Source organism: Arvicola amphibius, chromosome 7, assembly GCF_903992535.2.
Source record: "Arvicola amphibius chromosome 7, mArvAmp1.2, whole genome shotgun sequence".
NCBI classification, from domain to species: Eukaryota; Metazoa; Chordata; class Mammalia; order Rodentia; family Cricetidae; genus Arvicola; species Arvicola amphibius.
The window spans coordinates 21,763,853-21,835,941 of record NC_052053.1 but is presented as its reverse complement, the minus strand read 5'-3'; positions in this window follow the sequence as shown (position 1 = coordinate 21,835,941).

The window sequence follows — 72,089 nt, the reverse complement described above, 5'->3', positions numbered from 1 at the left end:
AGAGCTTATCTTCCTGGTGCTGTGTGTCAAGAAGTCACTGGGGTTTGATATTTTTATATACATCTTCTACCTGGAAGTTTTAATTTACCTCATTGGGGTTACCTCACTTGGGCCATTTGAGCAGAGCCTGACTATGTGTTATTAACGCACTCGGGAGTGGGAGTGTGGGGAGACAAGCAGAGTGTACATTTCTGCCATCTGAGAGATCGCATACAGCAGTCAATGTCTATGCCTTAACCTCTCTTTGTTGCTGTCCGCATTGACAGCTCCAGCTGAAAGAATTTGAAATCATTTTCCAGAAGCCGTTCTCTGGCAGTTGTAACAAAGATGCTTGGTCCACATTTACAGTGGGGCCAGAAGTTCCAGAAAGTTAACGCTTTCAGGAAGAGGCATGAACAAGTAACAGGCTTGGTAACTATATCCCTGGTTTCTTTTTTCTTTTTTTTTTTTTTTTTTTTTTTTTTTTTTTTTTTTTTTTTGCTTCTTGGGATCCTATGAAGAAAATGCCTTAAAGCCGCCTGGGGAAATAGCAAAACCCCTCATTCTCAGGCCTTAGGCAAAATGCCTTTGTTTCCATGGAAGAAGAAATCAATCCTGTCTCCCTCTGGAGAGGGTAGGAGGCTGGCACAGATCCACAGCTGTGAGGAGGTTGTAGAGAAACACCCCCCACACACACTCCTCGGGGAGGGACAGAGGACCACCATGACTGCAGGATTCTGGGCTAGCAAGCAGAAGCCTGCTCCTCCAACAGAGGACAAGACAATGCTACCCTCTCTAAGGCCGATCACAATCCTCAGCAGAGTGTGGCAGTTACAGGGACATGGGGTCGGAATTACAAATTACTGCCTCTCAAGGACAAACTATAACGGTAAGTTTGAAACTCAGAGGAGGAAAAGGAATCCCTCCATCTCCACTGTAATACTAGCACGGGAGCCACAAGTGGCAGCAATCCACTGCGTGGGAGGGGCTCTGAGAGTCTCTGTAGTCTAGGGCACAGGCAGGTAACAGAACAGCTTAAGCTGAAGACAAAAAGGAGCCCACAGGAAAGGCCCTCCAGAGCACTGGGTCCCACACTAAGGCCAAGGAAAAGTCCTCCAGGGCACTGGGTTCCATACTAAAGCCAAGGAAAAGCAAAACCCATGAAGCCTGTGGAGAATTAAGAGTAGCAATAACACCAAAATCCCAACCATGCTCAGTTCCAGATTAAGGGCTTGCAGAAAAAGGCCTAACTTACAAATTTCTGGATACAGATCCCCTTAAATCATTCTCTCCCAACACGTACATAATGTCTGGCACATAAATTTTAAAATCAATATCTGTAAATAATTTTAAAAGTAAGAGAGAAAAAAACAACCAATACAGTTCAGATCCAGAGGTGACCTAAATGTTGACATTATGAACAATGTAGTGATTGTAACTAATATGTGGAAGAATCTGACTCATCAGAGGACCTAACAAAGAAATAAATCTGTGAACTTCTAGAGACCATGATACAACTTACTAGAAAGGGAAGAATGAAGAAGGAAAGGGAGAAAAGCAGCGCCCAAATGCTGCAGAACCAGAATGAGACTCTAACATGTATCAAACTAGAATTTTGAAAAATGGAGGAAGAAAATTAAACCGAAGACATACTTGAAGAGTTAATGTCTGCAAACTGTACACGATCAGTAAAAAGAAAGAAAATCACAGATATAAGAGGACCGGAGAATCTGAAATAAGACAAGCAGGAGGAAATAGATAGCCCCCGGCAATCAATGAATGACAAACCAAAGACAGAGAAAAATCTCTCAGGCAGCAAAATGAGATGGGGGGGGGGGTTACAAACAAAGAAACAAAGACTTATATAGCAGACTCTTCCTCAGAAACCTTGCAAATCAGGAAAAAGCAAGCAAACATCTTCAAGTACTGATAGGGAAAAACTGCTCGCCTGTGTGTGTGCTGTGCCCACTGCAAACAACTTTTAACAATAACCGTCAACTACCATTGTTCTGTCAGATAAACAAGGCTGAGAAAATGTCCTGCGGCAGAAACGAAAGATCTGTATGAAAGGCGTTTGACATGAGGTATTGAAGGTGTCACAAGCAGGAGGGTATGGAAGATGTACACTTGTGACAAAGTGATTCTATGTAACACAGTGTTCTGTACAATAAAATTAGACAAATGAGAAAATTAAAGAAACAGAAAAAAAAAAAACAAAAAAGCTTCTATGTCCAAAGGGAAAAGGTTACAGGGACTCCATCAGAAAGAAAAATGCTATATCTAAAAATGAAGACTGCCAGAAATGGCAAGACTATAGGTACATATAGCAAAGCTTTGTTTTAAATGATTGACTAGAATGATTTTTTGGTTGGTTGGTTTGGTTTTTTTTTTTTTTTTTTTTTTTTTTTTTTTGGTTTTCTAGACAGGGTTTTTCTGTAGCTTTGGAGCCTGCCCTAGAACTACCTCTTGTAGACCAGGCTGGTCTCAAGCTCACTAAGATCCACCAGCCTCTGCGTCCTGAGTGCTGGGATTAAAGGTGTGCACAACTACTGCCAGGCTGATTGACAAGAATTTAGATGAAGATTGGAAAATGTTTTATGTAAGTGATCAGAATATATTTTAGATTCTGTGAAGTCCATTGTTCCTTCCTGATATCGCTGTTGCTATTTGTACAACTCTTTATGAACAGTGAACAAATTAAAACAAAGAATACGAAAAGACAGGGGACATATACATAATTTTCATTTCCTGTTGTGCTCTCTATCTTCCTGATACAAGTAAAGACAGTAACTTTGTATGGTGGTGTTATATAGAAGTAAAATGTGCGGTAAAAATGACAGCAGAGAAGGAGGAAACGGGTGAGAGACAGAAGAAAATATACAATGCTTCAGGGCTCTTACGTTTTGGATCTCATATAATGATGTCATCAAATAACATTGGTTAAGTTAAAACTGAATACTGATGTGGAATGTTCCTCTGTAGGTTATGAATATGTTTTATTACGATTGGTTAATAAAGAATCTGTTTTGGCCTATGGCAGGGCAGAATATAGCTAGGCAGGAAAACTAAGCTGAACGCAGGGAGAAGGAAGATGGAGTCAGGCAGACACATGCAGCCACCCAAGAAGCAAGATGTGAGGTAACAAGCCACGAGCTGCATGGTAAAGTATAAAATAATAGAAATGGGTTAATTTAAGATATGAGCTAGCCAGGAATATGTCTGAGCCATTGGCCAGTGTTGCAATTAATATAGTTTTTGTGTGATTATTTGGGTTTGGGTGGATGGGAAACAAAAGTGCAGCCTCCATTTATAGAATATGGTTAACCCTACAGATGCTGATAGGATAGAGAAACAAGAGAGAGATTGAAATCACGAGAGATATTCAAGAATTAGGAACAAGAGAAAGAAATCAAAAACTAAAGGAAAATAACTGTAAAGATGATAGATTTAAATTTAAAAACCAATAATTATATTAAACATAAATAGTCTAAATATACCTGTTAATGGCAGAGATTGTCACACTGAATCAAAAATCAATACTTTCTGTATGCTACCCATAAGATATTCATTTTAAGTATAGAGACACAGATGCATTAAAAAATATGTGAATAAAATAGGTCTACCATGCATTTCAAAAGAGCATAAAATACTGACTAAGATAAACCATGATATAGGGTACAAAACAAGTCGCAAAAAAAAAAAAATGAAAAGAATTAAAATTCACACAAAGAATATTTTCTGGACTTCAACTGAATCTAAACAGAAATCAATGTGGGAAACCCCCAAATACTTGACAACTAAACAACATGCTGCTAATTACTCACAGAGCAAAGAAGAAAAGCAACGCAAATCAGAAAATATGTTAGCTGCAATTGAAACCTACGAAGATTTGTGAGGGGTGCACTTAACAGGCTTTTGAACTGGTAGGTTACAGCGAGCACTGTTCTTTATACCGATGACACATTAAGTTTAAAAAGCAAAGGTTCTTTAGGAGTTTATACTCCTGTTGATGATGAGATCATAAACATAAGCAGATTAACTAAATAATTACAAAGGCTAGTATATCACACATTCTCTGACCAAAGAAAGGTGTGACCGAGTGGGGAAGTCAAAGGATGTGATTTCAGTTAGCTGGTTAGTCTGACGAGTCTCGAAAACCTTATTTTAGAAGACTTTTGATAAACAGTTTGAGGGAATTAACAGACAAATAATTAAAGAAGGAAGAGCCTTTTTAAAAACATTTTATTGATTGAAATTTCACATCATGCACTCCAATCCTATTCGTTTCTCTCTCTCTCCATATCCAGCCTCTGCCCTTGCAATCTCCCCCCAAAAGAAAACAAAAAGTAAAATAAAATAAAAATAAATAAATAATCTCACTGTGGAAGCTGCGGTGTGTCATAGTGTGTCTGTCCCACAGTAGACTCTTTTTCCCAAACAGCTTTACTTGCTAATGTTCGTTACAATGAGTCCTTGGTTTGGTTCCAGGCCCCTGGTTTCTGTCGCACCATCAGTACTGAACCCTCACTGGGATGCCTCTTGGATGTCCTGTTCTTGCCCTGTGTCATGGAGCTCCTGCAGCTTTGGTTCTTCAGGGCCAGCCTAGCAGTTCATAGATGAGGGGTAGATGTTGGGGTTGGGCAACTCAAAGCCTTGGATCTGGGCCTGGGTGGTAGTTGAGCTGCTCAGTATGCCTGCTCTCCTGCACCATGCCACAGGGACCATCTCTTTCGCTTTGCCCAGGTGAGGGGTGGGGCCAGCTCTCCCATCTGGCCATGGAGGGGTAGGACTAGCTCTCCTGTGGCCAAGCCTTTGCTGGTGCTGCAGGCCCGTGAGGGACAGGGCCAGGTCTCCCTAGCCCATACCATGAGGGCGGAGCCAGCTAAGCAGGGCACTCAGACATCAACATGGCTTCCCGAGACAGCATAGGCTCCTCATACCAACCTATTCCTCACCGCCATCGCGTCTCCAGTTTCCCCTCTCTCCGCAGCACATGAACTGCTCCACTTCTCTTTCTCTCTCATCTCTCTGCCAAGTACTCTGGTTTCCCCATCTCTTTCCATTATATATTTGTTTGTTGTAGTGGCAGCTGCTCCTCTGACCCTTATGGGTATCGTCTTTTGCTTTGTTTTTTTTTGTGTGTGTGTGTTTTTGTTTTTGTTTGATTGTTTGTTTGTTTGTTTTTTGAGGCAGGGTTTCTCTGTGTGGCCCTAGTTATTCTGGAACTTGCTCTGTAGACCAGTCTGGTCTCAAACTCAGAGATTCTCCTGACACTGCCTCCCCAATGGTACAATTAAAGGCATGTGCAAGTTGGGCGGTGGTGGCGCACGCCTTTAATCCCAGCACTCAGGAGGCAGAGGCAGGTGGATCTCTGTGAGTTCGAGGCCAGCCACCTGGTCTACAAGAGCTAGTTCCAGGACAGGCTCCAAAGCTACAGAGAAACCCTCTCAAAAAAAAGCAAGCATGTGCTACCACTGCCTGGTGGGAAGAGTGTTGTAAACGTGAGAAAAGCTGGGAGATCTAAGACCCTGAAGTGAGAGCATGCTTAGCATGTTCTAGGACCAACAAACAGGTCAATGTGGCCAGGACAAAGTTGGGGGAAGGGGATAGGAGCAGAACAGGTCAAGAGAATATCAGCTCCTGCTTCCAGGTTCGTGCAATGCTTAAGTCCCTGCCTTGACTTCCCTCACTGATTCCCTCAGGACTGTCACCTGGAAGATAAGGCCGAAATAAACCCTTTCCTCCCCAAGTTACTCTTGGTCCTGACATCCATAACTAAGACATGTCATCTACTGTACTGCTGTAGTACTGCAGGTACTACAAGAACTTTGGTTTTGACTCTAAGTAATGTGTGACTCACTGAAGGGTTTTCTGTAGGACATGCTCTGTCCTGGCATAGAGTACTTGGGTGGAGTGAAGAAGTCCAAAAATAATGGAAAGCCCACTAAATGGGAGGAAATGGTGGTGCTTTGGGCCTGTAGGAATGGAAATAGTTAGAATTTGTTGGACTCTAGATACATCTTTTAAACAGAAAAAAAAAAGGATCTAGGTGACTTTCTCTGCAGAAGCTTGTACTTCCTCTTAAGTATATAGTATTGTCTCTTCCTTACAGCTAGATCTCAGCCCAAACACTAGGTCTCTCCTGCCTTTTGATCCAAGCGTGAATTTGTTTCATCTTAATAAACCTTCCACTTTATTTAAAAACCCCTTACTTTATAAACCACCATGGTCGCAGGCCTGGATGTTTCCTGGTGCGTTAGAGGAGAAGTGGAGAGAAAGGGGGCTGGAGACTGGCTCTGGGTAATTAATCTAGTTACTTAGAGGGACAGAACTGCCATCAGCTAGCTGATGATGACAGCAGGAGGGACAGGGCTTGGGTAAAACTGAGGGTCTCTTTGTAACCTAACAGAGGTATGCGGGGCGCAGTTACAGATAGGAACGTATGTTCAGGAAGGCGAGATCCGGACGGAAGACACTCACTTGGGCAGGTAGATCATGGCTGTGAACACTTTTTCCCAAAACTGAAACATTCTCTCCTTGGGGCAGAAGGGGGATTTATAAGGCTTAGGAAGGTAACGCTACCAGGCTCAGCAAGCTCTAGAAGCTGTGAGACTCACAAGGCCTCGCTGTAAACACTGAGCAATTGTTGAGGGGAGGGGACACTCTTGGGTGGAACTTCCTACAAACTGGAGGCAGGAAGCTCTAGCTATGCAGCATTTGTGGATTATTGTGGGAGTGGCCCCAGCTGTCGCTCGGGCTGCAGCTAGGAACAGAACCCCAAAACCAACTGTCATAGTTTGCTTCAGTGGTCAACTTGACACACCCGGGAAGAGGGACCATCAGTCAAGGGGCTGCTTCCATCAGATTGACTTGTAGGCATATCTGTGGGGTGTTTCGTAACAGGTAATTGATATATAGAAGGGCCCAGCCCACAGCCCTCAGCAGGTGGTACTGGCTTGTAGAAGAAAGGTGGCCAAGCAAGAAATGGAGGGCAAGCTACCAAGCAGCCTCCTCCATGTCTCAGCTTCAGTTCCTGCCTCCAGACTGCCTGCCTTCCAGTTCCGACTTCCCCTGATGACGAACCTGTAGGAAGGAATAAACATTTTCCTCCCCAAGTTGCCTTCTGTGACTGTCTCCTGTGGGTCAGACCAGTAATGGCCCGGGGTGTGTGTCGCTAGGCACTCTGAGAGCTGAATAGGGACAGATGAAGGATAACACTAAAGGGGCGGGAGAAATGAAGACTAAGAGTTCCCCCAAACCCGGAGACGGGAGGAAATCAACACTCTACATGGCTAGAAACCCTGGAAGTCTCAGAACCGAAGGACTGGAATGAGGCATTCCAACTTGAAGAGCAGCTGGGGGAATAGATGCGGCCTGGGAACTGGGAACCCAACAGAGGTTCTAGCAAAACAGCAGAGCTAAGAGGAAGAAGCGGTTTTGTCAAGAACTGTGGGTAAAGGAGGGAAACAAAGACGAGGAACCAGTGAGTTTAGGCTCGTGGAGGTTTCTAGGCCTGAAAGCAATGGTTTGGACAGAGTGGAGGAACTACTCTTAGTTTGCCCATCAGGAGGCAAACTACGAAAAATAAATTAAGAAGAATTGTCCGAGGTAAGTGCTATTTCATAGTGGCTTTCCTACAAGGGGCGATAATTATTTGGGAAGAGGTTGGAAGAAGGCTTTGCTCTTGGGATTAGGCTTGTTTTATAAAAGGCAATTAATTATCTCATGCCTCTCTGAAGGCAAATCTGTGCTCCTGGATTAACTGAACAGTTGCTGATGGGGACGAGAAGGAAGAAACGCTAGAGCCTAGGCCTCTGGGAAGAGCGGGGTGTGGTAGGAAAGCACACATCAGCACCCAAGCGTTGGTACAGGATTTGTGGGCCCGCAGCAGGAAGAAGTGGAAACAATGCATGGACATGAAGCAATTGCATTGTGTGGAAAAATACCACGCAAGCGTCTGCCATGGCTTGCGATCGCCATTCCCTATGCTGGGCTTTATTTTTCTCAGCTCTGAAAGAAGCTGCTGTACATTTCTAAATGCTTTTCCAGATTGAACAAGCTATTTAGATGAGGTAACTCAAGAAACCATAAGTGATGTCCAACTCGGAAGCTAATCTCCAAGGGTAGCCCACATGAGGTCACTTGTGATGTTTACTGCGAAGTCAATGCCCACCTGAAATCCACACAACTGTACGTGAAAATTGAACGGTGTGCACCAAGAGGAATTACAGCGCCACTGCCTGCTGCTGCCGTCAGCAGAAAAACAGCTAAGTCGAATTCTCACAACACCTGAATCTCCAAGACTGTCTGAAACCATTTGCGTCCGCACACTCCAACTGCAGGCCCCATTGCTATGTAAACTGTGCTTCATAAGGCATTTAAAGACTTAACGCTAGTGGCTGAAGGTTTAATCTTTTAATTCCTTTGCTCCATAAGTTCCTTGTAGGTTCAGTGAACAAGGAATTCACACATAATATTAGAAACCCATTTCAGGACAGGGCTTAGGGCAGGGGGAAAATGGGCTGCATTTTAGTGCACAAAAGAGTCTGCACTAAGCTCTTGCTCTTACTGAGTCTAAGGGGCATCTCGTGAAAAGACGCATGCTTGCACAGTAAACCGTCAACAGCGCACTTCACCACCAGCTGCCCCCTTCAATGTTCCATGTAGATGGAACATGTTCACACATACCACCAATTTGGGTCATGTCCCCCAAGAAAAGGTCACAATTCCCTCTGAAATATTGTGTGTCCCTTATATTCTTAGAGACGTTTGCACTTTGACGCAGTATGAATAGCCATCTGTCCGCATTATCAAGCACAGCACGCATGTTCAAGTCATTTGTCACCTGGCCAAGCAGATTGAAGGCCACCAGCTCTCCCAACCCAGACATACACAAAGAACCCTGGCTGTCACCTCGCCTGTGTCTGGAGAAGGCTGTACCCACTGAGGGCAAGCAATTCTGTTGTGACCTCAGAGATGGAGACTAATTTAACTTGTGTGACCCGAGAGGGCAGATGGGCCTGTGTGGATGACATTTAGGAACTGGCTCACAAATTGAATATACGGACATTAGCTGCACCGTAATAGATGGAGCAATACAATATCAGGGGAAAACAAATCACGGTTTATCTAGCCTGAATAACCAGGGCTCGTTTACATACATCAGGCTTAATTTTATATTTTACGAGTCACTTGAGGGCAAGGCACATTTGCTGCTGGGAGCTGAGAGGAATGCTGGGCGAACGCGCTCTTCCGCTCTTCGCTGCTCCCCGCCCCCAGGAACGCGACACAGGCGCGACGTTCCTTGACATTTTTCTAAAATAACCTACTAGAATTTTCTTCAGTTTTTAATTTTCAATTTCTTTAACTATTTAGTAACTCATGGGGCTGGGATTTTAGGAATTACTATCATTTGTGTGTCTGGAACAGGAAGGGGGTGATGAACTTGGGGCTAGCAGTGACAAAAATGTTAATTCGCTATCGGTACCCACTCTTTTCTGCCTATAGAACTGAAGACGATGTCGATCTCTTCAAGGGTGAGTTGCAAGAATTAGTGCAATGTTTGTAACTCTCTTGCCATGTTAGACAGCAAATCCTGCTAACGTTCAGAAGTCTCATAAATACTGCATTTAGTTTGTATGGTGGTATTGTCAGTGGCTTTTCTTCTTTATGTTACAGTTCTGAATATAATAGGGTTTGGCTTTGTTTTTTTTTTTTTTTTTTTTTTTTTTAAGAAATGAGGAATCCTTCAGAGGTTGAAGACAGAGAAAGAAGCACAAGAAAAGCATTTTTAGCATAGAAAAAGATGTTACTATTGGATTCACCAAGGTGTGAAGAGAAAAGAATAGTGAGGTGTTTTACCAGGTCAAGTCAGGTTTTACTGGTGTATATAAAGGTTTGATACCCAAACAAGAAAACTTTTAAGTTTTTCTTTTAGAATCCTATTGTATATATTCCGTTATGACAAGAATTTAGAATGTTTTTTTTATCTCCTTTCCCCCACATTTTACATGTTTACCTTTACACAATCTGGGTGACCAGGAATGCTATGGTGGCCAGGTTCATCAAATAAGAATACAGGACACACAGTGTCATAGTTTAAAGGGGCTGAATATGGATAATGTCAGAGAAACACAAATCCCAACACGCAGAGCTATAGTTAACTCTAGGGAGACCTGCTCAGTACCTGGAGTGAGCTGACTGAGAATGGTCCCCCATTGGCTCATATATTTTAGTCTTCGGTCTCCAGTTGGTAGAACTGTTTGAGAAGGATCAGGAGGCACGGCTTTGTTGGAGAAGGTGTGTCACTGGGAGTGGGCTTTGAAGTTTCCTGTTAATGCATGCTCTCTCTCTCCCCCTGACTAGTGCTTGAGGATCAGATGCAAGCTCTCAGCTCCTGCTCCTCCTCCATGCCTGCCTGATTGCTGCCATGCTCCCTATCACGATGGTCGGTCATGAACTCTAGTACCCTGAAACTGTTAGTCCCAAATTGAATGATTTGATTTTTTTTTTTTTTTTTTTTTTTTTTTTTTTGGTTTTTCGAGACAGGGTTTCCTGTAGTTTCTAGAGCCTGTCCTGGAACTAGCTCTTGTAGACCAGGCTGGCCTCGAACTCAGAGATCCGCCTGCCTCTGCCTCCCGAGTGCTGGGATTAAAGGCGTGCGCCACCACCGCCCGGCTGAATGATCTTTTTTTTTTTTTTTTTTTTAAAAAAAAAGTTGGCTTGGTCATGGCATTTTCACAGCAATAGAAAAGTTAACTAAGAGAGTAACAAAACACAAGACACCTGCTTAGTAGGGGCGGGGCCAAGGTAGCTGAAGAAGAGGGCAGAAGAAGAGCAAGAATACTTACTGCCCATCATGTAGTGTTCCAGGGCCCTGGGTGAGGTTGGTGCTGGAGGAGAAGACACAGGAGATCAGCCCCAAGTGTTACTTGCCAGACTGATCCTGAGAAAGAGGGTGAAGTTTGTGTTGCAGCTAGACAGACCCAGGGTAGGGCCGTGAGAATGTGGCCAGATGTTCTCACAGTTTAAGCTTCAGTGAGGAAGGATTGTTTTCATCTGATGTTTGACATTCCCCTGGCATAAAGTCAGCATTAAGTGCACTGGCTCTCAGATCACACAGTTCTGGGTTGAGTCCTACCCCTCCTCACGCAGCTGTGAGCTCGAGTAAGCCCTGTGAGCCCTGGGACTGAGTTCCCTTTTCGGTAAACAAATAGGATGCCGCTTTACAAGGATGCTTGGTCTTTCAAACAGGAATCTGAAAATCTTAAAGCCCAGTCTGTCCAAGACGGAGGTCTCAAAAAGTAGTGCCTATGCTGGGATCTCAGCTTTCACGTTCTTAATCTGAACTGAACATTACACAGGAAGCCTTGTTCTGGTTTGGATTTATTTTTTTTTCTTTTTTTAATATGGTTTATTTTTTTATATTTAAAAATTTTCATCTCCTCCCCTTCTCCTCCCCCTTCCCTCCCCTCTCCGCCACCCATACCCCCTTCCCTCCCTCTCCAGGCCAAGGAGCCATCAGGGTTCCCTACTCTATGTTAAGACCAAGGTCCTCCCAACTCCCCCCAGGTCCAGGAAGGTGATCAACCAAGCTGAGAAGGCTCCCACAGAGCCCGTCCATGCAGAAGAATCAAAGCCCAGCGCCTTTGTCCTTGGCTTCTCAGTCAGCCTCTCTGGTTTGGATTTAATGGTATCCATTGGCATCTATTTGATTTTAAAAAAAATGTATAGCAAGTATTAGGCCAGCCCATCATCATTATTATCCTATTAGACCAAAGAGTTCCTAGAGACCTATGCTGGCTAGTTTCATTTCAACTTGACACAAACCGAGGTCATTTGGGAAGAGGCAACCTCAGGTGAGAAAATCTCCCCGTGGGATTGACTTGTAGGCAAGCCTGTGGTTCGTTTTCTTGACTGATGATTGACGTGGAAGGGTCCAGCTCACTGTGGCAGTTCCTTCCCTGGGCTGGTGGTCCTGAGTTCTCTAAGAAAACAGGCTGAGAAAACCATGGGGAGCAAGCCAGGAAGCAGCACCCCTCCATGTCCTCTACATCAGCTTCTGTCTCCAGGTTCCTTCCCTGTTTAATTGTCTGCCCCGACTCTCTCAGCAAGGAAGTGTGATATGTGAGTTATAAACTGACATAAACCCTTTCGTGCTCAAGTTGCTTGTGTTCCTGGTGTTCTATCACATCAAGGGAAACCCTCACTAAGATAAATCTAATGACTGAAGTACATTTGTGCAGGCTATCACTCTGTTATTCCTGACAAGGAAAAGCTTCTCTGATTAACAGAATCCATAAGCTCCAAATGAAGAAAACTCAACTCAAAATGAAACCAGTGTTGAGCAAAATGAGCACTCCTGTGGGTTCCGCACGTTTATATTTCCAAATATGACAGGTATTGTGGTGACAAGAAGTTAAAAAAAAAACACCCAGAAAACGACTCCACCTCGAACAACTGCATTAACATTTTGAGGTAACAGATGAACGGTAGCAGACTTTAAAGGCTTCGTAACATTGGAATGAGAGGCCATTTTTAAAATATTGGACAGAGGGGCTGGGGGATGGCTCAGCAGTTAGGAACACATGTTGCTCTTGCAGAGAACCTGAGTTTGGTTCCAGCACCCACACGGTGACTGACAACCACCCTTAACTTCAGTTCCAGGGGATCCAACATTCTCTTTAACCTCCACAACTATGAATACCAGGCACATGTGTGGTGTACAGACTTGCAATAGGAAAATACTCATACACATAAAAATAAGATAAACAAATCTAACTAAAGAAAAACAAAACAATATGTAGAACAGAGGAATGAGTATAGACCTTTACTTCAGCCCAAGTCGAGGTCAAATCCACTTTCTGGTTGTATCGGCTTCTACATTAGAAAAGTGGAAATACTTAACCCTTGCAACCTTTGAGTTGCTCTGTAAATGAAGCAAATATTCTAGGATATGTGATTCTGGCCATCCAGGGCCTCTCTTTCCCTTCATGTAAAGAAACTGGACTCATAGCATGATTGGTTTTTAAACTGTTTTCAGTACTTGTCTTTCTTGATCTTTCTTTCATTGTTGAGTGCTTGCAGCCTGGTGCTTTCTGTAAAGAGACTGTGTTTGATGATCTTGGCATTTCAGAGCCTGGTTCTAGAGAACTAGAGGTTTTAGTACCAAGATGTTCTGAAGAGAAACTCCAATGGGTTTACCACTCTCATTACTGTTTGCTGGGTTTTGTCTTGGGTTTCATAGCCAAAGAGTTCTTCGGCGTACTTCTGCCATGCTTACTGGAAAGTGCTCATTTTAATCTGAAGGGCAGAAAGTGTTCATAGGTAATTCCCCTGTTTGCCCTTAATATTAAAATGTTACCTTACCTTGGTCCATTTGTCAAAAACTTAACATAATAAAGAGTTCTTTATTGAACCGTAGACTTTGTGACTCTTCCTCCCCATCCCCAGCTCCATATCCATCCATACTGGTAGCTATTATTTCTAATACAGGTTCCTTGCATTTTTAAGAAATGTATGCTAGACAAACTGATGTAACAAAGAGTGTTGTTTTGTGGATGTATGGTTGGCTTTTTCTCCACAGAAATGTTACAATACAAACTTAGTTTCAAATTACATAATTTGGCCGGGCGGTGGTGGCGCAGGCCTTTAATCCCAGCACTCGGGAGGCAGAGGCAGGCGGATCTCTGTGAGTTCGAGACCAGCCTGGTCTACAAGAGCTAGTTCCAGGACAGGCTCTAAAGCTGCAGAGAAACCCTGTCTTGAAAAGCAAAAAAAACAAAAAACAAACAAAAAAAAAAACCAAATTACATAATTTGATCTGTCATTTCATTTCTAGCCCGGACATTTATATTTGCAGTAGAGTTGAGTTTTTTGTTTGTGTGTTTCATTTTCCAAGGAGCAGGGCATTAGATCTTGCTTTATTATCTATTCTGATAGCCTCTGTCATTTGTTCAGTAACGCCATTCGTGATATGCTTGTATGTAAACCTCTGAATTTGGACTATAGACACAGCTCAGTGGCAGAGTGCTTATCCAGCGTTTGGCTTGCTTCCCCTCTCAATATAACAAAACACCAGACAGACGTGATTGAGGGGACAAAGGGTTGATTTTGGTTCCTGGTCTTAGGTTTTCTAGTCCACTGCGGTGGGGAAGGCATGACGGGAACATTCCGTCCACATCCAGGAAAGAGATAGCTTCTCACACTGCAGTGACAGACAAGAAACAGAAACTGGGCCATTTAAAGTTCTTCCCCTCATGTTTGCTTATGCCAGCCAGGCCCCACCTTCGAAGGGGTCCAGAATGCCTTCCAAACAGCACTCCAACTGGGGACTAAATTTTCAAACACATAAGCTAATAGGGACATTTTACATTTCAACCTAACATGTCCGTGGCCCTGGATTCTATATTCACCAGCACAAAATAAAAAGAACGGATGAGAGTACTTCTCAGATTTACAAAATTGGCAATTATCTGTCCCATCTGCCTTGTGAGTTCTCATTCTTTTCCCCCTATTTAAAAGCAAGCAGACAACACCAAAATAAAACAAATAACACTGGAGCGTCATTTCTGTGATTTCATTTACACTAATGAGCCTGTCTGCCGGCGCGCTTTTCTGGGTGATAGAACACTGACCAAAAGCAACTTGGGAAGTCGAGGGTTTCCTCTTAGAATTTACAGTCCATCCTCAAAGGAAGACAAGGCAGGAACTCAAACTAGAGCAGAGGCAAAAAGCAATAGAGAAATGCTGCTTCCTGGATTGCCTCCCTTGGCTTGTTCAGCCGCTTCCTTATACCCCAGCTCACCTACCTAGAGGAGACTGGGGGCTGAGCCCTCCCGCATCAAGCAGTCTTTTACATTATCTCCTCAGAGTCCTTGTTTATTGGGTCGAGATAACCATATGTAAAGTGCCAGAAGATCTTTATAAAAATAAGCGAGGATCACCCTAGTCAGTTCTAATTCCATTACCCCTGACGATCATTGAATGTATTCACCCGTATAGCTTTGTCCATTCTTCTTTTTAACAGTCTCGAAGTCAGCTGGGTTGGTAAGACTTAGCTAACCATGTGTGGGAAGATGGCAAGTCTTTGGTTGACATGAACATCATTGCTTTGCGAAGTTATTCATGAGGTCCACTATGCACACTTCCAAGGTGCATTCTGACATCCCAAGAACCTACGGGCATTGATGATCTAGAAAACTCAGACATTCTCAAATCATCCTAAGCTAACCTCAGAGTAGGTACCATGGTGTAGTTGATATGCATCTGTCTGACCACTGACCAATAAAGGATCCCTTCTCTGGGAACTTTCTGTGATGGATAATGGATATTTATGGCAAGGATGTGCTGTAGAATAACTGAGGTGTGGATGGATTGCCCAGCTCTCCTGACTCTCTGTTTTCAAGTGTTTCTTCCCAATCTACACCATTTAATACCTACACTTGGTAGTATATAACCATGACCCACTCCATGTGACAGCAAAGAGTGCAGGTTTGTGTCTTTCTAATGTCAAAGCCAAGTCCATTTAAAAATTGTGTTTCCTAATTTATTTCCCCAGTGGTAGGCAGCGTTTCTGCAACCAGACAGCCCATGTTCACCCTCTGCAAGCTAAAACTGCTCATTCCACTTATTCTAAATGGATGTAATGAAATTACTCTTCTCTCTGTTATTCTCATTGAAATACTTTGTCATTTAGCTTTCATCAGTTTCTAGAAGGTTCTGTGAGTGGGATTTTTGTCTTTTTGATTGTCTAATTTTATGGGTTATGATTTTTTTAAGTATAAATTTTCTCTCCTTCATGATTAGAATTATTGGCCATCTCAGAGGCCATAGATAACCAAAACACAAATTCTTGCCTCATACATCAGCCTTAATATTCTTCTGCAACAGAAAATATACTTAAAATGCTAATGTGCTCATGGAGCAGGTGGTGTTCGATGGCATCACAAGAAGCATCATGATAATGCTGTCTCCCCAGGAGGAATGAGGAATCTCTAGTCTGCATCTTAGATCCCAGATTTTACCTACCTTTTACTTGCTGCAAGGAGAGCATTTTTTAGATTTTTTTTTCATGGTAGCAGCCAAATGAAAGGAACTAACTAACTGGGTATAGAACACAAAGGAAACTTCCCTGGGCCACGGAAGCCTCGGAGCAGAGGGATGGACATCGTCTTTCAGAGAAGAAGCTTCAGATGTGGATGGAGCTGGTGGAAAGATCACTGTTGGGTGATCAGTGCCTGGTAGAGCAGTTATCAGGTGGTGGGCTTAATAGCACTAGCTGAATAAATGAGTTCATGGGGGACTGAGTCTCACCATTTGACTCAAAGTTAGTCAGTTCTCCTAGCATTGTCCCTTATTAAAGATTATTTTGGATTCCTTGCCTCTCTTTAGCTATATACCTTGTAGCATCATACATAGAGAATCCCTACCTTGCAGATTCTTACCTAGAAAGGCAGAGGAAAAGGCTGCCTTTTTGATGGCTGGCTTTTGAGAAGAAGATTTTAATATCTGTGACCACCTTGAGTAAGAAGAATTTTACTCACCTTATGCAAAAGGGGTACATATTAAAAAGTGGGGTAGATTAGATGAATACTTTGCTTAAGAGGCTTTCAAGTATCCTTCAATTCAAAATGCTCAGATGCCAACATGCCAAACTTTAGGGTGCTGTTTTCTGAACCACAACACTTGGACCATGTTGTGTTAGACCTTCTCCTAAGTACTTTTGGTTACCATAGAAATGCCTTAGGTCATCTTTGCCTCTTAAAATGGGCTGTAGAAATCTAGTACCAGAGCCATTGTTCAAGTAAGGTTTCATCATCATCCAAGAAGGATGCTTGATGTTCCAAGGTGTTTCATGGGCTCACTCTTGTTCATCTTTTTCAGCTTTTTATTGGATAGCAAGAGTTCACAAGACTGTACCAGAGAGCCAACCACAGGTCTTGAGCAAATGTGACACTCAGTCCTGTTAGCTTGAAAGAGTGCCTCACATATGGCCATCTATTAGGAAAAGGCAGAACATTAAATTAACTTCTCCAAATCAGACACAGCAACTGTTCCAGGTATGATCATAATTATATCATTAATCTGTGCCCTCAATTTGTAAGTTAGTTTATATTTTGATGGGCGGGAAGGGATGGATGTAGGAGACAAAAGCATGGAAAAGTCAGCAGAAGAAAAACACATCAATCAACACAGGCGAGAATAGGATTCAGGCCCCACCATTTTTCTCTTTTAAAAGGTCATTTAAACCTCATTTGAGACTTGGAAATTAGTTAATTCTTCCAGCAGTTAAAGGCTTAAGGCCCTAAAGCTATTTTATTTAGCACATTTATTTAAAGTAGGGGATGGAAACAAAGGCCAAAGTTTGAGAACTTCCCAGGTGGTCAGGCTCTACGTGCCCAGGGGAAAGCTAGTAGGTGGGGGTGAGGAGGAGGGCCTTCACTCCTCCACCTTGGTATGCTTTAGTCAGCCTACTCAGAAAAGAGAAGTAGAAATAGCAGTCTACTTCTGTGTATGTGTGGAGGGTGGTGCACAGCGCAGTAGTGGACTTTCAACCATTCATTAGTAAGACTATTAGAAGTCAGGTGAATGACGGCTCATCAAAATGTTGGTCTTTATGGGATAAGACTTTGAAGAACATGAAATTAAGTTTATAAATGGGGCAGCAATCAAGATGCTGGGCATCTTTGGGCCAGATTGCAAAGTCCCTTGACTTGAAGAATGCTGAGGGTCTCAGAACATCCCCTGACCATTGTATCTTACGGTTCTGTGTTCTTTCAATCAGCACATTACTGTAAACAAGCCAACAAAGGAGATGCGGCGATTCCCATGTCAGTCTTCTTTATAATTCGTCAGATAAGCACAAGAGAGAAATTTTATATTGTGGCCAATTTTATATTTGTGGAAGTCCCTTGGGTGCCTGGTTAGACTTCATTTCCTCGCACCACCTACTTTCTTTCGCACCTGTAAGATTTATTTATATACCTACACGACGATACCTACAACCAAGCAAAAAAAATTAAAAATCAGGATTTCTTTCTTAAATCTAACTGTAGGTATCTACAGGGTAGACCTTAAAGGCTGTTATAATTTAAAACATATGCTCAAAGTGTGTCTGGATGTGATTATAATCGCATAATATTCTGGTAGGAGAAGATAATCTCCATTCACTGTGAAGCATCTGTCTGTGTGTGGTACATTGTCTGTGCTCTGAAGTATAAATATTGCTTCTCTAGGTGGAATTCTCAACATCTCAATTTTCTGTCTGGCTTTTAAATTGTGCCTAATTAAAGGATTTCACATTCCTTCGTAATATTGCCTTCTCAAGCAGAAATAAAATGACGACGCCACACTTTGTGTTGTTCTATGAAAGACATTGTGTTACTATTGGGGTGGGTTATTTTGCTTGAAATGTGTTAATTACATTAATTAGCTAGAGCTGGTGGAATGAGCCCCAGCTAGATCACTGGCATTCCAAAACCTCCCTTCCCCTCAACTTTCCGGTGCCTCCTTTGCCTTCAGGGTTACTGAAAGAAGCTGAGGTTCGGAAACACCACTCTCTCTCCCATTGCTAACATTGTGTCATTTCTGAAAAATATCGAAACATCTATGCTATGAAAATAATATTCAATTATATTAATATCATACAGAATGATGAAGCTCAGTGAATACCTCTGGGTCAAATCTTTCTTTTTTGTTAATTTTTAAGATTTCTTTTATTATCTGTGTACGAATGTTTCGTCTGCATGTACGTGTGTGTACACTGTGAGTGTCTGTTCCCGAAGAAGGTAGGAAGAGGATGTCAGAACCCCTGGAACCAAAGATATAGGCAGTTGGGAGCTGCCTGATGTGTGAGTGCAGGGAACCAAACTCAGGTCCTGCAAAAGCAACAGATGTTCTCAACTGCTAATCATCCTCCCTGGCCCGGTTCTAATATTAATGAGACTGACCAAATTTCTTTTCATTTTCTCCACATACGCTTTCTTTTGTCAATCTACTCAGAAGAGAGAAGTGGAAATAGCGGTCTACCTCTGTGTAGGTGTGGGGCAGTGCACAGCACAGTGGACTTTCAACCATTGTTATTGATACGGGCTGAACTCCCTGCTGAGACCAATGATTTTTTTTTCAGCCTGTCTTCTTGTGGAAAACATTGACCAAATCCTGAAAGAATAAAGAGCTTGCTCCTATAAAAATGAGAATCATGTCTGCCACAACCTGCTTGATAGGTAATCTCTGTCTATCTCCGGTTGAAACAGGCAAGAAGAGCACCATTGATACCAGAACCCCCACTTCAACTGCCCAAGATGGCAGCCCAGTGTCCTCAATCCCAACTCTCAAAGACTGGCAAAGATGACATTTGAAGATTCAGTGAACCTGTCCACTTCTTCTCAGTCCATATTATATGGGAAAATAGTCACAGGTCCTGTTTTAGATTCTGGAGGTTTCAAGTGGGACCTGAGAGTCTTCATCTATCAGAAGTTCCCTTTGCAATGAATGCTATTGGTGGGGCGATAGATTGAATTTTAAGTAAAAACGGGCTAAAACTGTGACTTTCAAATATGTGTAGCCTGACCTATACCAAGAATGAATTTTATAATATATATCATATGTGCAAATACAGTTGTAATTAATGTGAAAAAAACATGTGCATGCATATTTGTGTATGTGTATAAATTATCACAAAGCAGGGAATTTCACGGAAGAATCCTTATTTTTTTTCTGCGTGTGATACTGTGTAGACTGATCTTACTTCAGCTGTTACCCTGATTATGCTGATAGTTGCGCGAGTCTATACTTGAGATAAAACTGCCTAGAATTTTCCAATTCCAAATTCTTGGCTTTAATATTCATTGTAAGAGCTATACAAATGTTGGTACAGAGGTGGGTAGACGAGATGGTGTGTACAGTTCCCTTGTACACGTACCTGTGAGAATTTTCTTGTGGACCTATAGTAATTACACAAGAAAAAGGAAGAATAAATAAATAGATTGGACCTGTGAAACTGGTTTCAAGACCACTAAGGCATGGAGCCCAGGAATGTGGACAACATTCCTCTCAGGTTGGTCTCGGATCAGATTCTAGGAGTGGCTGTGGCTGAGATGTGTCTTCATCTGAGATGCCAAAGGGGTATTGGTAAGCATGGAATGTGGAAACAGGGAGGAGACTTTTGGAAGGGTTCTGAGCAAAAAACAACCACAGTATAGACAGTGTATCTCAGAGTGTTAGCATGTAGCCCACATGCAACCGGAAAAGAGAAAACACACAAGTGCCCACTAGCCATCAAATAGTGTCAAGCAGATAATGAATTTGAAATGCTGAATAACTCAAATACCTTTATCTGATTATTACATATGGTACACATGTGTGCAAATACCACACTGTGGACATAAATATATATAATTATTATATGAAACTTTGAAAGAATACTTTTGAAAAATCTGCTTTGTGTTACTCCCAACTTTTCAGGGTAAAGCCTGCCCAGAGTTTTGCTTGTATGTATTTTTAGAATCTGAGGAAACGAGTCTAAGCATGATGAACATGACTTGAATGAGGGGCTCAGGGGAGCTTAGGGGCATGAAGAAAACATTTACACAATGGCCACCTGCGAAGACCTGAAGACTTGGAAATGGCTTTAGGTTTTAGCCCTTATTTTAAACGAAGAAATCCAGAATACAATCATCCACATTAGATTTGCCAGGCACCGGGACAGAGCAACAGCTCCGTGCAAACCACAAGTGGAAGGCCTCGTTTGTCTCAGCTCTAAAAATCACAAGACTATAGAGGGATAATAAGCACATTCTTTAGCTAGAGACTCATGACACAAAATGGGGGAGGGAAGATACCCCGGTCGATGCCACAATCTGCTAAAAATAAGGATCTAGCACAATTATATTAAACTAACACCTGGTGGATTTACTTAAATATAAGAATGACTTTACGGCATTTTTCTCCAAATTCTCTTTTGTCGTTCTCTTTGCTTTGGCTAAGATGCGTTTTCCCTTTCTAACTAGGTAATTGGGGAGCATTGTCTTCCCCTTGTAATCTAATAGCAGGTAAGTCGGAGATAGCTGCAGAGTCCAATTTAGAATGGAAGAAGGCTTTTTTCTGCATGGTATAATAATTCATTTCAATTAGCGCAAAGAAACAAACTGCAAAGCCATTTTTCACTGGAAATGTTGCAGTGGATTTCGGGGAAATATTTTAAAAAATCCTTTCTAGAAGCACAAACAAGCTTACACACGCATTCAGTTGCCCTGAGGAAAAGGGGAAGATTGCAAATTATCTTATCATGCAGTTGTGAATGCTCCACCCTCTTCAGCGCTAGAGGTGAAACAGAATCCCATCAAGCATATTTATTGTCACTCAAACATGATCCCAGGGTATGTCCCATTAAAAAAAAAAAAGCACTTTTATTTGCATTATTCTTCTTTAATGTGTGCATCTAAGGAAATGATACAATTGAGTCTACTGTGGGTTTTAATTTTTAAAAAAGATAGAAAATAGACATGGGAATAAATATTGTTTCCAAGTAATGAATTATACTGAATAAAACTGATGTAATTAAATGGTACCACAATATTTCTCACAAAAGCTTAAGGGAATTTGTGCCTAGGATTGTAGGGAAGGAAGCCCCTCTACGCACAGAGTGTGCTCTGTATGGGAATGCGGAGGTGCTATATAGATGGTCAGCTGACTTGCCACACATTAATCAAGAGGGAAGTGAGTGGAGTTAAGAAAAACTGTGAAACTAATTGGGCTGCTTTTAGTTTCCTTTAGAGGGAACGGCTGTCAGGAATGGAATGAGGGTCAGTCCAAACGGCAAAGGAAGTCCCCGGGGGAGGGAGACCAGCAAAATGGCCAACACAGAAGGTCACTGATGATCCTAGAGACAGGTCAGGAGCTCAATCCGAGCAGACGCAGGTCTAGCTCTGAACAGATGCAGGCCTAGCTCCGAGCAGACGCAGATCTAGCTGTGTGAAGGTCAGCATCACTTTTCGGGGGGGGGGGGGGCAGCTTTAAATCGGGTGCTGCTTGCTCAGATGCCAGTGTGGGCACGTGCAATATGTAACTTGTGGAAATGTTATGATAAAGTATTCAAGTCCCATAACAAAATTGATATTTACCAAGACTTACTTCCTTTTTATTGTAATTTATTTAATTCTTGAAAGAGGGATGTTCTCATTTCATTTCGGTTGCTATGACAAAACACAACACAGAGGAGTCAAGAATTTATTTGAACTACAATTCTGGGCTATATAGGCCATTATTATGGGGAAATTGAGGCAGACACTTACTGCACCACATCCACAGGCAAGAGTAGAGAGAGAAAAAAATTGTGAGTCCTTTCCTCCTGATGATTAGCTCATCTCCATTCTTGCACAGTTTAAGGCCCGGCCCAGGAAATGGGGACACCATATTCAGGGTGGGTCCTCCCACCAATGAAGACAGACAGTCCCTCACAGACAGGAGCGCAGGCAAATCTGATGCAGAGAATCTCATGGAAGCTCTCTTCCTGGGTGGTATGGAGCTGTGTCAGGTTGACAAAAACTAACCACTACAGGGGAGAAACCTACATTTTCTCTCTGAAGCAGGCTTTATTATAGCTAGTAGGCACTAAGAGAACACTCGACCCATAAGCATAAAGTCAAATAAGGTAAGTCACTTCTGTTAAATTTCCTTTTTTTTCCTGCTGACAATCAAAGCCATTTAGGATTGGCATTTCACTTGAGGCGTATAGGGACAACTTGATTGCAAGGTTGGTTGATCGCTTACGTACCCAATGACTTAAGCCCAACGTTAATTAATGTATTATTACCTACCTTCCCGGCACCCTAGACAATAGCCCAGATGGAAAGGTGTATTTGGAACAAGCGTCTGAATACTCTCAAAAGTAGAGCGAAAGCAAGTTATTCTGTTTGGAACTGCCACTCCCACCAAGACTGGTTTGTAGACACAAATAGGATGCATTTGTTGAGCGTTAATAGTCATGAAATTGAACAGCTGTGAAGAGGGCTTCCTTCCTGGAAGAGGCCTCCATTCTGCAATGAATCTTGGCCCTTGGCTCCTGCCTTCCTGCTTGATGCTGGAGATTCTGAGCCAGGCCATATGAGGCAGCAGGATGATACTGGGGTAGCAGACACCGGAAACAGGCTTGTAAAACTCAGACAGGTCTCCAACAAACCCGGTGTTGTGCCTAGAGCTTCCAGTAACATTTGCATTCTCTCTTTCTCCCGCAAGCATTCTGCTAAGTTTCTCCTCATATATTGCTGTCGCATATAAATATTTAGACTGGCCTTTCCTGGCACTGTACACCTATGTTATGCTTCTCAAATTGTGACTCGTCCTCTTCCACCCACTTGCTGGAAATACTGTTTCGCGACATTTTTTCCCAGTTACACGTATTCTGCAATTTTTTTGGCATTGCCTCTTGGCTCTGCTAGGGAGTGTTAGTTACCAGGGCTTTCTTCCCCATCCTGTAAAGTAAACGAGTTGGAGGACACGCTACTCTGCTGTCTTAGCTAAGAAGGCGGAGAGCATAGAAAGAACATTTTTTTTTTTTTTTTTTTTTTTTTTTTTTTTGCTTGTACCTGCAGAGCTCTCAGCCTCACTTCCAAGGCGGAACAGGAAGTGGGGGTGCCTTACCGGTTCCCAAATACTAGTCCTGGTGCCCTTCATTGTAAGGACGGATAACTCAGAATTCTTCAACTGCGCTTAGGGGTAGCAATCTGATTTTCAAGGGGACTAGAGGGCTCATTCGTTCCACAAATGTGTATTTCACTTTGAGTGTTTGTTTATTTGGAAAGAATGATGGAATTTCAAGGGAGGATTACAAACCCACAGATTAGCCAGCCATGGCCACTACTACGTAACCTCCTCCTACCACAAATCTGGCCATTGCTAAAACCTACTGGCAGGTATTTCTTTACAAAGTACTGGACTATGAAAGTTCATAATACATTTGCAAACTAAATATGGTGGGGTTTGTTTGTTTGTTTGTTTGTTCATTCGTTTTTCCTTTTTGGCCCTTTGTTAAGCCCACGAATGGTAAGCAAAAAGATGTATCTTAAAAACCAGCAGGGTAGCACTGACTGGAAAGTAATTTTACAAAACCTGGCCATCTTTCAACAAGAGTGGGTGGATTTTTAGCACTACAACTGTTTGTGTATTACAAAGTATTTGCCATGGTGACAGCGCTGGGAGAAACATCCCATTAGCCACAGACGGCTACAGACTGTTCTGATTATCTGTGTCCAAAATGGAGTGTGGATACAGCTTTCTGGGTTTGTTTGTTTGTTGTTTGTTTGTTTCCAGTTTCTAGAACTGCTCCATTTTTTAATATACTCACCTACCACTTAGAAAATTTGGCTATATGCTATCATTCAATTGAAAGTTCCCATTAAATGTAACTTAGAGCTTGTTTGCATCACCTCTATGCAGATCCTGTGTGGGTTAACGTTACTTTTAAAGTGGATGTGTTTATAGCATTAAAATAATAAGCTTTGAAAACATGATATATATCCAGCAGAAATTATGCTACTGCATGGAAGGAAGCCGCGGTTCTCCTCTTCCCAACATTTTCCTATTAAAGAAAACATGGGCCCGTTTGATGACCCCTTTCACCCCAGTTTCTCGGAGGAGTGATGTTTATAAGCAAAAAAGTGTTTTATGAGGTGGAATGAAAATCTCACAAGGAAGCCTGGCTTCGTGCGGTGAGTTGTTTTTGAAGTTACCCGTGGCTGAGCAAGGTTGAAGTCAGAAAGAATAGAGTGGGAAGTTACATTAAAAAGGAAAGAGAGAAAAAGCTTTAAGGTCTTTGGAAGGTGAAAGAAAATAGGTCATTGGAAATTGATCCTTATTATCTGTGAAGCTTGCTGAAGCATCATGGGAGCTGGGAGAAGCTGAGATGCTAGTGGTCATCACAGTCAGTTCCCAACTACAGCTACAACCTGCTCCTCCTTACCTTTCTGGGTGTTTTTTTTTTTTTTTTTTTGGTTTTTTCTTGCATAAACAATGAAGAAATTCTAATTTACTTGTTTGGTTGTTTGCGGAGGCAATCATGAAATCATGTCTTCAAAGAGCACAAAAGTACGAAACAATCTCCTGAAGAAGTAAAATGCCTGCTCCAGGCATTCTGAGCAAATGCTTTCTTAGTTCACTTGAAAAGTTACTCATTTACTTGATTTGCACACACACACACACACACACACACACACACACCAAAAGCAAAAAAACAAAAAAACAAAAAACCCCAAATGAACAAAAAAACCAAAACTGTTATTCCAATAAATATAATGAGGTTTTCATACACCTTAAATATGCCAGGGTTAAAACAGGATCTACCAGCACATTCCATAATTTTGTATATTTAAAAGCAATTATAAGGACACAGGACTCAAGCCTTGTTCTAGGATTTAGATTTTGAACAGGTTTGTGTTAGACATTTCCAAAAATACCAAGTCTAAATCTAGTCTGTTTTGGAACCTGATTCTAATATAAGTTTTGATCTTGCCAATCGGCTGGTTAGCTACCTCTATGAATACACACTGATGAGATCAGCCCTTAAAACAGTTCAAATCTGCAGTGTGGTTAAGCAACCTCAACTACCCATGAGCAGAGTGAGTGGAGCATCCGCATCTGGAAAAGTACTTTCTTGACCGTTCCAGGATCATTATTCATCCCTAGCCTGCACTGTTTCAGGGTTCACATTTGGCATTTTCCAGAAGAGAGGCTGGACCTCTGCTGCCTTAACTCGAGCTGAAATGTTGGTGAGGGCTTTCTCTATTACATTCTGCACAAGACGAAATAAAATTAGACAGACACAAAAACCTACATACCTGATGCAGCTCTCCAAATGGAAAATGTGGAGAATGCCCCCTACATATTTGTATTTCAATAGACTAACACATTGGTTACTTAAACTGGGGCAGCACCTATCACATACACAAAGTTTCAGATAAATTACTGCATTTCTATCTCAAAATCACATCCAGAGGATTCCATTCTTCCAAAGTTATCACTGCCAGAGGATCGTAAAGGGTCTCCCACAAGGATGCCAGGCATCATGTCATGTGCACATTGTCACCATTGTCACTGGTATAGTGACAGCATGCTTGTCTCCTTCATTGTAGGGCATCGACCCTGAAAAACATCCATTAAGGATGCAGATGCCTCCTGTTGGTGAGACCACTGAGCTGTACCATTTAGAGAGGGTCCAGTTTGGAGAGTGAGTTAAGTACTTATGTCACCAACAACCTCTTCTGCAAGACTGTCTTCTACAATGTCTGTTGGAAATCGCTTGCGAGGATATCCCCCACCCCCACCCTGTGTTGTGTTTAATGCCCATCCTTGTTCATCCCTCCCGTTCAATACGTAAAGCACTCTATCCATCCCACCCCAAGGACACTTTTCAACTCAAGTACAATGTTAAGACATCTCCGGGATGCTTACTAGATAGAGCCCTGCTGCCACACATTCTCACCTTTCCCGTGGAAAGAAAGGTGACATATTTTACTCATGTGCTGTGAATTCAAGTCCACTCTCCTACCTAGAGACTGTCCTCTCTAACTTCGTCAGCACCGGGTTAGCCACAGATAACCCATAGTCTCCTCTTCTGTTAGCTTCCATGAACAAGCCAGAACCACTTCTCTCCTCATTCCCTCAGGTTAATTCCTACAGTTAAAGCCTATTAGCTTTAAGTCCAACCTATGTCCTCTGATCCACTACTGGCAAGAAAGCCTACTTTGGATTCCTATGTACCTCTTTTATCTACTGACATGGTCCAGAATTTGGAGATAATAGAAAAAGTGATCTGGGACCTGGGACCTAGCAAACACTGCTCTTTACAGCAGTCACCTCTCTGAGTTCTGTATTACGTGGCCACGCCCCTTCTTCCTAGACCACAGTCAGCCTTCGCAAGCTCCACCTGCTGGATCTTCAGAAGCCCTGCTGACAAGCAGTACAATACTAAATGCTAGCTGCTTTTATCTTAAAAATCATAGCACCGATACCCACTAAAATAATAAAGTAAATAAATTTACTCCAGAAATTACATGAGTGTCAGTAATAGATATAAAATCATAATGCGCGAAGAAAGTTGTGCTGATTTCATCTCTTGAATATTAGAATTACGGAAGTACAGGAGTTTCAAACCCAGTTCCTATTTAACGCATCAAAGTATGTTCTCCCATAATCCCTCAGTCCCTTCCAGTTAGAGTGTATAGTGGGCATACCCCATTCCCAACCATGAACCCTCCAGCCCAGAGGCTGGGCTGCCCTTCCTTCCTCCAGAGGCTCTTCCCTATACAATCCAGAAGTTTGGTTACCCATGTCTTTTGGACTTTGGGTCTCCTGGCTGCTGTACCTGGTTTGTTTTTCCCCCTTTTCTTACCCCATCCCCACCACCCAGCTCAGTCTGGTCATTGTCCACTCGGGACTCTCCCAGGTGCCCCTGCCGCTGGCTGTGCTCTCCCACATGTCTATAATAAGCTTTCTCGTCCACCATACCTAGGAGCAGCTGTGTCCTCTCCTTTCCCTTTATCCCCGGTCTGGAGAATTCAGGGTAGGAAGCAGGGTATGCCAGCCATGCTCTGTAACCAGTAGGGACCGAGGGAAGACCCTTAGCCAAGACTGCTTTGATATGTTAAATAGGCACCTCAGCCATTCCTGTCCCCCTCCCCCCTTCACCACCACCTACCTGGCTTTGAAATTTAACAGGCTTTAATCTCTGTGTTAGTCCATTTGAACTTCTTTAACAAAATAGTTTAGGAAGTTCGTAAATAGCAGAAATTTTTTTTCTCACAGATCTGAGTGTTGGAGGCTATCTTCAAGTTGCCCCCACATGATATAAAGGGGACTTTAGGAGGTCCAATCATAATTCCCCACCCTCATGACCTCATTATCCCTCAGAGGTTCCATCTCCTAACATCACTACTTAGGTGTAAAGGTTTCAATATATGAATCCTAGAGGGGGGACAGACATTTGGTCCATAGAAATGTCCTCTTTCTACTTCCCCTCCTACCAGGTTCCCCCCCTCATGCACACACAGCTCTTAAGGGCTGCTCACTTCCCAGTAGCCGTGATTAGACTGACTACAATATCAACCTTACAAATCTCATGTATCAGGAATACCCAGGGTTTTTTTTTTCCCCCCCTGAGGAATAAAAGTTTTGTTTTTTCATAAAGTGTCTCTAGCTTTTCAGGAGCCAGGCTCTGAGCCAGGCCCTGCTTCCCTGCCTCTGTATTTACAAGAAGATGGCAGGTAGTCCTGAGAAGCAAGACAATATGAATGTGTAAAGGTCAACACAAAACTGGTGGATTTTCCTGATGTTTTATACTTGAGCTGGAAAATCCTCTTGACACGAAATCTGAGTCATGCTAGAAAGAAATCCCATAAGTACAGATGAGCCAGTTCAAGCAAATTGTTTTTAGTAATAAGTATTATGTCACCATAGCCTAACTAGAAAACTTAATTTAGAGACACTCAAAGGCCAGTAAGACAATGATCTGCATGAAGGTCATCAAACCAGCACAGACTATGAAATTCAGAGATACCCTTGAGCAATTATGAACAGCTTTGCCCTTTTATTGTTTATCCTTGGGTGACTCTCATCTTCCATGTTGTTGGGTGATTCTTGTTGTTTTGCAGCTTGACATAGTTTCAGGACTATGGTTAAATACCCTTGTCATCGTGCCTAATTATGATGCTCACATTCTTCAAGATAATTATAGGTGGGCCGGGCGGTGGTGGCGCATGCCTTTAATCCCAGCACTCGGGAGGCAGAGGCAGGTGGATCTCTGTGAGTTCGAGACCAGCCTGGTCTACAAGAGCTAGTTCCAGGACAGGCTCCAAAGCCACAGAGAAACCCTGCCTCGAAAAACAAAACAAAAACAAAAACAAAAAAAAAAAAAAAAGATAATTATAGGAATCAGCAACTCATTGTTTCTTGCCAAATAAACTATTAACAACAGCATTTCATTTTTTGAATATGCATTTTGACCCATTACCTTGATTAAATCTATTGAACTAATTCCCCTAACCTATTAAACTAAATCACATTTTTTTCCAAATAACTTTCCTCTAGACCTCTTTCTAGAAGAAGATAGGATAGATTTAGCCACAGAGCTTCTAGGTGTAGAAGAGGCTTGAAGAAGTATCATTGGCTATGGAAAGAAATGCGGGACCAGAAGGAAGCAGTTGAGAATGGAGATGGTACCAGGGCTTATGACTGGAAATACTGAGGAAGACAGATGAGAGGAGCAGAGAGTGAAGAGGTAATACAAAGGCAGAACTGGTGACGAGAGACAGACTTCTGGGAATGTGACATCTGGTTTTTGGAAAAAGTGTTTGGTTGATTGACACTCATATTCCAAATGGAAGGAGCCCATAGGTGGTTCTATAGCTACATCAGCAAATGTCTCTCTTTTTGGACACCTCCACACTGGTGCAAGACAGAGCTCCAGATAAACGAGAATGGATGGAACAACTCTGACTTTCAAAACAAGAGATCCATCTCGCTTCCTGATTCTGAAAACATGTGTATATTGCTTCAATGTAAACTGTATCTTCACCCTAAGCACCTGACAGAAAACATAACCTCACCTATTGTACATAATATTTTTATATTTGTAGCTCAAGGTCTTTTGAGGAGTATTTAGGATATATATTATAGGTAACACACAACAGCAACCTCCCCCCTACTCTAGACTTGGAAACATTTCTAGACTTCCATAATGGTTGTCTTTGTCAACTTGACATAAACCTAGACAAATGTGGGAAGAGAGAATCTTTACTAAGAAAACGCTTTTATAAGATTTGTGAAATCTGAAATCTGAAATCTATGGGCTACTGTCTTGATTGATGATTGATATGGGAGGGCCCAACTAACCATGGGCAGTGCAATCTCTGTGCAGCTGGTTCTGGGCTGTACACGAAAGCAGGTTGAGCAAGCCATGGGGAGTAAGTCAGTAAGCAGCACTCCTTCATGGCTTTGGCTTCAGCTCCTGCCTCCAGGTTCCTTCCCTGTTTGAGTTCTTGCCCTGACTTCCTTCAGCAATGGACTGATGTGGAACTGTAAGCTAAAATAAACCCTTTCCTCCCCAAGTTTTTCTTTCTTTTTTCTCTTCTTTTCTTTCTTTCTTTCTTTCTTTCTTTCTTTCTTTCTTTCTTTTCTTTTCTTTCTTCATTCCTTCCTTCCTTCCTTTCTTTTTTTTGGTTTTTAGTACATCTGTTGAAACACTAGGACAGTATCCCTGCATCAAAAAGGAAATAAATACATCTTGTGCTTTCTCCGTTTTACTAAAGAAAGCAAGAAATTATTATATATTTTGGAAAGGTTTTCATCGTTACTCTTAAGATATAAAAGTACTGACACATGAAGGCCCCGGTTGTCTGGTTCCCATGTCCCAACAATGTCCCTGCAAAGGGCAAAGCTGCATCCCACCAGGGAGACCTGGACCCTCCACAGGGCACTGCACTTCGGTTGGTGTTCTAAAAGAGTCCCTTGTTCTGCTTTCTTTATCGTTCCTACAAGAGTGCAGTCAAATAGCCAGAGCTGCCCCTAAAAACTGAATTGATAACTGAATTTGATTTGTGAATTTCCCTTGGAAATAATGCTTGGCTGCATGGCAAGGCAAAGGAAGCGTCAATGTGAAGAGCCTATGCACACGGTGACATTATCACTGTATACAAATGTAGTGAAATTTTAGAATAGAGAGCAATGAATAATTTGAGGAAAGATACTGTACCTTTGCATTACCGTGTTACTGAGCTTATTGTGTGGTGCCTCTTCATCAGCCACAGAAAGGCCAGGTTGCTGTTCTTTCTCTGCCTCCCCACTATTATCCTCTACCATGGCCACATCATGCAAATATTCAATCAGTCCCTGGAAACTGTCAGCCAGTGGCAGTTAGAGACAGCATTCTTCATTTGCTCCTGGCATTGCTATAACAATTCTCAGGTAAGACACAGGGGCCCACTCATCCTCTGTCCTTCATCGGGACAACGAAAATTCATATCCACCAGCATGTATCTACCAAAATCAAGAGAGAAGGTCACCTCATTTGAGAAAGTGTGAAAGAGGCTCAATCATGAGCACAAGGTCTTGAAACAAAAGGTTCCTAGTTAGTATTCAAGGAGGGAAAAGCGATTGATCCAAAATCAGTTTATTTCCAGGGATGACATTTCTTAAGCCCACAATATTTAAATTACAACTTTAAAAGGGAAAAAAATTAGCCTCAATTACAGCAAAAGTTACACTAGTAGAATACTGAATTTAGATGGAAATGAAACTCTTTTTAAGGATAATTCTCAAAATCAAATATTTCACGAGGGAAATGTTGCCAGTACAGGGAGAAGGGTCACACTAACAAGTGCAATTAAAGGAGGGATATGGGCCAATCCAGGGGACACAAAGTCACATCTTTTGAGCCAATTAGCCAGAAAAACAGTGTTCCCCAGAATGACTTTCTAAGAGTTGGTCACCAGAAATGAATGGCCATCCATAGCTAATTGGGAAGCCACCAGATTTGAATATAGATATTGTTATATATATATATACACAGTTGAGATTCATTGTTGTCTCATCTAGAGAATTGTAAATGGAAGCAGAGCTTTCCTGTCCCATCCACCATTAGGTCCCAAATAATCACACACAGAAGGGCCACTGGGAACATCCCCTTTTCTGATGTTAATGGGGCAGTGATCACTAACATCCCTCTCCTCATACTCTTTCCCAAATGCCTAGGTCATCTTCAGAAAAACTATGGAAATTACGAGAACATGCCAAACAAATGCACAGGATTGGGTCCCAGGGTCCAGACTGTGTTTGTTTTAACCATCATGCACCTTGGACATGAGCTCCAAACAAACCAGACAAATAAAGAATTGAGAGAGAGAGGGATAGGAGGGAGGGAGAGAGAGAGAGAGAGAGAGAGAGAGAGAGAGAGAGAGAGAGAGAGAGAGAGAGAGGGAGAGGGAGAGGGAGAGGGAGAGAGAGAGAGAGAGAACTCTGGCCACAATTCTGTAAATTTAGACAAGTCGCCTAAGAATAAAATCAGTGCCAGGGTGTAGCTACTTTCCAGGAATATTCATTTTAAGACATGTTTATGTGTAGAAAGACAACACAGGTAGCTAAAGCAGATTGTTCTAGGTAAAAGCACCAGTCCTGACAAACTTTCAATTAAACAAAGAAAACAGAGTATTAGAGAATCGTTGGTTATGTTGACGTTTTCATTGTTGCATAGACAGTAATGCTAGGAGCAAAAGAAGCAGTGTGTGTGTGTGTGTGTGTGTGTGTGTGTGTGTGTGGTATGTATGTGGTGTGTATATATGGTCTTGTATGTGTGTATAGTGTAGTATGTGTGCACATGTTTTCGAAGTTATAAAAAACCTTTAAGATCTCTCAGTGCAGATGCCCTACAAAGCAATAGCCTTCCAATTTTTAATATCTAATCCAAGAAATATAAAACGCAATAATTGCGGGCCCGATTTGGAAAACACGAACCAGGGATAATCAAGGAAATGGGTGGGGGGAATGAATTTCTGCCTGGCTATCAGACCATGTCTTTGTCGTCTTTGTCTCTGGAAGAATGGAGAGCTAGTTTTTTTCTGTGCGGAGCACGACATGCACAACCCTCACCCAACAAGAAAATCCGGCACCTTGAGAGACTCAAAGTTTTGTTTTATGCTTTTGTCTCTTAACTGAGGGAGTGGCAGCAGCTCTGGCGAAACATTTTTAGGTTAGGAAATTATGGGAAAGGGGGAGAAACCTGCACAGCTTTGAATTCTTCACAGAGAACAACACGCTGTGCCCTGGAGAACAACCAGATCAAAGCAGGACAGCAGAATCCTGATGGGTGCCCTGTTGCCCAGAAACAAATACAGATGCTGCAGAGGTGGACTGACCAGACATTGGCTCTTTCCAGGTCTTGATGGGACCTTTTTAACACCTACTGATCAACCTGCAAACTGAAACCAGCTGGAAACCACTATACAGCAATCATTTTATTTCCCTTTTTATAGTGCATGGCTGGGGTGGGGGGTGGGTCGCATAAAAAAAAAAAAACCCGTGAAGTGTATAATGTAAGAAAACTTGAAATGCTAGTGATTTTATTCCTCTCCATTCAAGGGGTAAGAACGAGCCAGAAAAGGACAGGGTGAGAGTGGACGCGCAAGGGAAGGGCATTTATTTCCTTGTAATGGCTCTAGTCTAAGTTGCCTTTTATCCACTTAGGCCCACAGGACAAGTTCACCCTGGAAAGCTCTTCAGCTTGGCTCTGTGCAGATGTAATCTGACCTGCTCTGGGCAGTCCTAATTGCAAACACATTTCTCTCCTTCTGCAGCCATTCCTAAGCAGGCAGTGGTCAGAGCCTCGCCAGGGTTTTCTGGCATCTTTATCTTGTTTTGTTTCCAAATCTGCATTTTTCTGTGAGAAAAGATGTAAGAGAGATTGTAAACAGGATAATTATATGTCAATATGATTCCCAATGCCGTCTTCCCTCGTGGGTTACTTTGAATGTGTAGGGGTTTGCCGTGGTGTGAGTTTTTTTCCACTCCGCCCATGAGTCAGGGAGATAAAATGTTGTTTTGAAAGCAGAAGTATATGGAACCGCTAGAAACCTCCTACGATGCTGTTGAAGACATTTAGGAGAGATTGTTGGAGGGGGAGGGAGGAGAAGGAAGCCGTAGGTGTGCAGGTGTCTGGCATTAGAGTCTCATTCTGAGGACAGGCGCATGCCCCGGCCATCTGTTCTAAAAGTGCAGAGAAGGAAGCAAAACTTCACAGATGCTCTCAAGTTCGGAATATTGCAAAGTTATCCTGTCTGAAATGGCGGTGTTCCATTGGGGGTAGGTCAAGTCTTATTCTCTTGAAAACACAGCCTCCCGTCCTCCCTCTGTGTTTCACTGAATTTCCTCTCTGCAGTATGAAGTCAGATGTCCTGAACTTAAGATGAGGTGAGGTAACGCCAAACACATGCTCACCACACAAGTTGCACGCAGGGACGCGGCACATAATTCTTTCTCCCTTTTGATACATAAACGGGTGTGAGTTGTTGTTGTTCGACATAAAGAGGCATTTGGGGCCTATGCTGATGGCCACGTAGGTTGCCTGACACCATTCACCTCTGCAGTGCAATGTGGATCATAGCTTGTGACTGGTAGACATGGAGCATTAAAACCAAGGAAGCCTTGGGAACATATTCTCTGTTTGTCTTCAACATTTTATCTTAAGTGCCCAGAACAATGATTAAGTGTTCAATAAATGTTGAAAAACTTGCCAATGTGCATTCAAAATATCCAAAATATTTGATTTGTTAATAATCAAAGAACTTTGGTTAAACTCTTGATTCATTTCTCCAACAGCCAGGGCCATGGGATAAAGACAGCACCATCCTTTCCTTAGGAAGCTATAGTTTGATGAGAAAAGCATATGCACAGGAACTTAGAGAACGGAGAATGTTGGGAGCACAAAAGAAAAATGAGAAATGCATTCTGCAGTGTGAATATTAGAGAGAGAAGGAGAGAGAAAGATTTGTAAATTTTAGGGGAAGAAGAAGATTATTGGGATATAATGATTACTCTAAATACATTAAATTCTATTCTAGTTTTGAAAAGCAGACCCCATAATAACTCTGTTGTGTATGCCATTTAAATATAACAATTTTGAAAGTTACCTTTCTCAAGAATCACCCCTTTAGATGCTATAGAAGGACCTCATACTAGATAATCAGGCCTCCTACAGCCATGCGGTCTTGAGAACACTGTCTTCAACTATAAGGGGGCAATATGAGTCAGGTAACAACTGTAAGGGCTGTTCTACTGGATAAGTGTTTCATGTTGTGGTTTTTTTTTTTTTTTTTTTTTTTTTTTTTTTTTTTTTTTTTTTTTTTTTGTAAATAGCCTAGTCAACTTGGCAAATGGTTGGTGACCATGATATATAAGCAGGCACTGAAAAAGTCTTAAAGGGCTAACAATTTGCCTCTTTACTGTCTCAAGCCTAAACAGTGGCAACACAGCTTCTCTTTCATGATCTTCCTAAAGGGAAGGGAGAAAGATATAGAAAGGTATAGAAAGATTCAAAGGCATCAACCCATGATATCAGTGGTACACGTCTGCCTTTTTCAAATAGAGTTTTAATACTCTCAATAGTCATATCAATGAGTGCTAACCTTGTGTGGGTCTTACCATATTCCCAGCACTTGGGGGGCTGAGAGGAAAAGATTGCCAGCCCAGCATAGGCTAAAGAATAAAATGCTGTCTCTAAAACAAACAAACAAAAAAAAAGAACAAATGTCAACTGGTAGTGAAGAATTTTTCATTACTGTTATTCTTTATGTTGTTGGTTTAAAATAATAGCAAGGCAAATGAAAGCTTTCACAGATTATTGTTTAATTAAATGTATTAAATGTGTTTCTCATGACTCCATGTATTTACTTAAAAACCTTCTAGACAGTTAACATCTCATTTCATCCCAGAGACAATTAAAGACCTGCTTTGAAAGTGTCCAGGCTAATGCACTCAAAGGAAACGTGTGAAAGGCATTCAGCAACCTTCCTGTAAAACACACACCCAAAAGCCCAAAAGAAAACTCCAGTTAGCTGATTACCAGGATTTATTTCCTTTTCCCCAGGCTGCTAAGTGACTTGTCCCATTGACTGGTGTACTGTTTATGTTAGCATCATCGAGCCCCACCCACCAAAACAAAAACTACATCAAACAGACTAGGACATGAGATCAGAGGTTTACAGACTACACCTTCGCTTCTACCCTGGCTTATAGTTCGGCTCTGGCCGATTCTACCATTAACTTTAGATTATCCACGCAGGAGAATCACAGACCGTCTACTGTGTGGTATCTGCTGCAGTTGGCATTGAGAAACAAAGGCGGATGGCATCACCACCTCCCTGCGCTACTCTCTCCTATTAAAGGGTCCTCAGCACTGAAATAGCACCTATTTGCAGTGTGGATTTTTAGTGACATTTTATTGAGTGAATAATAAACACGACCACATGAACCTTACTCTTCATAAAAGCCGAGTGGCAGTGGGGAAATGGATGCCTGTGCCATGAGTTCAATACCGTGCTCCCTCCACGCTCTCCTCGCCTTTCACACCTCCTTCCAACCACCCCATGAAACCACAGCAAATGCAGTGGTTCTCAACCTGTGGGTCGCGACCCCTTTTCCCAGGGGTCTCATATCAGATAGCCTACATATCGGATATTTAGATAATGATTCATAACAGTAGCAAAATGATAGTTATGGAGTGGCGATGAAATAATTCGAGAACCGTATGAAAGGGCCACAGTGTTAGGAAGGTTGAGAACCACTGAATTACAGAATCAAGTGGGAAAATATTTAAAATAAATGAGGTCTGCTTTCGTTTTCTGTTCCATTACTATTTGTGTGACTGTAGAACAAATTATTGATTTTCCCTTCTTTAGTCTTTATCAAGTGGAGAAAATCCTACTTGCGCTTTAGGGCACGTTGGAAAATTAAATTGTATTGTGCAAAAGTCTGAGGCCAGGGTTTGCCACATGGTACCTGAGAAGTTTCCGGATTGGTCCCTCTTCCTTCCTATCTTTGCCTTACAAAGACTTAGCCTGTCCTCTAGATCACTGCCTTGCTAGCTAATCCCTGTAGCACAGTCCCCACCCCCATACTGATTTAGGAGTTACTGTGCATATTAGCATAGACTGAACGGCTAGAACCATGTAGGTCATTCCTTCTCACCCCAGAGGATGCCAACTTTTAATTCTCTTTGGAAGAGCTGGATGACTTCCAAAGTTAGTCACGGAGGGTGACATGACTTCCTTCTGTCTCTCTGGCTCCTGAAATTAGCCCTTTGCAACCATGACCCTATAAAAACATCCAGTGGCCACCAGGACAATCACTGTTCTCCATCACTTGAACATTCTTCAAGTCGGTTATTCTCACACATACACAAAAAATAAGGACCGGAATCAACTGGAAGACTCTGGCCATGCCACCCACCCCCAAGTTTTCCCAGTCAGAGAATGTGAAGTAGGGCCTATGAATCTGCATTTTTAATAAGTTCATCTTAGACACTGCTAGCTCAGGAACCATAAAAAAAGACCTCAAAGAGACCCCCCTTTTCAAACTCCAGACCATCAGGAAATAATAGTAACTGATTGGCATGCTGTCTACAAGTATGAGCAGTGTTTGTCTAAAGTCCAGTTTCTTAAACTCTGAGGCCGAATTCCATATAGAGCTACAAAATCAAGTATGGGAATGGAAAAGGGTTAGGGACAATGGCAATCGTGGGAGGTTTCTGAACAGGCAAGAACTAAAGCTTAATCCAAAATCAAGCATGTAGTGAATCCGAGGTATGGCTAGCAGCGCTCATCTGTGTTGCACTGTGTGTCCTTGTCACAGCCTTGATCTGAATACACAGCATGCACGCTTTGTGCTGTGCTTGCTCTCACTACCCACAGCAACAGCAAGCACTACCTAAAACACCTCAGCTGGGATTTAAGATGACCGGATGTTATCAATTGCAGTGTTTTCACTGTGGAACAAGGTTTTCTGTTCTCACAGAAACATAATGATTTAATTATAAAGAACAATGTGTTGCTACTATCATTCCTCAGCATGTATCAAATTATTGTATCCTTGGATTGTACTGTTAGAATGCTTGTTTTAAAAATTGCTGCTTGCATTCCTCAACTGAATTTTATTTAAAAATCATATTAGGGAGGTGGGGATATGGCTCAGTGATGAAGAACACGTGCTGTTTTTGCAGATGACCAAGGTTCAGTTCCAAGCACTCACAAGGCGGCCCACAAAAATCTATAACTCCAGTTCCAGGTTATTCCATGCTGCCTTATGGCTTTCCCAGGCACCAGGCATACACATGGAGAACAGATATACATACAGACAAAAATAATATCCGACGTATAAAATAATATTTTAAAATAATCACATGGGGCTGGAGAGATGGCTCAGCGGTTAAGAGCACTGACTGCTCTTCCAGAGGACCCGGGTTCAATTCCCAGCACCCACATGGCAGCTCACAACTGTCTGAAAATGCAGTTCCACGAGATCTGACACCTTCACACCAATGTACATAAAGTTAAATAAATCATTTAGAAAAAAAAAATAATCACATTAGGTAGAATTTTCTAGAGCACTGGTTCTCAGCCTATGGGTTACAACCCCTTTGGGAGTTGTATATCAGATGTTCTGTATGTCAGGTATTTACATTACAATTCATAACAGTAGCAAAATAGTTTGGAAGTAGCAACAAAAATAATTTTATGGTTGGGGGTCACCACAACATGAAGAACTGTGTTAAAGGGTCACAGTATTATGAAGGTTGAGACCCTCTGCTCTAGAGGAACAGAATGGATAGAATGTGCACATGTCATCAGAGGAGAATGTTTACATACAACAAACAGGGGCTATGTTGTTCAGCAACAGCTCTCTGCACAGAAGAGGACCTGAGAACCTCAGAGCCGCGCCACTCCTGAAGCCAGCTGCTTCAGTAGTTTAAGGAGCCCCAATCTGACACTAAAGGCCTGGAAGATTCCCAGTAAGTTGCTGTAGGAATTCCTACCGCCAGTAGCCTTTAAGTGACCTGCCCACTTGGGTGTGGCCTCTTCTACTATTTATGCCAATGTTAAGTGTGAGTCCGGCCTCTTTTTTGGCTGCATGACTAGGTTGCCATTCCCTGTTCCAGCGGAGGAATTGTGATCTGTGAGTCTACCCTTAAATAAGTAACCCTCTATTATACCAATTCTGAGCTAGTGTGGGATTTCTTTTAAGCGTCCTTCTTCAGTAAGTTGCTGGTCTTCCGTCTATTTTAGAAGTCAAAGAGCCTGAGGCTTATGTCAATAGAGGATAGGTACACTCAACTACAAGAAGCAAAGGCAGGGAAGTAAAAAACTTTTATTGTTTTTTCTTTTTTGGTTCAGAACTCTTTATATCTATCTGGGTCACCTTTCAGAAGGAAATATGGCTCTGGGCAAGACTCTGCTCTGTTGTTCCTTCCTAGAGATGTCCTCATGGGCCCACCCAGAGGTGGGGCCCAGTTCATTAGACTGACAATCAAAATTAGCCTTCACAGGTCCACTCTTTGTCACTTGACACCCAACCACCCCTTCTCACAGCATGCTGAATTTCCAAAAGATGACAATAGCAAAGTCACAATTCCACCCACCATCATATCCTACAGACGACTGAAAACACACACACATTTGAGCAATTTCTTCACGTAACTTAGCTGCGCCTTCAAGATCTTCTCAGACATCACCATGTGTATGCCACTTCCATTTGATGGTGGGTTTCCACTCGGCTGTGCACATCCAACTTCATGGTCTGGTGGGTTAAGCAATGCTCCGCATTGACTGGCGGCTCATGTCAGTTGGTAACTCGCTGGCTTGTTGTCAAGAGTTCACACTGCATGGAGCCCCTAAAGCTGGGCACGAGCTAGCTCTCAAGAGGAAAATAGCTGTCTGAATATAACAGCAGAGCCTTGGTCCAAACTCCCAAGGGCATCCTCCATGACTCACCTATGATGAACAGCCAAAAGCTCCGGACAGCATCCTTTTGTGCCACTGAGACGTCAAGTATCATTTGATCCGCTGGATCACATGGACCAAGTGGCACGCAACCTTCAAAGCAACTTGAATCTGCTGTGGAACCTCTTCCTATTCTAGGCCCCACTCAATTTCAGCAGCTCCTTAAATCACTTGGTACAAGGGCCAGAAAAAATCACTCCAGTGAACAAAATGTGCTCCCTCAAAAATCCAAAGAAGCCCCATTAGGTAACGTTTCCTGGAAAGAAGGGGACAAATGGCTACCCACCTCAGATGGGGAACAAATGATGGATTAAAGTCATAATGCCACAGAAGTCCAACTTGGCAAGCCAATGCACTTATTGGACTGACTTAAAAGCACGAGTGAACTCAAAAGCAGCTACATCGTTGCAAAGCCCTCTCCACCCCAGGTGATCACTGGGCAAAGATGCATCCCTGGAGCATCTTGCACAACTTGCAGGCAGCTCAGTAGGTCAGAGCCTCTGCCTTCTGTAGCAACTAATCCTGTTAATATAATCTCAAGGAGGGGCCTGTTGATAATCATCCATCATTCACCATGATCCATCCAGTTTCTGCAGAAACCAAATCGAAGAATTAAGAAGGTCGGGGTGAAGTGGGAATCAACACCTCCACATCTCTCAATTCCTCGGTAGTAGACGTAATCATCCCAGGGATGTGTTATTAGCCTTACTTCACTATTTTACCTGGTAGGGAAAGCTCCAATGGCTTCCATTTGGCTTTTTCAGTCATAATAGCCTTTACTCCACAGGAATCAGTGTGGAAATTGTAGCAACACTTAAGGCTATATATCCCAATTATGTATTCTGAGACTGGAGGAAATAACCACAGGGTATATTTGGGGGCCCCTGTACCAATTAGTCAGACTTTGAATAGAACGGCGTTGATTACTTGGCCTCCCTAATCTTTAGGTAGAGGGATACAGTGCTGTTTGCCATGTACCAGAATCAACATCAGCTCTAAGCCAGTGTCTTGTAGGTGCCAAAGGGTCTGATTATTTTTTTATGCCAATGTATAGCTTTTCTGGTAAAAGGATATAAGTCTATTTGAGAAAAAAATAAAAGATTAATAGTAACTTGTTTCTTTTCTTTTAAAATATATATGCACATATGTATATATACATATATGTATATACACACACATCAAGGTCTTTCCTCAAGGGACTTGACCTACCCCTTCATCTGAGGTGTTCTGAGTTTGAAACTGGCTCAAATCAGGACATTAACAGACAGTGATTTTGGTTCATTTTCTTTGGAATTTTTTTTCTGCTTATATAGATGGAGAAAAATCTGGCAGGCTTCCTATGTATTTCATTTCTGGGAATACCATGATGAAATTAGCCAGTGCCAAAGGTCTACACAAGTCAGCCCGTTATGACCATTGTCCTGCCTACGCTGTTCATTATGGTAAGTGCACTCACCTTGCCTTCGGCTGCCACTTGGCTCCTGCTACTTCCGGATCTAATTAGACCCATTGCATTGTGTTTTCCAATTGAGCAGCCTCTGGATCTCTCACCACTAGGTCTGGCGTGGAGAGAGAAGTGATGGCCGAGTGCCGGTGCTCCTTCTACAAATCTGCTTCTGCCGTGTTAGTGACGGGCACATCTTCTGACTCCACCCCCCACTGGAAAAGAGTGAAGGCCAGTAAATCTATGCCTGCACTTCAAGTTCCCTGAGCCCTGAATCCCTTCATCAATGCACGAAGCCAAGGAACACCAGACATCTCCAGTTCATTCACAACAAGCTATCTTTTGACCTGTTTTTCATTCAATCAATAAAGAAATTACCGGTACCTCTTTTTAACTGTGAAAATGCAGACTCTCTGCTCAGTAGACTCATATGAGTAGATTCAGCCTGATATAGTTTTTAAGTCTTTTCACCATTATCCCATGCCCTTTAAATCCATTTATTCCCCACAAGACCTCTGCTTTTATGAACTAGAAGACTCAGAAATTTTGTAGGTAAGAGCTTACATGTTGAGGCAATAGCTCCAAGCCAGAGAGGGTGCCGATTGGAAAGGCCTGGGCTTTTGGAACCTTAAAGCCCACCCACAGTGTCCGCACTAGCCGTCTCACACAGAATTTCTACAGATGAGGTGTGATGGCTTTCTCATGGACGGATTCACTTCTTACCCTTTTGTCAAGAACGTTTTATAGTTGCCAATCATGTGCTTCATATGACAATACACCAGGAGTTTCCGGTTGCCACTCAGACACCCCCACACATATCATGAACTCTTGGTTATCTCTTGTATTCTTCTTTGAAGTAGGAAGCAGGTTTTCCTCCAAGAGAACTGTCCCAATGATTTCCCCTCTCATCTCATTGGCCAGAACACATGACATAGTCATCCTAACTCTTTTACTGAGAAAGGGACTCGGTGCCCTGTGACTAGCTTGCACTATGATTTAGTCCCTGGAGGTCTGGAGAAACTTGCTCCTTTGAACTGGAGTTTGTCAACCTGTGGGAAAGTTGATTCATGAGTGGAACTATTAGCCTGGAAGAATGGCTTTTGAGTAGACAACCAAGTGTACTTGCCACACTTACTCAATATTGCAGCACTATTGAAAGAGAGAAAAAAAAACTGCTCTCTGATTCCTATTACAACATAGCATGCTGCCTTCTGAAGAGATTAAGAATTTATTGCTTATAAAATACTTTACAGGCCTCCTGTGAAAAATCCAATATTTATTTGCCCTGGAAGATAAAAACAGAAATTTATTTTTCTTATTTTCTTTTTAGCTTTTTCTTAATCTGTGGTTCTTCACAGTGTGATAATAATATAGCCACATGTATTCTCTGCCAATTTTTTCCCTTACAAAATGAGCCAATAAGTTTCACAGAAAATAAGTTTCTGGTATGTAAACAGTATCATTTTAAAGCATTTTCCACTCTATTATTCTTTTAAAAATCTCTAGAGCTGGTAAATCAAAAGAAGCTATACCCTCACCAGGATAAGAAGCTAAAAGTGTTAGTTTTTTATTTCGATGGCAATTGCTAATGGCCTTATGGACTGCCTGAGTCTTCGGGATTGGGCTGGGGGCTTGCAAATGTGGTTTTCTCGTGGGGATTGGGGCACCTCAGCCTTGGGTTCTAGCTGAAGCTTTTAAAAAAAAGTCAGGTTGATTTTGAATCTCTGAAAGATGTTCTTTCATTCTGCAAATCAGACTGCATGCGGATAGGGCACCAGGGTGCGGGTGTCTCGCGCAATCTTCTCTCTTCTTCTGTGCTAAGGCTTTAGGAAGAAAGGATGAGGAACCACTGCGTTCTGTGACTTGATCTTTCCAACAGAAGTTGCTGAGCAGTTTGCCCGGCGTTGAACATTTTACTGTTGGAGTCGTAAAGTCACTTCCTTCTGCGTTTCCAGTCAAGCTCTCGAGCATACCCAGCCTCATTCCCTATTACATAAGGAGGCCCACATTCACCTCTGCACAGCCCTGTGAGATAATTGCCCCATGTTTCTCTTACACAGCAGCCAGCTCCTAGCAACAGTTTTTCTGGTTCTGGTGAAATCTGAGGGCACAGAAGTCTAGAAGGCAATGTGAAGATTGGGCTTTGGCAGAGACCAAGCTGTGGGGTGCGGGGTATAGGGTGTAGGAGTGAGGATCACAGGGAGCCTTTACCTGCTTTGTGACTAGGTCTCCCATTTCCAGAACTCACCGTTCTTTCTGGTTCCCACAACCACTGGGTTTGTCTCTCACCAACTTTCCGTCTTTGCTCTAACCTTGACTCCACTAGAATGCTGCTTGTGGTTTGTCTAACCCTGTTTACCCTTAACAAAAGAATAAACAAAGAAATGGGAGGTAGCCAAATACCACAGCGAGCCATGGGGTTATTTTTGCATGGAAGCCATAAAAAGATTGCTACATAGATTTGTCAACTCCTCCATACGATGAATGGGTTTTCAAAACATGGAGCGATTTCTCAAAAGTATTATCCCAGATATTTTGTTCTTTGGCATTTACCCACATACCCCAAGAGAGGTAGATATGAAAAAACAATATTTGATCATGTAGCTATAGTTACAGGCCACAGACAGCCAAGGGAGCAGAAATTTAAAGATAAATGTAATATGCAACTTTGCCCTGATTCTGTCTCCTTGGATAAACTCTGTTCACCACTTAAGTCTAAGTGTTCCCTAGTCCTAGATAATTGACAGGCAGTGGGAGAAGGTAAAATCGAGTAGAAACAGAACACTGAACAGAAAAGTACCTCTGTTATAAGGAAAATTCCATTTCATTGTGGAAAGATGAAAATGCCCCGCTCCTTGGTTTAGATAAATTCCAAGCATGTTTACACTGATTTCTACACACACACACACACACACACACACACATAGAGAGAGAGAGAGAGAGAGAGAGAGAGAGAGAGAGAGAGAGAGAGAGAGAGAGAGAGAGAGAGAGAGATTCTTTCTTTGAAAAGCCTTTGACACAAAAGACTGAAGTTCAATTTTGTTTCATCTGACGATTTGAAGGAAAACAAATCTTTGTAAAGATTTATAAATAAGGCATTTATTAATTAAGCTTCATAATATTACTTTGAAGTGAATACTATTGAAATCATTTAAACATTGATGACTTTCTGACAGAGGAATTGAGCAATTAGATTTGTTCGGTAGAGTATTTAGAAAAACTAGTGGGGAGAAGTTCCTAGGGCCTCATTCCCCACATTGAATTACTCATAAGTTTAGAATCAGAAGCTCAGAGAAAGTGAATTCTACTGTGACCTGGATAGAATTATAAGGATAACCTGGAAAAAAATGCTTGAAGCATTAGAACTTCCCTTTGAAATGAATGTCCAGTGCATGTCACATCTGAAAGAAGGTCCTTCCATGTTGTTGCCCTTTCTTGGAACAGAAGATCTGTCTGTAAGCCTCCAGTTCTAAGGCAACTTCCATCCACAAGTCAGAACAGTTCTTGTATTGTTGCCTTGAAATCATCTTGGTTTTCAAAGGCTCTCCCCTAAGTCATCCTAGTCAACTTTGATGCAACTCTGCCTGCCTTTGACTCCTCTTTCTCAGACAGTATCCACACACCTCATTTCTTTGGTGGTCCCTAAGGCTAGCAATATGCTTTGTCGCAACATCTTAGCTCTGCCTTATTCAGACCTTGGTGGTTGAATTTTGTAGTGATTATTTCAGTACTCCTTTCCTTCCAGTCTGTCCTGCTCACTGCAATGATTTCTATCAGCTCATCATGAAGAACATAATTGAAACCTAGCCGTCACTTTTAGTCTTTGACATTCTTCCATGTAAGTTGCAGGGTGCTCTTCCTAGGCACCTAGCATCTCTTGTTCTCATATCTCAGCCAAACAAGGTGTCTCTGGGCATCTACTAGTATATAGACACTGTGTCTTTGCTTTAGTGACATATCACTGTACCTTTTTTTCATATTTTCAGTGTAATCTCGTTCACTAACCTTTCATTGGTCCTGACACTCAATTTCTTATATAAACTTTCCTCTATTTCTTTTATTTTTATTTTTAATTTTTGGTTTTTTGAGACAGAGTTTCTCTGTGTAGCTTTGGCTGTCCTGGAATTCACTCTGTAGACCAGGATGTCCTTGAACTCACAGAAATCTCTCTGCCTCTGCCTCCCAAGTGCTGTGATTAAAGGTGTGTGCCACCACACCCAACTGTTCTCTTTTTTCTTTTAAGGACTTTATCCTTTTATTCCTCCCAAGCCTATTTTTAAGCACACAGTAAACTATTTAGAGGTTTTCTTCATCTTTGGGTCTATCTTTACTGTATATCTCTCTAATTCTGACCACATGAATCTTTAATTTGCTAAGCAATATGGCTAGGATTAAAGCTATGGCTTTGATGGCTAGATCCAGCCCATTCCTTAGCTTTTTTTCTGAGAGTCTAGCCTCATGGCAAAGGTACTGGCCAGAACCATGTTTATCGCCGTAACTCTATGGTGTTTCAAGGTCCCTGCCACCACTAAAAAGCATGTGGTCAGCTTTTCATCAACACCATTTATTAAGTGTTTCATGGCAGGACCTCTTAAAAGAGCTGCAAGGTTTTGCAGCTAAAGCTAAGTCATGAAGCCTCTCTTAAATGAGAGTGCTTGCTTCTAGAAAGCAGAGCCCACCCGAGAAAGTGCTGATATCAATAAGTCATGCTTAACTCTATTATTTTGTGTCTAGAATTACTTCCCAAGCTCTCTCAGGCTTTATGTGAATGCAGTTGTCCATGTGGGCACCATTTGTTGGCAGAGGTTTCTGTCCCACCTGGTCCTTCAGTGGTTCAGTCCCAAAGGAACACACAAAGGTCTACATGAATTATAAACTGGTTGGCCTAGTAGCTCAGGCTTTTCTTATTAACTAATTCTTACATTTTATATTAGCCCATTATTTTTGTCCATGTTAGCCATGGCACCTTATTTGTCAAGGCAGTCACATCTTGCTTCCTCTGCATCTGGATGATGGCTGCAGACTGAAACTTTCCTCTTCCCATAATTCTCATTGCCACACCTCTACTTCCTGCCTGGTCACTGTCACTCCACCTATACTTCCTGCCTGACTACTGGCCAATCAGTTTATAATTTATGTAGATCTCTGTGAGTTCCATTGGGACTGAATGACTAAAGGACCAGGTGGTACAAAAACCTCTTTCAACAGCTGATAATATGATAGTTTACATAAGCAACCCCAAAAATTCTACCAAGGAACTTCTACAAATCATAAACACTTTCATTAATGTAGCAGGATACAAGATTAACTCAAAAAAATCAGTAGCCCTCCTTTACATAGATGATAAATGGACTGAGAAAGAAGTCAGAGAAAAATCACCCTTCACAAAACCACAAATAGCATAGAATATCTCAGAGTAACTCTAACCAAGCAAATGGAAGACTTGTATGACAGGAACTTTAAATCTTTGAAGAAAGAAATTGAAGAAGACACCAGAAAGTGGAAAGATCTCTCATGCTCTTGGGAAGGTAAAATTAACATAAAAATGGCAATCTTACCAAAAGCAATCTACAGATTCAATGCAATGCCCATCAAAATCCCAGTAAAATACTTCACAGCCCTCAAAAGAACAATATTCAACTTCATATGGAAAAGCAAAAAAAAAAAAAAAAAAAAAAACCAGGATAGCCAAGAGAATCCTGTACTATAGAAGAACTTCTGGAGGCATGAAAATCCCTGACTTCAAACTCTACTACAAAGTTACAGTACTGAAAACAACCTAGTATTGGCATAAAAACAGACAGGAGGCCCAATGGAACCAATCGAAGACCCAGATATTAATCCACACACCTTCGAACACCTGGTTTTTGATAAAGAAGCAAAAAAAATATCAGATGAAAAAAAGCATATTAACAAATGGTGCTGGAATAAGTGGATATTGAAAAATGAAAATAGATCCATATCATCACCATGCATAAAAACTCAAGTCCAAATGGATCAAAGACCTCAACATAAAGCCAGCCACACTGAACCTCATAGAAGAAAAAGTAGAAAGTACACTTGAACACACTGGCACAGGAGACCACTTCCTAAATATAACCCCAGTAGCACAGACACTGAGAGAAACAATTAATAAATGGGACCTCCTGAAAATGAAAAGCTTCTGTAAAGCAAAGGACATGGTCAACAAGACAAAGCAACAGGCTACAAAATGGGAAAAGATCTTCACCAATCCCACATCAGACAGAGGTCTGATCTCCAAAATACACAAAGAACTCAAGAAATTGGTCATCAAAAGAACAAATAATCCAACAAAAAAAGTGGAGTACTGATCTAAACAGAGAATTCTCAACAGAGGAATCTAAAATGACTGAAAGACACTTAAGGAAATGGTCAACATCCTTAGTCATCAGAGAAATCTAAATCAAAACAACTCGGAGATTCTATCTTACACCTGTAAGAATGGCCAACATCAAAAATACTGATGACAACTTATGCTGGAGAGACTGTGGGGTAAAGGGAACACTCCTGCATTGCTGGTGGGAATGCAAGCTGGTATAGCCCCTTTGAATATCAGTATGGTGATTTCTCAGAAAATTAGGAAACAAACTGACTCAATATCCAGCAATACTATTTTTGGATATCTATCCAAAGGATTCTCAATCATGTCACAAGGACATGTTGTGTTCAACTATGTTCATAGTAGCATTGTTTGTCATAGCCAGGACCTGGAAACAACCTAAATGCCCCTCAACCAAAGAGTGGATAAGGAAAATGTGGTACATTTACACAATGGAGTACTACACAGCAGAAAAAAATAACAACATCTTGAAATTTGCAGGCAAATAGATGGAGCTAGAAAACATCATATTGAGTGAGATAACCCAGACCAAAAAAGGCAATTATCCTGTGTACTCACTCATAAGTGGTTTTTAAGCATAAAGCAAAGAAAATCAGCCTACAAATCACAATCTCAGAGAATTTAGACAACACTGAGGACACTAAGAGAGACTTACATGGATCCAATCTACATGGAAAGTAGAAAATGACAAGATCTCCTGAATAAACTGGGAGCATGGGGACTGTGGAAGAGGGTTGAAGGGGAGTAGAGAAGCAGGAAAGGAAAGCAGAGGGAAATGGAGAGTTCAATAAATCAATAAAAAGTATTATTTTTTTTTTAAAAAAGCATATGGTGGCTCTTTTAAGAGGCCCAACCACCAAACACTTAAATGGTTTTATGATCAGCCAGCTTTCTTGGTGGTGGCATGAACCTAGAAACTCCACAGTATTTGGCAATAAGCATGGCTCCTGCTAATACTTGGGCCATGAAGTTGGACTCTCAGGAAGTCAAGGAATAGGAAGAGCCAGCTGTCAAAGCCACAGCTTTAATCCGAGTCATGCCGCTTAGTAAATTAAAGACTCATGTGGCCAAGAAAAAGATAGAGATAAACAGTAAAGACAGAGTCAGATGGGGAAAAACTTTCTAAATAGTTTACAGTGTGTTTAAAAATATACGTAGACTTTGGAGAGAAAAGAAAAAGAATAGAGAAAGTCCTAAAAAAAAGAAAGAGTAAGAAAAAAAAGGCCACAAAAAGATGGAAAATACACAGAGACTCTAGATACTGTATATTATTGTGTTGTCTTTGAATTGTTCGATGAGGAAGGAGCAACAGCTGCTAAAAGACATTTGATTATAAATGCTGCTGGGTTAATCCAACTTACATATTTTAAAGATGCTTTGACTTCAAACTTTAAGTCCAAAGATACGTTACTTTGGAGAAGAGGTTTTGCTTTTGTTTCCACAAGAAACAAGAGGTTGTGGAAGTTTGGTCAAGGAAGCCCCATGAAAAATCTCTAATAGGAGTGGATGGCCCAGATGATCCAACATTTTAGAGCACCTCTGTTGGAGCTTCCTCTGAGTTGTACATCCAGGACAGCTTCAAGACTGTGACTAAGATGATTCAGCTATACAGAATACTCCAGTCAGTACTTAAACATAATCCTAAATTTTCTTTGGGTCCCCATCAGTGCTCCCAGTCAGCACGAAGTAACCTAGAAAACTATGCCCACGTTCCCCAAATATTGGATTATGAATGTTTATCTTTTTGAGAGTGTTGGTTACAAGTTGTTAAGGATAATGGTCTGGAAAAAAAGCTAAACAAATGAGATTAAATTCAGAGTTCTTGTTTTGAAAAGAAAAGAGGGGTGGGATAATGTGCTTGTACACTGTAAAGATTTGTCCCTCATATTAGTTTAATAAACGCCAATTGACCAGTAGCCAGGAAGGAAGTATACAGACTAAGAGATTTTTGGGAAGAGAAAAAGCAGAGATTCAGTCACCAGCCAGAGACAAAGGAAGCAAGATGAGAATTCCTTACTGTAAAAAAGGTACCAAGCCTTGTGACTAAATATAGAAAAGAATTACAGATTAAGTTGTAAGAGCAAGTTAATAATAAGCTTGAGCCAAACAGTTTATAATTAATATAAGCCTCTGTGTGTTTCTTTTGGACAAAACAGCTGCAGGAACGGGCAGGATAGAAACTCCATCTACAACTGCTGGCTTTCATATGTGCGCACACATGTACATACACACATGTGTACACTCATACACATAAAAAAAACCCTAACACAAACTTTGAGGAGGCTAGCAGTTCAGCTCAGTGATAGAGCATACCCTAGAATCAATTCATAGGACCACAAAGAAAATCATTGTCATCTTATAGATAGGTTAAGATGTGAAAGCATAGCATAAACGTCATTATATAATGAATAGAAAGCAAGTGGCTCCTTCCTTTAGACAAGGAGAGCATTCATTTATAGAGAGAATGTTTATAAAGTAGAACAGGTTGGGGTGAGAATCTGGAACTGTAAGATGAGTAACCCATGGGGGAGCAGCTACCATATAAGGATCCTGAGGGACAGTCCTAGGAATTAGGAAAGAAAAGTTCCGAGTCTTCAGGCAATGGGGCAAACACGCAGCTAGGAAATGAACTGAGTACCTCACTCTCCTCTTTCACCCACTCAACTACCCCAAACCCCTTGGACAAAAACCACTGAAAGTCCAAAAGTGAGAGACCCTGTCACTGCTGTCCATGTAGGTCTGTCTTCCGGGACAGGGAGATGGCTGAACTTCGGATTCTGTGGCTTTGGTGGACAGCAACCAACAGCGTTCTGTTTTGACGGAACATCCACAGAGTCTTGTACACATGGTCAGTGCAAAACATTTAGAGAACACGGAAGTCGATGCTAAATTTCTAGTTACTAGGTTATTTCAAGGAATTTGATTTCATCGACAACTTTTACCTGAATTGTTCTCTCAAACGGGAGGAAAACCTCAAGAATAAGTTCAGACTAACCCTTCAAGGGAAAAAAAAATTTGATTCTCTCCTCAAGCAACAATGTCCTGGAGACTTGACATGAACTGGAGGAATTCGCATAATTCAGAAAAGAAGGCAAACTGACAGCCCTTCCGTGGTTAAAACCCATTAGCTTCTTCACTAGGGGCAGGGATTCTGGGAAGGAAAACTACAGTATCTCCTTAAAGTACTAATTATTCTGCTATCTCTGTAACAAGGGTAGTCCCATAGCCAAAGTGATTGGACCAGCCCAGCAGGGATGTGAGGTCTCCACCAAGTGCAGAAACTTTTCTCTAGACTGGAAGTTTCTTCTGCTCTAACTCCATTGCATTGGAAATCACTTCCTTCTCTCCATCTTTGCAACCCTAGCACAAAGACCCTGAGTAAATGGTAAGTGACCAATGCCAATCTCATTTCATTACAGTTTAAAGAGAGGCTGCAAAGGCTAGCCTGTGCAAAAACAAAACAACAACAACCCAAACAAAAAACAAAAACTCTCCCTTAAAAAAATAAACCAAGCCCAACAAAAAGTCAAAGTTTTAAGACTGCATGGCTTTGCACCGTCGAGCAGGCTGTGTGAGTCCAGGCAAGGAGAGCCTGCGGATTCCAGTCTGCTGCTCCTCTAGCTCCTCTCAGGCTGCCACCTACAGTTTTGCAATCTGTGTTATTGTAATTCAAAGCAGCTGAAATGTTTCAGAGAGGATTCGTGTGTGCTGATGTTACAGCAGTGCAAGGCAGCCTTCTCTGTGTGCGCGCGTGAGCCTCTGTGTCTGTCACCCACCTCTTTTCATAGATGTGTAACTCACGCAGCCAAATCTTAGCAACCAGAGTACACAGCTTCATCCCGAGGGTGGTTTATTTCATTCCAGCCTGGACAGCCCGCGGAACACCTGTTTCCTGCCGAAGGCATTAATCATTTTGCACACACCTACACATATTGTTGGGACAGGAAGAGCAGCTGTTTGTAATTTTACTGTAACTGTCCCCCACGTGTAGACTAGAACTAGGTGAATTATGAGTGTTAGCATTACAAAGAAACTAACCAAACAATCCTTTATGGTAAGGCCAAAAATAAAATGCAAAATCAGGAAGAGACAAATCATTGTGAAATTATCGAAAACTGGAGCCATAGTCTTATCTTGCTTTTGGTTTTTGTGTTTGTTTTTGTTTGTTTCAGTATGATCACTGTTCTTAAGATTTCTTTTCAAACAGCCTTTGGCCACAGGAGAACATACATTTATTCTGTCTCTTTTCCTACTTATAAGAATTCATTTACTTTTATTTTCTCCATCCATGTATGCATGTGTGCACGCACATGTGTTTGTGTGTCTGTCTTCCACAGCTCACATATGGAGGTAAGAGGAGAACTTGTAGGAGCTGCTTCTCTTCTTCCACCTTGTGGGTCCCAGGGATAGGACACAGGTCATCAAGTTTGACGGCAATCATCTTGACCCACTAAGCCGTCTCCATCTAACGGGGTGGGGGGGGGTCACAACTTCTACATTAGTCTTTATGAAGAGATAAGATTCAGTTTCTGGACTTCCCAATGCATTCATTTATAATGACCTTCAAGCCAGGGGAAGTGCATAATTTGTTATCTAGGGCCGGGGGTGATATATATATATATATATATATATATATATATATATATATATATGTATATGTATATATATATCATTACCTTCAGTTATTTGGGGTTGGTTCATCGTGATTTATGTGGCAGTAAGCATTTTCTTGTTGGTTCCTGTTAGTAAGTTGTTTCTAGCAATAAGAAATGGAAGACTCGAACTAGAAAAATGACTTAGCAGTTGAGAGCACTGACTACTCTTCCAGAGGCCCTGAGTTCAATTCCCAGAAACCACATGGAGGCTCAGAACCATCTGTGATGAGATGTGGTGCCCTCTTCTGGCCTGCAAGTAGAACACTGTATACTTAATAAATAAATAAAATCTTTTTAAAAAGAAAAGAAATAGAAGACTCAGTTTGAAATGACTTAAGAGATAAAAGGACTTATTCTCTCATTACAGGGAATCCCAAATCAGCCAGGCTCCCGAGCTGATCAACTCAGATTAGATCTTTTCCACACATATACTTCTCCCTCTGAATTTCTAGAGACTGAAAAAGGACAGTTTGCCAATTAGGGTTCTCTGAGAAACAGAACCAGAAGGAGATACATGTAATTTCAAGTAATTGGCTTATGTGTTACAGGAAGTGGCAAGTCTAAGATTCATCCAATAAGCTGGCAGTCAAGGAACTCTGGGTAGAAGCTAATGCTCCCATTTTATGGCAGAATTTCTGCTTTCCCAAGGAAGTTTTTCTGTAAAGACCTAAAGATCAGATGGAGTCTACCTAGATGACCCCTAGATGACCAATAGTGACCATCTTCACTTCAACTCAACCAGTTACAGGCATCTCCTTATGTAAGAAATGCCTTTATAGCAACATCTAGATTGGAAAACACATGTACAATGGACTAAGCAAGCTGTCCCTTAAAACAAACCACCCCAAAGAGTTTCCCCCATGCACAGCTCCTTTTAAAAGCTAAGAAATCTTTCTCAGAAGTCCCCAACAGACAAACTCTTGGTTTTCACAAGTTGGTGCTGGGATTTCTGCCCCTTAGAGATCCGTGCCTTATAAGAACGTTAAGATCAATCATGCTTGATTTAAACCAATTGGGTTTTCACCATGCACAAAGAAGAGTAAAGTTGTTGAGTAAGCAAAAGCAGTATCGAGTCCGTAGTAAGAACTCAATAAATATTTCAGTGACTAAATAGATCAATAAATGAATGGCTGGCTCTGTATACAGTGTATAATGAGTTCTGGTGAGTTTTGGCAAACATATAATACCCTGTCGAGCCAGGACTTCCGTGGGCATGCTGTATGCGTGGAGTATGCCTTTTGTTTGCTGAAAATCCTAGTCTAATTCTCGACACAGATTGTGAAGGCTGGCGACTCAGGAACACTAAGTCCATGTTCACTGTGCTCTAGGGACTGAGCTTGGAAACAGTTGATGTCATCCTAAAAGTATAAACTATTTATGAGAGTATATTAAGTGTGAGGTTTTCCTATGGATATTGTTGAATTAATTAATTAATTAATTAATTCAACAATATACCTCAAGACACTGTTGTTTTGACAAACAAGATGGCAGTGCAGATAAACCTCCCAGGAAGGTAGAGAGCCTCACTTGGGGACTATGAATGCTCCAAGGAATACCAAGATGTGCTCAAAAGAAATTTTCCTTGTTGCACCTGCTAGAGTTCATTGTTCATTGTTAGCATACTGTTGAGGCTTGTTATGATCAAGAATCTTAGTTCGTACACATGATAGCTGGAACAAAATGATGTAAACAGACTTACCTTACACAGGTAAACTTCTACCCATTTCTAGGTGATCCCGCATTTAGCATTTACTACCATTTCTAAACCAACTTTATAATTCAGAGTTGTGTTATGTTTCCTTTACATTAAATTTTCAAGTGGGAGAAAACTGCTGTCTAGCTACAACTCAACTTTATACATTAAAAATATGATGGGAAAGCCATGAATAGCTTGGATGGCTGAAGATGTGTAGATTAAACTCTTTGCGCTTAAGCACCTTGGGAAACACATCCCTCTGCGTGGTCAAACTGCTGACATTTGTTAGTCTTATATCATCCAGGACCATTGCTTACATACAAGTGATTCATAGCCAGTAAAAACAAAAGCAATAGTTTTCTTAAATGATGCACACTGCTGTAGACATGTTTCTGGTGTCAGTTTCTTCCCCATGAGGTTGTTATAACCTTAGGGGGAAGAACTGTGACTTCTTTCCTTCATCAGTTCAGGTCAGGTGGATGAAGAAGTGAAATACCCATGCCATATTCATTAAGGTGATGACCCAAGTATTTTTTCAAGACTTTATCTTTAAGGACTGGAAAGATGGCTCAGTGGTTGAAAGAACTTGTTCCTCTTCCAGTGAACCCTGGTTCTGTTCCTTATATTCATTGCAGGTAACAACCATCTGTAACTCTGGTACCAAGGAACTCAACACCCTCTTCCGGTCTCCATGAGCATCAGGTATACACGTGGTACAAATATATGCATCAAACAAAAATAAATAAATGTTCTGTTTAAAGAATCTGCCTTTAGAAACCTGATGTCTGGTGGACGGTGTAGGTGACTCAAATCTCCCCCAAGGGTTCTTCTACACTTATGTGGACTGCAAAGCATTAGTGGAGGTTTTTGTTTGGAACTTCGCTTTTAATTGCCATGTTTTACTTTAAGATTGGGTTGGGAAGCCCGGATGGTGGTGCTCAGCTAAAAGGGCAGGGAGTATATTTTAATCTGCTAGATTGCAAGTGTACCTTGACATCGGTAAAATCAGTCTGTGTTTTTCAAGATCCCATAGTACTCTAGTCTCTACCTTCATTTATTCATCCATCATATGAAATTATCATAAGAAGTAATACTTCTGAGACAATTTGCTAGAAAGAAAAAAGAAAAGAAAAGCCCACTATGTCATGGAAGGTGCTATGCAATGTTCTTCTGTTGGGAGAATTATTTGAGATACTCTGGGCGTGATTTCAAAACCGTGATTCCAATATGTGTTGCTGCTGTTGCATGGTTGAGATAGTTTTCATAATGAAAGAAGAATTGTAATCTAACCACAATTTGAGACTCTGGAGCTCAGTTCCTATTTAAATCTAGAGTTTTATCAATTTGTCATGTGATTGTCTTTCTCCAAATACCACGTTATTCTCTTGTTCTCCTTCAATGTGATATCAGAACAAAAATTTGTGTAGGTTTAGTGTAAAGGTTGACATAGAAGTTAAATTTTGGGTTCAGAGACATTAGTAGTAAATGTTCAAGGGTGTGCCTGTAACTCAAGGACATTCTGTGTCATTATCGACTGAGAGCAATTGGAAAGACACTCGGATGTTAAATCCTGAGTAAGAATATACAGCTGACCCAAGCTCATAGTTCTCTTCAGCAACTCCCTAGGTTTGCCTCTCTCTACATCTGCCCACAATCTAAAGGAGTCTGATTGGGAGCTTTCCTCACTGCTGTAGGGCAGGCTAGCAGGTTCCACAGGTGGTCAGCTTCTTGACGTTCACAGATACCCTGGTCACGTTATTCTTAGGAACTTACAAAATGATGTGGTACCTCGCTAGGATGAGCCAGACTGATGTGTTTTGAACATTTACACACAAAGAATCAATGGCCTCCCTACATAAGACTAGACACAATTACTTCATCCTTCCTCAGGGACAGAACCAGAACTCTGAAGTTCTTCTGCCCGCTGCTATAGATCAAACAGCCCTCACAGTCTCCCCACAGCCCCTGAGCCCACTGATGCTTTGCTCAGTATTCCTCAGGAACTCATCACTGGCCCTCTGGGGCAATATTTGCAGCCACATCGTCGTTTATTGTTGTTTTCAGAGTGGCAGTGTGAGCTGCCGTTTTTATAACTGGGAAAGCCCCATTGTCACCTAGCCCATTACTGCCGGCTGGATCTTTGTTCAAATTGGTTCTTTTGCTTTGAAAGCTCTTTTCACTTTTCAAAACACCAGAGCAAACAAACTGATGCTAAAGAGGTAATCTGTAGAGCCATCTCTCAGACTAGAAAGGATGCTGGCATTGCCGTTTCGTTCCCACTGCACAGATAACATTCAACCTCTTAATGGAATGAAAACACATTACAGTCTGAATGGAGGGTGCGGGCAGGGATGACAGAGCATCAGTTTCCCCTTCTGAAACTGTCCGTGTTGAGGAGACACATCTACTCGCCCCTAGCTCCTGTTTGCCTCATTACAACACGCGAGTAAACCTGAGGATTCTCTGACCTAATGAGGTTGCTCCCAAACCCATGACTCACTCCACATGCCCTATACATCTTCCCTCTCACCATCAGCTCAGCAATTGGAAGAGACTCGGAGATTCAATTCTGAAAAACAAACCTCATCATAATGGGAAATCCAATTAACTTTAGAACACAGTCGCTGCATTGGAGAAGAACCACATAATTCTGCTTTCTGTTGAAAAAAAAAAAGGTTTAGCTGTTCATTAGGTAGCTCGTCAAAAACTAAACAATGCCAGTTGTTTTCCTAGTCCTGATATCTAGAGAACTGTATTAGAAGACTGATTGCTGATTGGCATTATAGCTCGAGGTAATTCCTGGAATCTTTGTTTTCCTTCCAGTTTTATCTTTTCTTGTATGTCTTGATGTGCGGGAAAGCAATTATCTCTGGGGAATCCAGACTGCACTCCTGCTCAGCTGTTTGGAGAGGGAAAAATGATGATGGAGATAATGTTGATATCATTTTTAGCTTTGCTAAGTGAAAAGTGATATTCAACAGTGATATTATCGTGCTTACGCGCTCATGCTTTGTGAGGGAAATAAGAAAGTGATTGCTATCTCTGGTTACAGGAAGGGAAGCTGCAGCCCCATGACTTGCTTAATTTCCCAAATGAGGTTATTGGTAGAGGCGGAAGTAGAGCCCCAACTAAGTGTTCAGTCTCCCAGTGAGGACTTGTCGCATTGGCAAAGCTGACATTCCCTGAGTTTCAACTCTACACCTTGGGGTATTATTAATTTTTTTTTGAAGATTTGACTTATTAATGTTCAATAAAAATAACTGTTCTTTACCACAGCATCATGAAGTATAGAATAATGGCTGAGACATAATCTCTGCCCAAAAGAAGTCATGGTAAGTGCAAAACAGCGATGAAAACTAACATCTTACACAGACAAGAAAATAATGTTAAAGCCTTTAGCAAGCAAGTAAAATGTGTGACAGGTGTGAGAACACACACACACTCAGAGGTATGTGCGTGGCATGGACTTTAGAATATTTTATTTGGTTGGGAGTAAAGGAAAATTAGGAAAAACAAACGAAGGAGTGGGGAGGAGCATCCCTCCCTGCAGTTTCTTTGATTTAGCTCTCAGGTCTTACTCCGGGGGTGGGGGGAGATGCAGATTCTCTCACCAGTGCCCAGCCAGGTGCTATGGGTCTGCAGGAAGATTCTAAAATCAGCAAGCCTACAGTCAAACTGCAGACTAGAGTCAAACTGCAGCCTGGAGTCAAGCTGCAGCCTACAGTCAAGCTTTGGGGCCGCAAATGAGGAAACACTTTTACGATCTCACCGTTTGCCACTTTTAAGAAAAAGAAACTGACTTAGAAGATATGGCCAGTGTAGGAGTCTACAGCCGGTGGTCAGCGGCTGCTCGAGTCGTTTATAGTGCAGGATTGGAAGAGCAAAGAGGAAAGAGGGATTTAGATAAACAACTGAGTGGGCCTTCATACTGCCTAGGTGCACTTGGGCACAGGTCTGTCACTTGAGTGCCTCAAAGAGGAAGAAAGAAAGAAAGGAAGGAAGGAAGGAAGGAAGGAAGGAAGGAAGGAAGGAAGGAAGGAAGAAAGAAGGAAAGAAGGAAGGAAAGAAAGAAAGGGCTGCTGAGAGTATCTTGCCACTCACTGTCTACCCCCTACATTTCCTCCGGTCCTCATATTCTGTGACATTTGGGGCACAGCTGCTTTCGTTTTGCATTTATGAATAATTTGAGACTATATTTAGGTATTTCCAGTCATTAGGTACCTACATTCCTGTATACAGCTTATAAGATTTTATCTTTTTCTTTTTCGGAATTCAAGAAAGTCATAAGAAAGAAAGCTTAATATTAGGTCACTTAGTCAATTACCTCCTTTCCTGCGTAATGCAAGACTATTCCCCAAAGCCCTGTTTCTAGTGCTCTGTTGCCTATTTTTAAATGTACTAACTGATGGTGATTCTGCCACTGCCCCTAGGAGACCATTATCCTGGCTCACCCTTCTCGGTGTCAAGGGGCTTTCCCTCGTAATTAGCTGCATCTTGCTATTTCTTCCCTTTCCCATCACCCTTAGTCGTCCATTCCCTTGTAACAACGTTATTTCTCTCACATTCGTTCCATATTTTTAGATAGTTTCCACAGTTCTGTAGCCTCTCTTAAAAGGAGTCGAGATACTTAGCATAACGCGTATCTTAATTATTCACACTGCCACAGGATACAGATGGAGTTAATGGAATCAGCCACGGGGTTCTCTTGTTTCTAGCGACATGCTGCATTAGCCTGTGCCCGCGTTCCTGCCTGTCTGCATTGATTTCGATCAGTCTTGGGACATCATCCTCTACAAAGCCATGCCTCTTTAAGCGTACTGTGTGTCTAGGTCACATGAGAGTGTGCAAGAAATGGCCACTTCATTTTCTGAAAAATGAGAAGTGGGAATACCCCCCTTTATTGCAGTTCTAGGCATGTTAAATGATATCAGGATGATTTAGCAAACATTCAGGATGATTCTAGCAAATATAAAGTCAGGGGGCATATCTGTCTACCATACGAATAAAGACTTAAAATCCAAATAAACCTCCTGCATTTGCAGTTTTATCATGTGCCGTGTGTGTGACCGTATCAATACTTTATTTATTATATAATTTACTATATAATATTTCATGGCTCACTGGACTGAAAACTTCCCGAGGGGAAATATTTGCTCTTGTTCATCTCTATTCCTAATGCACCAAACTTAAATAATCCCCTTTTAAATGGTTTCACCTCCCCCAGGCTCAGGGTTGCCACCTGTGACAGGCGGTGACATTGCATTCTTCTGAGTCTGGTCGGACACACTTTCTGCCCTGGCTCACATCTTCTTAGCCCGTTTGGACTTCTAGCCATCATTGCTCGTACCAGATGTACTCAGGGCTAATCTGATGACATCTCACCTCCATTGTGCCATCTCCTAAGGGACGGCTACAAGCGCCTGGTTTCAGGCGAGCAGGCAAGCATCACCTAAGCAATAGCTCTCTCAGGAAATAGTTGGTTGTCGCAGCTGGCAGGGGCAACTACTAGGCAGAAGCCATTGTGAGATGTTTTTAACATCCTACCACACACACCATAGATAGTGTCGCGAAATAAAAGATTGGTTGGTGGTGCCGAATTGAGAACCTGACCTGGAGCCTAAAAAATCTGATCTGAGGAAAGTGTTTCCCAAGGGTGCTGACTAGTTTTTAGGTCAACTTGCTCCAAGCTAGGGTCGGCCGAGAGGAGGGAGCCTCAATAGAGAAACTCTCTCCATAAGATATGGCTATAGGCAAGCCTGTGGGGCATCTTCTTCATTAGTGACTCATGGGGGAGGGGCCAGTCTATTGTGGATGGGTCCACCCGTGAGCAGGAAGTCCTGGGGTTCTCTAAGAAAGCAGGTTCAGCAACCCACAAGGAGCTAGCCAGTAAGCGGCTCCCCTCTATAACTTTTGCATCAGCTCCTGCCTCCAGGTTTCCCCCTTGGTTTGAGTTCTTATCGTGACCTTCTTCAATGATGAACAGCGATATGTAAGGGTAAATGAAAGGCCCCCTTTCCTCCCCGACTTGCTTTTACCCATGGTGTTTCATGGCAGCAATAGAAATCCTAGCTAAGAGACCAAGACATATTTCCTAACCCTCTGATTTTACCATCTCTTTACTATCTTCAGACTCCACCTTAATGGCTCTTTTTTTAATCTCTCATGTGCATGCTCCATAGCCAGCAGAATATTCCACTGGTTTCTACCCTGTGGAATAGGAGCTACACTGAAAGAACTGTCCAAGCCATAACACCGATTTCTACAATAAGAGCCAGTGGGTGTTTGGATGAGACAGAAGGACAGCTGTGCCTCATTTCAAGAGGGATTGCAGAAACTCGCTCCTTCATTAAAAACCCAAGGATGAAAGGATGCTCCCATTCAGTTCACCAATGTGCCCCTTGAAAAACCTGCAAAGCTCTTGATGCCCGTGACCAGAGTCAACAACTGACAACCACAAATACAACTGTTATGTCACATGTGTTGTGCTGAGATAGATTCGTTTCAAGGCTTGCTATGTAACCTTTGCTCAGCCTTTCTCAGTCTTTCTAGATCATTAGGATCATTGCTATCGTGTAAGAAAGATAGTACTTTATACTTTACTATCTTCCCTAGGACCAGGTCAACACCTCTTTGCAACATATTCGTCCATTGTCTTGATAATCCACGGGTCTACCAATTGACACTGGTGACATCATGGTAACTGGACCTGGTGAGGAAAAGAGATAGTACTCATGGCAGCATATATATATATATATATATATATATATATATATATACATACATATAAATGCTGAAGAGAATCCCCAGCATTTCAAGGACCTATCAGTATAGATCTGAAGAGGAGGAAAACATGGAAAAGCCAGCTTTCACGTCAGTGACAGATGGTTGCATTTCTGCCTCCGACTACTAAGAAAGGGGTACTGCACTTGGTCATCTTAGTAGGATAGCTGCAACTGTCAGCATGTAGATTAATGTGCTATGAGCCACTCATTGACTAACTTGGAAGGTGTCACTCTTCAGGTATGTGTGTTGTCCATACAAGAGAGAATCCTACAACAGGTCCAGACTACAGTACAAACTGACCTGATACTCAGGTAACAGGATCCTACAAGAACCAAAGACACTAAGAAAAAAACTTAGTGAGTTAAGAGTCTCTGTGGTATCACTGTTAAATTCCAGCATCAGAGCTGTCACACAGATGCCTGTATTCTGGAGCAAGGACAAACCTTCCAGGGTCATTGTAAAAGTAGCCTCTGATGTTCATTTTGCACAATCCTTTGTCATACAGTCTAGGACACCAGTGTGACTGTGTGAAGCTACCTGTGGGGCACTGAGCTTACGAGACTAAAAAGACATGAGATCATTCAGGCATAGCAGTAATCCACAGTGTGATGCTACTGTTGACTAAATGTTTCTCCAGATTTCACAATGACATTTTCTCCAGTGTAACAGCATTGGGGATCGTGGCTTTTGGGATGTGGCTTCCCCTTCACAAAAGGGGGTTAGGTACCTAGTAGGATTGGAACTTGAGGTATCCTGGTCTTCCTGTCACCCTTCTGTTCTTGTCACTATATGGTAACACATCTCTTCTGGTGATTGGAGCAATAAGGTGCCATCTTGGAAGCAGAGAACAGCCACAGCTGAACATGCTACTGCCTTGCTTTTGAGCTTCCCAGCCCTAGGAACTGGGAAAAATAAAGGTCTGTCTCATAAATTATCCCATACTGGTATTTTGTTATTCCAACACAAAGAAATTAAGATATATGAATCCTACAATTAGAACTGAGCTGAACAAAATGTACAATATCGATGGCCTAGACTGCCATGGGATTTGTACACTGATAGCTGTCTTTAAGCGTATGTCCATGTTCTTGTGGAAGTTTCACCATAAAAAGCTAAGATGTGCCAGAGCAGGCCTGAGCCAGTGACCTCCACAGGACCAGGCACAGGCCAGTGACCTTTGCATGTGCAGGCCTGAGCCAGAAACCTCTGTAGGAGCAGGTACGAGAGAGCGACCTTTGAGGAAGCAGGCCTGAACCAGTGACCTCTGTGGGACTGGGCCTAAGCCAACAACCTACACAGGAGTGGGCCAAGAGAGCAACCTCCATGGGAACAGGCCCAAGTCCATGACTTCCACAGGACTAGGCCTGGGCCAGCAACCTCTGCAGGAGCAGGCCCAAGCCAGGGACATCCATAGGAGCAGGCCTCTGTCTGAGCAGGCCTGAGCAAGCAACTTCTGAGGGAACAAGCCTGAACAACCTCCAGGTGACTTCTGCAGAAGCAGGTGTAAGCAAGCAACTTCCGAGGGAGCAAGCCTGAACAACCTCCAGGATTGCAGAGTGACCTCCGGGAGCACCAAGCAACCGCCGGGAACATGGAGTGACCACCAGGGTGACTGCAACCGTGTCCCTGACTCCACCACAAAGAGCGACCATCTGAGCCTTGGATCCATTGGCACCTGGAAGAATGATCACCAGAGACACAACCCCAACTACACCCATCAGAGAAAAAGATGGGTAGACAAGGTAACACACTCAATACCACAAAGACCAACATAACACCAACAAAAACTAGTGGCTGTAAAACAACAAGTCTTGAACACCCCAATATAGATGAATCATAAGAAAATGACCTAAAAAATAACTTTAAGAGAATGTTTGATGCCTTTAAAGAGGGAATGAAAATTTTCTTCAAAGAAATGGAGGAAAGGACAAACAAAAAATTGGAAGAAATCAACAAATCAAAAAAATAAGTAAAAGCAATAAAACAGGTGAAAGAAAAGATTCAAGACATGAAAACCAAAATAGAGGCAATAAAGAAAACATAAACCAAGGGAATTCTGGAAACAGAAAATATGAAAAAGTGATAAGAAACCACAAATGCAAGCATAAACAGCATAATACAAAAGATAAAAGAGAGAATCTCAAGCATTGAAGATATGATAGAGGAATTAGATTCATTGATCAAAGAAAACATTAAATCTAACAAAACCTTAACACAAAAAATTTCAGGAAATGTGGGATGCCATGAAAAGACCAAAACTAAGACAAATAGAGACAGAAGAAAGAGAAGTTCAACTCAAAAGCACAGAAAATATATTCAACAAAATCATATAAGAAAAGTTTCCCAACCTAAAAATAAAAATAAATAAAGTTATGCCTATGAAGATACAAGAAGCTTATAGAATACCAAATAGACTGGATCAAAAAAAAGTCCCCTTGCTACATAATAATCAAAATACTAAACTTAAGAATAAAAAAGAATATTAAGAGCTGCAAAGGAAAAAGACCAAGTAACATATAAAGGGAGATTTAGCAGAATTACACCTGACCTCTCAGTGGAAACAATGAAAGCCAGAGGTCCTGGTCAATTATGCAGACATTAAGAGGCCACGGATGCCAGCCCAGACTACTATACCCAGCAATACTTTCAATCACCATAGATAGACAAAACAAGATATCCAATAAAAGAACTAGATTTAACCAATACCTAGCCACAAATCCAGCCCTACACAAAGTACTAGAAGGAAAATTCCAACCCAAGGAAGTTAGCTACATTCACAGAAACACAGACAATATATGATCTTACAGCAACAAATCCCAAAAAGGGGAAAACAACACACAATAACATGCCAACAACAAATACAAAAATAACAGGAACTAGCAATCACTTAATATAATATAAATGGACTTAACTCACCTATAAAAAGGCACAGGCTAACAAACACAGAGGCAATCCAGAGAATCATTAGGTTATACTTCAAAATCCTGTACTCCCCAGAATCAGAAAACTTAAAGGAAATGGATAACTTTCTGGATAAATATTACTTACCAAAATTAAATCTAGACCAAATAAGCAAATTAAATAGACCCATAACTGCTAGAGAAATAGAAACAGTCATCAAAAGTATCCCAACCAAAAAAAAAAAAAAAAAAAAAAAAACCCAGGACCAGACAGTTTAAGCACAGAATTATACAAAATTTTTAAAGAAGAACTAATACCAATACTCCTCAAATTATTTCACATAATAGAAACAGAAGGAACATTGCCAAATACTTTTTACGAGGCTACAATTCCACACAAATATGTTACTAAGAAAGAGAATTACAGACCAATCTCACTCATGAACATTGATGCAAAGATAGTCAATAAAATACTGGCAAATAGAATTCAAGAACACATGAGAAAAATCATCCACAAGGACCAAGTAAGCTTCATCCCAGAGATGCAGGGATGGTTCAACATACGAAAATTGTCAATGTAACCCACCATATAAACAAACTGGAAAAAAAACCCACATGATCATCTCATTAAGTCCTGAAAAGGCCTTTGACAAAACACAACATCCTTTCATAATAAAGGTCATGGAGAGACCAGGGATACAAAGAACATACCTAAACATAATAAAGGCAATGTACAGCAAGCCAATAGCCAACATCAAACTAAATGGAGAGAAACTCAAAGCGTTCCCGCTGAAATCAGGAACAAGACAAGGCTGTCCATTCTCTCCATATCTATTCAATATTGTGCTTGAAGTTTGAGCTAGAGCAGTAAGACAACAAAAGGAGATCAAGGGGATACAAATCAGAAAAGAAGTCAAACTCTCACTATTTGCTGATGATATTATAGTTTACATAAGCAACCCAAAAAATTCTCCAAAGAACTTCTACAACTCATAAACACCTTCAATAATGTAGCAGGATACAAGATTAACTCAAAAAAACAGTAGCCCTCCTTTATGTAGATGATAAATGGGCTGAGGACTATATCAGAGAAGCATTACCCTTCAAAATAATCACAAATAACATAAAATATCTTGGAGTAACTCTAACCAAACAAGTGGAAGACTTGTATGACAAGAACTTTAAATCCTTGAAGAAAGAAATTGAAGAAGACACCAGAAAGTGAAAAGATCTCCCATACTCTTGGGTAGGCAGATTCAATGCAATGCCCATCAAAATCCCAGCAAAATTCTTCACAGAACAATACTCAACTTCATATAGAAAAGCAAAAAACCTAGGAAAGCCAAAACAATCCTGTACAATAAAGAAACTTCTGGAGGCATCACAATCCCTGACTTCAAACTCTGCTACAGAGCTATACAGTACTGAAAACAGCCTGGTACTGGCATAAAAACAGACAAGAGGACCAATGGAACTGGATCAAAAGCCCAGATATCAACCCACATACCAATGAACACCTGATTTTTGACAAAGAAACAATAAATATAAAATGGGAAAAAGAAAGCATATTCAACAAATGGTGCTGACATAACTGGGTATCAACATGTAAAAGAATGAAAATAGATTCTTACCTAATGCCATGCACAAAACTCAAGTCCAAATGGATCAAAGACCTCAACATAAAACCAACCATACTGAACCTCACAGAAGACAAAGTGGGAAGTACACTTGAACGCAATGGCACTGGTGACTCCTTCCTAAATATAATTCCAGTAGCACAGACACTGGGAGAAACAATAAATGGGACCTCCTAAAGCTGAAAAGCTTCTGTAAAGCAAAGGACACAGCCAATATGAAAAAGGCAGCCTACAGCATGGGAAAAGATCTTCACCAACCCCAGATCAGACAGAGGGCTGATCTCCAAATATACAAAGAATTTAAGAAATTGGTCATCAAAAGAACAAATATTCCAATAAAAAAAAAAATAGGGTACAGACCTAAACAGAGAACTCTCAACAGAGGAATCTAAAATGGCTAAAAGACACTGAGGAAATGCTCAATATCCTTAGCCATCAGAGAAATGCAAATCAAAACAACTCTAAGATTCTGGTTTTATACCTGTAGAATGGACAAGATCAAAAACACTGATGACAACTTATGCTGGAGAGGTTGTGGAGTAAAGGGAACATTCCTCCATTGTTGGTGGGAGTGAAAACTGGTACAGCTGCTTTGGAAATCAGTATGGCTATTTCTTAAGAAAATTATGAAACGGCCTACCTCAAGACCCTGCAATATAACTTTTGGGTATAAGCCCAAAGAATGCTCAATCATATCATATGGACATGTGCTCAGCTATGTTCATTATTTGTAATAACCAGAACCTGGAAACATCTTAAATGCCCTAGACTGAAAATGGATATAGATGTGGTATATTTACACAACTGAGTGTTACACAGCAGAGAAAAATAATAACATCTTGAAATTTGCCGGCAAATGGATGGATCTAGAAACCAACATGCTGAGTAAGGTAACCCAGACCCAGAAAGATAAATATCATATGTACTCACTCATAAGTGGCTTTTAGACCATAAAGCAAAGAAAAAACAGCCTACATTTCACAGTCCCAGAGGACCCTAAGAGAGACATGCATGGATCTAATCTACATGGGTTATAGAAAAAGACGAAATCTCCTGAGTAAATGGAGAGGGTAGAAGGGGAGGGAGGAGGGAAGGATGGGAGCGGAGAAAGATAATATAGCTCAATAAAAACAATAAAAAATATAAATAAATGAATAAATGAATACATAAATAAAGGTAAAAATGCTAAAGTGGAGGAACTGCTTGAGCCAGGCTCTCAGATACCTTAACGCGACATAGTTATGAAGACTGAGAAAAGACTCTCACTGCAATAAAGGCCTGCTCAAAGGTGGCTCCTACAATCAGTGGAAAGGAAGGAAAAGCTATGAAGGGTATACCTGGCCATGCCCCCAGAGAGGGACTACATAAAGCAGAGCTATGCCCCAACTTCGGAGCCGACAAGTAGCCTTCCTGCTTTGTCAGGATCCTGAGGGGAGCCTGAAGACAAGTCTGAGTAATGAGCTTGTGAATGAACCTTTGGGCAAAGTCCTAAAGCATATATGACTGTTCATGCCTCGTGTTAAAACCCAGTGGAAAACATTCCAGACTGTTCAGAAAGGCACAGAGCAACAAGGTGGTTAGAATGGCTTGTCTGGTGGATGTCGGCCTTTAATCTCAGCCACCCTCGTATTCACACAGAAATCCTACAATTGTCACCACCTAGGTAGCAGGAAAAGAAGTTGTGCCTAGACCCAAAACCAAGGGCTTTCTCCCACCGAAGCCCTCTACCCACCACTGCTATACTACTGATCTGGCAGGAGAGGCCTAGCTAGGAGCATCATTAGGGAATCACTACTTGTCTACATTGGTTCCTTCCTTTTCAAGGATGAGAACAATATGTTCTCAACAAAAATTCACACAGACTCTGGGAGTTTTCCTTTAGCAAGCAGGGCGTGGCTGAATGACCAACCTGGAATCACAACAAAATGTCCTGAAACCAGGGAACACATTTCCTAGGGGAGAAGGTGGCTCAGGAAATGGACGGCTAGAGAATCCAGGCTCCTATCTTGCAACGCATTACTCCGAAGAAGCCAAATAGCAATTTGCCAGCCCCAAAGGGCAATGTATATCTCTGCTTTCCACAATTCCTCCCTGGGGTGTGATCAAGTAGATTCTCAGACTTCTGTCCACTGGAAAAAAACTTCCTTTATTCCTCTACCCTTTGGACAGCCTTTGATTGGGGCTGTCTTGTGCCCAAGAATAAACTACTAAAGGCCTAGGTAAGGCACCATCTGAGAACTACACCCAGCAATGTACAGGCAGTCTTCCAGTGCCCTGCATATGTACTAACCCTGTAGCTATGGAGAGGTATATGAGACGGCATGGGCAAGAAAACCATAGAGGGAAGGCTGTCCTCATTAGAGCCTCACCAAAGAACAAGAAAAGTAGGAAGGCCACTTCTGGGGCTTCTCAAACTAATGGAGGAAATGGTCTCTAATGTTGCTGCCATTAACTCTTCTAATGGGACATTACCACTTTGTTGCTTTTCCTAACTGTTACTCTATTGTTGTCAAGAAATGTGCCACGCGTTATAGAAGCTATGTATACTGTATGGTATAGAGATGTAAATTAAAAAGTAGAATGCCAAGCCCTTGTGACAGTGTTCATGTTTCAGTATTGTACCTTAAATCTGTGCACCCTGTAACCTAGACACTGGGCTTAAGGAGTTGTTGGTTGTATAAAAAGAATTTTAAATGTTGTTGCCAACTAACGAGTTACACACCATTTTAAAATTTCTTTCCACCCCAGCTCCTGTGTTTTGCCCACAAATGGTATTATAATGCTTGCTTAGTCGAAGGAGAGAGGCTAAACAAGGGTAGACTTTTAACAGTACGGACTATGCTATCATTTCATTGCCTTGATTCTGTTTGAGTCCTAAGATGCAAAAGAGGCCAGTGGCTTTTAACTGTTGACAAATAGGATGTGACTGTAGATGTATGGCTTAGTTGTGTTTGAATTATGAAATCTTCAGATAATAAACCATGACTTTTTTACCTCCTCAAAAAAAAAAAAATAGAATGCCAGAAAAAAAATCTAAGCATCCTCCACCTCGCTTGAGATCCATGTGTCTACCTGTTTGTGTTTAATTTTCATTCAGAAAATCAGACAGGATGAGAGCTAACTTCTCACCTTTTATTTATTTTATAAACAACATGACAAGGGAACAAATCACAGCCACCAGGGCTCGTTATCCAGAAGTGGCAACCCAAGGACAAGATCTCCATGGTCCTCAGTTTTCTCTGCTGACAGAGGTTTTTTAAGGTTATCCAAAAACCTTCATGATCCCAAAGGAACGCAGTGGTGCCACCTACAGTAGACGAAAAGACCCCATGCTGGCCACTCAGCTTTCTCACACTGCAACAAGACACCCGAGATAATGAACTAAAGTTGACCAAAGCTTATTGTGGTGTCCAGGATTGGACTTCAGTTGTTCTGTGGCTCGGTCCCGTGAAACAAGAGCGGTGAGGAAGGCCACTTGTCACACTACGGGACTTCTAGTACGATTTCTGCCTCTGTTTTCTTTAGGAATTTCTGTGTGTGTCTCTGCATCTCTCTGTGTAGCTGGTCCTTTCTCTTTGGCTCTATTTCTTCTGTTTGTTTGTTTTGCCTCCTTCTGATTTGTTTTTATTTTATTGTAGTATTTTTTTTAGATGCCTGTTTATATTCCACTGAGAGAGAGGAAGAAAGGGTATGAATTTGGGCAGGTGGTGAAGTGGGATGGATTTGGGATATCATAATCATAATATATTATATGAAAATATATATTTTCAATAAATAAGTATAAAAATCTAAATGAAAAACAAAAAGGAAGGGAAGCAGAGGAAGGGGAGATACCAGAGACCCAGTAACTCTCTCAAGGTCATAACCTCACACAGTCGGATTCCACCTAGGCCCTCTCTTTTCTAGCTCCCACCATTTCCCAGTTAGACCTTGGGCAGAGAGCGAACCTTTAACATGAGGGTATGAAGATATATTTACCTGACCCATGGCATGCACATGGGGGAAGCAGTAGGTACTTTGCTGTTGCTAACTGCCAGTCTATGCTACTAACTCTGGGCTGAAAAGCTCAGACAGGCCTGGCCCTTATGTAAGTAAATTTTTATCAGTCTCTATTTTCTGCCACATTCTATTTCTCTCTTTACACAATTAAAAACTAGCTATACTAATACACTTATTTGGCTCTTGCCTGCCTTCTTAAAAATCCACCCATGACTGAATCACCAACAAGTTAGAAGCATTGCTTGAAGGTAGAACTAAAACACACCAATTTATCCCTTGCAAGAGCCTGGCAGTAAATTTTCAAAATAGCTTGGTGCAACGGACAAAATTAACTTTATTTTACTCCTTTGGCATCACGTCTCTGTAAAGTCTGGCAGAGGTATTTATTTAGCTGAACAGAGCAAAACTGTATTTTTTTTCCCTGTGCCGGTCGGAGGCTGCCAGCACCTTCTGGGTTGCTCCCTATGCACTCCAGCGGGCTTGGTGAGCTCGGGGGGAAGCTGGGGACAATAGCCACAGCCTGTTGGAGAAGGCTGTACTGCAAGCCTGGATTTGCACCAGCCCTGCTGGGAAGGAAGCTCATCCAGTTTATCAAGTCGACAGCAAGACAGAGACAGGGCAGCTGGGCATTGTTTGCCAAGGACAAGTCTAATGCAGAAAAATATATCCCTGCTGCTGGTGAATGAATATATTTCTGGTTCGACTGTTGGATCATGTCACCAGGCATCTAAGATAATGGACAGTGAAGAATGGCCGAAGTTGCATCCTCCGAATAGGGAAATGGGTTTATCTAAAGTGAGTTACTGAGTTAGAGTCAGACTTGGTGGCCTCGTAGAGGGAATAAACACTTGTATCTTATGTCTATCCCAGAATCTGAGGAAAGCTATGTCCTAAGAATCCCCACAGCACTGCGGTCTCTCTCAGATCATGAGTCGAGTTTGTCTAGTTTCAGGGTACAATGCTGTCTGTTTTGTATGGTCCCTGCGATTACCAATAAAAGACTGCTCCTGTAGTCAGATTCCGAGGAAGCTAATGCTGCAGGGGAGCTCTGGAGATGTGGGCAGGCACCGATTCTCCAAAGAGCAGCTCGCAGACAGTGTGCTTCCCAACAGGGCGGGACACATTTGCACTATTCCCGGATCCTATTTCACTGTCGTGACATGAAGACATTTTGTTTGGGAAAGTAAATATCAATCTTGTCACCCATACAATTAAACAGCTTTCTCCCCTAATATCAAATACTTCTCACCGTGGTGGTCTGCAGTTTGAAATTGATCCATGTGATTATTTGATCAATGCTATCTCAGCCACCAACCTATAAACCCTACGAAGCCAAGTGTCCCCTTTGATCACACAGCACCGTTCACTGTGCACAGAGCACAGCCAACCCATGCCATCCAGCCTATCAGCAATGATTTTGTATCAGTGACACCTAATGTGTTGAGAACGTAATAGTGAAGAACTGAGTTATGCATTCTCAGATTGTTCTCGGGGATGGCATACTATTAAACAACTTCCTCCTGCGATCTGTGGTCTGTATCTTTCCCCTTGTTTGAATCAGGTTTTGGCATGCTACAGAGTTTATGTTTATGTTAGTATTAGCATTAGTGTTTTAGTATTAGGATTAGTATTTTGGTATCAGTGTTGGTGTTGGTATTGGTATTAGTATTAAGTATTATTCTTTCAGGCCTCACTGGGACATCAACTCCAAAGGGCAGAAGTTTTTCTTTCTTTCTTTTTGGACTTTTAAATTTAGTTTTTTACAATTTCACCCCATTTCTCTCTATTACCTTCCTCCCGTCCCACAGACCCCCCCCCTCTTTCTATGGTTTCTTCTCCTAATTTCATGCCTTATTTTTCATTGGTAGCCATAGCTACCGTGTGCTCATGATGACGTGGCAGCCACGTCTGATCCGAAACATGGAATTTCCTGGGACTCCTCTCCGTCCTCCAGCTCTTTCCATCTTTCTGCTCTCTTTCCTGCTCTGTCCCTTGGCTCCAGGAGGGGATGACATGGATGTCCTGTCTAAAGCTGACCACTTGTCAGCTATTCTCAGTATTTTGGTCAGTTATGAGTTATGAGTCTCTATATTTACTATCCCGTGCTACAAAAAGAAGCTTCTCTGGTCAATATGGGTAGTGACATTACTCTAAGGTTCTAAATTTAAGTATTAATCAATATATATTAACAGAAGGCAGGTTGCCTTCATAACCATTTAGCTTAATATCAGTAGCAAGTTCAGCCCGGCAGCCTATTACCCTCCTTTGTGTTTACGGATCTATCGGAAAACCTGGGTTACATCTGGCACTCCATATTTGTTGAATGAATGAATTATCCTAAAAGCAATTTCTATACAGGGCACACCAGATTTTAGAATGTTCCACTTAAGCTCAAACGGCATACACATGATTTTAATAAGATGTTTGAATTTCAAATAGGAAATTGAATATGAAATAAAAAATATAATAAGAAGCAGGTGTCTCAGAAAGGTTAAGTAATACAAGGCATACATCTTTGCTTTTTGGTGAGCAGGGTGCTAGAATTTAGGTCGCTGGTAAATTTCAGCTTGAAAATCTCTGAGGAGTGTTTGCTGTTGTATGCTGTTTGAAGACGGTGCCCTCATGCACGCGTGCGTGTGCACGATCCTTCACATATAAGATTGCCTGTGGTGCCCAGGGAAAATGAAAGGAAGTGATTATTGAATGGCCAAGGAAACTATTCATGATTTATCAGTCCAGTGAAACAGAAGAGCAGGCAGTCACTTGACAGAACAGGCATTATAGAATGTTTATTAAAGCATTTATCATTTGTTCCTTGCTTAATATTGTTTATGTTATGTGTAATTTTATACTTGATATCTGTTCCTATTGTATATAGTTTTGTATTGGGTTTGGATCGCTCTTATTTAGACAAAAGGGGGAGGTGATGGGGAAGTTTTGTTAACGAATTATCTTCAAGAGGTGGGACCAAGTTAGGGTGTGGCTTTCTGGAACCCAGAGAAAAATGGGCACACGGCCCAGGCGCTCTCTCTGTGTGGTTCCCTCGCAGCACAGCTGACCTTGTTTTGTGAGTGTTTCCTTTTAAAATAAATAAAAATA